The sequence below is a fragment of the Suncus etruscus genome, chromosome 4 (assembly GCF_024139225.1).
Source record: "Suncus etruscus isolate mSunEtr1 chromosome 4, mSunEtr1.pri.cur, whole genome shotgun sequence".
Taxonomy (NCBI): Eukaryota; Metazoa; Chordata; class Mammalia; order Eulipotyphla; family Soricidae; genus Suncus; species Suncus etruscus.
In genome coordinates, this window is record NC_064851.1 from 51,415,365 (window position 1) to 51,486,623 (window position 71,259).

A 71,259-nucleotide genomic window follows, 5' to 3' on the forward strand; every position below is an offset into this window, starting at 1 on the left:
AAAACTTGAGCCAAGGACCATTATAATTTCATATGCACTATCTTGATTTTCTTCAGAATAATCTTAATATGTGGCCAATAAATGTAACTTGCCTAAAATCATTAAGAACTAAGTAGTAGAAACTGAATTTGTGCCCAGTCTCTCTGGCTCTAGAATCAAAGACTATGAGGTAATGTTGAACTACCAGGATGGACATGGAAACTATAATGCTGAGTGAAATAAATCAGAGGGAGAGAGATAGGCAAAGGATAGTCTCACTCATTTGTAGGATTTAAGGAAAATAAAGAAGTATGGCGATAATGTCCAAAAACAAAAGAGATGAGGGTTGAAAGGACTGGCCCACTTACCACAAAGAAGGTGAGTGCAGTTAAAGAAATCACTACATCGGGCCGGAGATATAGCACAGCGGCGCTTGCCTTGCAAGCAGCTAACCCAGAACCTAGGTAGTTGGTTCAAATCCCGGCATTCCATATGGTCCCCCATGCCTGCCAGGTGCTATTTCTGAGCAGATAGCCAGGAGTAACCCCTGAGCACCGCCGGGGGAAGGAAGGAAGGAAGGAAGGAAGGAAGGAAGGAAGGAAGGAAGGAAGGAAGGAAGGAAGGAAGGAAGGAAGGAAGGAAGGAAGGAAGGAAGGAAGGAAGGAAGGAAGGAAGGAAGGAAGGAAGGAAGGAAGGAAGGAAGGAAGGAAGGAAGGAAGGGAAGGAAGGGAAGGAAAGGAAGGAAGGAAAGGAAGGAAAGGAAGGAAAGGAAGGAAGGAAAGGAAGGAAAGAAGGAAGGAAGGAAGGAAGGAAGGAAGGAAGGAAGGAAGGAAGGAAGGAAGGAAGGAAGGAAGGAAGGAAAGGAAGGAAGGAAGGAAAGGAAGGAAGGAAGGAAAGGAAGGAAGGAAGGAAAGGAAGGAAGGAAGGAAGGAAGGAAGGAAGGAAGGAAGGAAGGAAGGAAGGAAAGGAAGGAAGGAAGGAAAGAGGGAAGGAAGGAAGAAGGAAGGAGGGAAGGAAGGAAGGAGGGAAGGAAGGAAGGAAGGAGGGAAGGAAGGAAGGAGGGAAGGAAGGAAGGAAGGAAGGAGGGAAGGAAGGAAGGAAGGAAGGAAGGAAGGAAGGAAGGAAGGAAGGAAGGAAGGAAGGAAGGAAAGAAGGAAGGAAGGAAGGAAGGAAGGAAGGAAGGAAGGAAGGAAGGAAGGAAAGGAAGGAAGGAAGGGAAGGAAGGAAGGAAAGAAGGAAGGAAGGAAGGAAAGGAAGGAAGGAAGGGAAGGAAGGAAGGAAAGAAGGAAGGAAGGAAAGAAGGAAGGAAGGGAAGGAAGGAAGGAAGGAAAGGAAGGAAGGAAGGAAAGAGGGAAGGAAGGAAGGAAGGAAGGAGGGAAGGAAGGAAGGAAGGAGGGAAGGAAGGAAGGAAGGAGGGAAGGAAGGAAGGAAGGAAGGAAGGAAGGAAGGAAGGAAGGAAGGAAGGAAGGAAGGAAGGAAGGAAAGAGGGAAGGAAGGAAGGAAGGAAGGAAGGAAGGAAGGAAGGAAGGAAGGAAGGAAGGAAGGAAGGAGTGAAGGAAGGAAGGAAGGAGGGAAGGAAGGAAGGAAGGAAGGAAGGAAGGAAGGAAGGAAGGAGGGAAGGAAGGAAGGAAGGAAGGAAGGAAGGAAGGAAGGAAGGAAGGAAGGAAGGAAGGAAGAAATCACTACATCAACAACTATCATGACAATGGTAGTGAGTAAAGACAGGCATGAGGTGGGGGAGGAGGTGGATGGGGGTTTTGATGGTGGGAAGGTTGCATTGGCGAAGGGGAGTGTACTTTTTTATGACTGAAACCCAACTACAAATATGTTTGTAATCATGGTGCTTAAATCAAGATTTTACTAAAAAAAAAAATGAAAATACCTCAATTGAGATTTTTAAATTCAATATAACCCACTATATAAGCTTTTATTTTTTTAAATTTTTTATCATAGTGGCTTACATATCTTTCACATTAGTATTTTAGGTACATATTACCATTGAAAGCTTTTATTTTTATTTAATTTTAGACTATTCTAGTCATAAAACACATTCATACAGATATACCTTGCTCTTTATAAATCAATATCAATTTTAGTAAGGGTAAATATTAGCTATGCTACTAAATAATATTTAATTTTATCATCATAAGAATATTTATATAAACAATTCCAAAAATTCAAATTAAAATTATTCATAAGACATAATTTCTGGTTTGAGAAATTAAAACATTATCTTGTTTGAGAAAGTATGTTTTGAGATCCCTCTTGGCCTAAAATCCCTATGAGGAATTGGCTTCATTTGTTTACTTCCAAAAAAAAAAAAGCTTTGAACGTTTTCTTTGTAATAGACACTGGGCATGTAATAGATAGTAAAATGGATTTTCCCATAATGAAGCCAACAATATAGTCAAAACAAGTCCTAAAGTTTAAACAGGTGAGAAGAGTATTATGAAAGAGAAATAATAGGACATTACAGGATCATACTCTGAGAAACCTGGGTTACTTTGGAAGGAAAGAAAACACATTTTTTCAGGGTGACACTGAAAATGAGACCTCAGTGAAAGGATAGAGTGATGGGAAGTCTACACAGTGGAATGTAAGGCTAAAGTTCTAGAAAGAATGTGGATTACTCTAAAATAGAGAATAATTTATTGAGGCCAGAAAATAAAAACTATAAAGATAGGCACACTAGGGGCTGAAGCGATAGCACAGCAATGGGGCATTTGCCTTGCATGCAGTCGATCCAGGATGGACTGTAATTCTAATCCAGGCATCCCACATGGTCCCCCGTGCCTGCCAGGAGCTATTTCTGAGCGCAGAGCAAGGAGAAAACCCTGAGCACCGGCGGGTGTCACTCATAAACCAAAAAAAAAGGGGGGCAACTAGGATCTTATTTGTTCAAAAGCATTTGTTTAGGGCTAAAAGTCCCCCAAAGAACAGCACAGTATATTCACTTACATGTGAATATTCTCTAATCACATCATTAAGAGTGACCCTGGTCACCTATAGAAAAGTTCTACTTTCTGGTTAAGAGGTGAGTGAAGAATTGCCTGAATTTTCCAGCAAAGTAAAAATCAAAGTAAAGTTCTGCTAGGATTAAAAGAGAAAACACTTCAGAACAAAATAGTAGAAGCAAGCCAAAAAATCTAAAATTTGAAAAAAGAGAGACAAGAATAAATTGTACCTAGAGGCAATATTACAACTGAAGTTATTATTTGGATCTCTCACCAGATTGTCTTCTCTGGTATTTAACATTCTAGAAACCATTATCTTCACACCTTTTAAAGTATTACATTTCCCTTCTGAAAAAAATTAGAGAACCATGAGGCAAAAGTGATAGCACAGCAGGTAGGGCTTTTGCCTTGCACATGGCTCACCCCGGTTTGAACCCTGGCATCCCATATGGTCGCCCAAACATTCCAGAAATTATTTTTAAGTGCATAGCCAGGAGTAACCTGTAACCACTGCCAGGTGTGCTACACACACACACACACACACACACACACACACACAGAAAGAAGAGAGATTCAAGGTTTTGAATCAAAGTTCAAAAATTCAAATGACTTCATTTAGATGGAAGGGATAATGGAAAACAGTCACTTGTCTACCATGCTTCTATAACATCTATGATGCAAGTTTAAACTGACACCACTTATGTTCCCCTGAGCATCACTGGGTATAGCATCAAACTTACCTCTCACACTAAATAATAAAATATGTGACTTCATTCATCTGCAAGTATTTGTTGCTACACCACAAAAAGTAAATGGTTTATTAATAAACCCAAGAAAACTAAATTGTCATTTTTAGAATTACTGTACCACATTAACAACAGGTGACTTTTTCTTTAAAATTTTGGGTATGAAACAATAGTGAATTGAGTAGGGCATTTTTGCCTTGCAGATAGCCAACCCTTTTTTTGTTTGTTTGTTTGTTTTTTTTGTTTATGGGCCACACCCAGCAGTGCTCAGGGGTTACTCCTGGCTGTCTGCTCAGAAATAGCTCCTGGCAGGCACGGGGGACCATATAGGACACCGGGATTCGAACCAACTACCTTTGGTCCTGGATTGGCTGCTTGCAAGGCAAACTCCGCTGTGCTATCTCTCTGGGCCCTGACCAACCCTTTGATCCGTGACACCTCATATGTCCTGCTGAGTCCTGCCAAAAGTAATTCCTGAGTGCAAAGATTTGAGCAACTCTGGAGCACTATTTAGTGTAACCCCAAAACAAACAAATAAATAAATAAATAAATAAGGTTATATAAAATGGTACTAAATGGTTCACTACAGTAAACTCTATTTTACTATACACTAAACCAAGCTTGCTCTTATTTATTGGTCAATACAACTGGTACCTTAAAAACTGAGAAAAATAAATAAATTCCAGCTATGAAGTTATCCTCTTGCTTCTCTTTGGTTTCAGATACCACTCTTTGTCCTAACTTTTTGTTGTTTTGGGGATCCTAAGGAAAGTAACCCCGTAGCCCAGTCTATCTACTTTAAAGCTTCACCAGGGCCCCATTCATCATTCTGATTTAGTTGCCTTGATGTTCTATTTCCAGATCCTTGACTTAGTCTCCAATGGAGAAGGAGACTTCTTTTCTTTTTTATTTGGGAGGAGCCACATCTAGTGGTGCGCAGGGCTTACTCCTGGCTCTGTGTTCAGAGATCACTTCTTGGTGGGGTGTAAAGTACCATATGTGGAGCTGGGAGTCGATCCTAGGACAGCCCTGTGCAAGACAAGCATCCTATCACCTGTACCATATCAATACAGCCCTTATCTTTTCATTTTTTAAGAATCTTTCTCACTTCCCTGCTGCCACCAACCCTACATTCTGATTTAGGGAAGTATGAAATGTATCCATGAATTGCATAGCCCCAGTGAGACACCTATAATTGCATTTATTATACTCCTCCAGCAGTCTTTTAAAGACTGGTCCTTTGAGATGGTGAAAGTAAAAACTACCAGGAGGAGTAAGATAAAGAAAAGATTGGAATTGAGTATATTATTTAACAGTTGAGCACATACCTAGCATGTGTGAGATTGTGTTCAATATGTATGCACTCCCAGCATTGCATAACCAAATCAGGTCAAGACCCAGCAACCCCCCAATCCCTGTTTCCATGAGTCTCCATACAATTAAATTTGTGTCAACACCCAGAAAAAAAAAAGAAAAAGAAAAAATATTTTCAACAAAGTTTGTAAAGAAATAAAATGACAGCTGGGGAGCAAATATAGGGATATGCTTGTATGTAGCTGACTCCCATTTTATCCCTAGCACCATTTGTTTTCCTAACATGGCAGAGTGTAGGGATAGAGAACCCAAAGAAGCCCTAAAAATGGCTCTAATGGTCCCTGAGACCTAGCCCTAAAAATGGCTCTAATGGTCCCTGAGACCTCCTGGGTGCAGCACAGGACCTGAGCAGCACAGAATTATTAGGCTTTGGCACCCACCAATTCATCAGCACAGCGGATCAAGAGTCACTAGAGGGGAGCATTGTTTGAAAGACCTCTGTACTACAGAAAATAAGAAACATAGGCCTACTCTTTGGCCCTCCCATTTTGTTTGTGTTTTTGTTTTGGCACCACACCTGGTAGTGCTCAGGGGTTTCTCCTGGTTCTGCCCTCAGAAATCAGTCCTGGCAGGTTCAGGAGATCATAAGGGGCACTAGAGATTGAAGCCGGGTTGGTTGCATGCAAGGCAAAAGCCCTCCTTGTAGTACTATCACGTCTGCTCAGCCTCTCCTTTTTAAAAATAATTTTTAGTTGATTCACCTTGAGATACAGTTACAAAGTTGTTCATGATTGAGTTTCAGTCATACAATGTTCCAACATCCATTCTTTCACCAATGCACATTTTTCAGCACCATTGTCCCAAGTTTCCCTCCTCATGTTTTCTCCTTTTTAAATATTTTAGAAAAATACCTTTAATGTAATGTTCTAAATTAACCAATTAAAATATGAGAATAGCAACTAAATCAAAATAACAAAAATCCAATCTCCCTCTGCTTCCAGGGAACACAACTTTGTTTTCATGAATTGTAAGTTAGTGGGAAAGGGGAAAATGGGGTACTTTGTTATTGTTGCTTTGCACTTTTAGCATTCTCAAAATAAATCTCAGAGCAATGGAACTTTATCATGAAGATTTTCCTATCTATTATTAGCATATATAAATTATTCATAATTCTTTCTTATAGCTTTACTTCTCACTACTTTGAAAGCTCGAGACACCTCTATATTTGTGTTACTATATTTTTTCTATTTTCAAATAAATAGTAGTCACCTAAATTGTTTCTAAGGTGACTCTTCCCCAACACAAGTGCATTTATGCATCATCCAGGCCTAGAAGGACACGGACTCTGACATGTGCTGCGTCTGGTCAGCTATCAACTCACATAACATTCCCACTATCCCCCTGTGGTTCTTTCACCATGGAGACACAGATCTGATGAAACATATACAGGCTTCTGTCATATGCAAACAAATAAAACTGGAGCAGGCACAAGATTAATGACAGCAACTAAAAGAACATTAGTAGAGCACACAAATCATCTAGATTTGACAATTCATATCAGAATGCACCATCTTGCTGGGATTATCAAAATAAGACACATAAATTTTCTTTTTTTCTTGCTAGACATTTGAAAGCATTTAAACAGCTTTAGTCTCTTTATAAAAACTCTGACATCTAAACAAATACAGTAGCACAGTTTCTTTATTTTCCAGTAATTTTGAATAGTTGCTTTACTTTTATAGATGTCCTATGAAATTTTCCACTTTAAAATACTGTATATATTGGGGCCAGAGCAATGGCGCAGTGGTGGGGCATTTGCCTTGCATGCAGCTGATCTAGGATGGACCTTGGTTCAATCCCCGTTGTCCCATATTATAGTCCCCCGAGCAGGGGCCATTTCTGAGCACATAGCCAGGAGTAATCCCTGAGCGTAACAGGGTGCCCCCCCCAAAAAAAAACCTGCATATAACCCCATGTTATTTGTTATCTTTTGTGACCACTGACTCTGTCCTTCTGAATGTGTTCATATCTTGCCTGAACTTCTGATTTGTCTTCTTCCTTCACACCCCAATCATTTGCATAGAACTCAAAGCTGTAGCATCTGGTTTTTGTGCCTTCACCCTGAGAATTCTTTCTTTTTTTTTTTTTTTTGTTTTTGTTTTTGTTTTTGGGTCACACCCGGCAGTGCTCAGGGGTTATTCCTGGCTCCAGGCTCAGAAATTGCTCCTGGCAGGCACGGGGGACCATATGGGGCGCTGGGATTTGAACCGATGACCTCCTGCATGAAGGGCAAACGCCTTACCTCCATGCTATCTCTCCGGCCCCTGAGAATTCTTTCAAATGGATCTTTTAAGAATAAAAATTAGGGGCCGGTGAGGTGGCGCTAGAGGTAAAGTGTTTGCCTTGCAAGCGCTAGCCAAGGAAAGGACCACGGTTCGATCCCCCGGCGTCCCATATGTTCCCCCCAAGCCAGGGTGATTTCTGAGTGCATAGCCAGGAGTAACCCCTGAGCGTCAAACAGGTGTGGCCCAAAAACCAAAAAAAAAAAAAAGAATAAAAATTAGGGCCCGGAGAGATAGCACAGTGATGTTTGCCTTGCAAGCAGCCGATCCAGGACCAAAGGTGGTTGGTTCGAATCCCGGTGTCCCATATGGTCCCCTGTGCCTGCCAGGAGATATTTCTAAGCAGACAGCCAGGAGTAACCCCTGAGCACCACTGGGTGTGGCCCAAAATAAAAACCAAAAAAAAAAAAAAAGAATAAAAATTAAATGTTGAAAACTATCATGATGTAGTAGAGCAATGTACAGCAGTAGGGCACTTACCCTATAAATGGCCAACATGGGTTTAATCTTCAGCACCATATATGGTCCCACAAACCCTGCCAGGAGCAATCTCTACACACAGGGCCTGAGTACATCCAGGTGTGGACCTCCCAAAAAAAATTAACTCTGAAGCCCTACTGAACCATAGGCCTGTCTACTACAACCCAATATTCTTTGTTTACTGAATTCCAACATGTTCTGAATTTCTCTTAAAACATTAAGTTCTTTCCTATCTCAGAAATTTTGTGCATACTGTTCTCTTGACCTGGAATGTTCTTTCTTTTTGCTTTCCTGATAAATTCCTACTTTCCTTCACCTTAAACAGTTTCTATGACACATTTAAATTGGGCCGGAAAGATAGCATGGAGGTAAGGCGTTTGCCTTTCATTCAGAAGATTATCAATTCGAATCCAGCTTCCCATATGGTCCCCTGTGCCTGCCAGGAGCAATTTCTGAGCATGGAGTCAGGAGTTTCCCCTGAGCACTGCCAGGTGTGACCCAAAAACAAACAAAAAAAAATTTTAATTCAGATCTAAATAAAACCTTCTCTTATTATCTTTCTCATAGCACAAACTTTCCAAATTTACATATTATTATATGTTTATGTCTTTCATGTCTGTCGAATGTACTATAATAAACTTCTACATACAGAGGCATGTGATTGTGGGCTCCACTGTTCCTACTGTTCAGAACAGCACCTATGATATTGTATACTCAATAGATAGTAAGGGAATTATTATATGTATATTTATACAAAGAAGAAAACCAACTCCCCAAAAATGACTGTTGCAGGCAGGAAGATAGGAGGGCCTCCCTCTGGTAATGTTTGTTTGGGGGAAAAACAGAACCAACCTGAAGGCATAAAGATCTTTGACAAAAGGTCCCTCATCAGGTGCCTAGAAAGCCACTAAAATGCATAATTTCAGGCTAAATGCAAGAGGCTTCCTGAGAGAAGAGTGACTAGATCCTATGGCAGGAAAGATTACACCTCTAGAACAAAGGCCAATAAAGAATAACAAAAGAAGATCAACTTCTCCTAACTCTCTTAGCAACAGCCATATCAAATAACTTGGATTATATGAGAGAACTTTCGAGAAATGTATATAAATAAACCATTTTGAACAGAGGAAGTTTTTACAAGTGTTGTCCATAAGTATGTGCTGCCCATGCAGCAATTGCTGGTGCAATGGAAGTGTTGCTGCCAGGTACAGAGTGACAAAACACATACTACCCTCATCTCCTGTAAATGAAGCCTCAGGCTTCAAAACCAGGACATGGAGAGGTGAAGGGCTGGAGGCAAATGTCAACTGGCCTGGAAGCAAACATCAATGCAGGAAATACTACACACAGTTAAAGGTGGCAAAATAGGGGTTCACAAATTCCAACAGTCAAGCCAGGAATTCCAACACACAAGCCTTCTGCTCCTAAGAAGGAAGGCAGCTTATTGGAAGAAGGCAGGAGAATAAATATCCTTCCTTCTAAAACCTGAACTTTTATTAGCAAGAACCAAACCATGGGGGGAGAACAAATAATAAGTAGGAAGGGACCTAGTTATTCAATCATGAGATCACACCTTAAGGTGAAAAACAAATACTGAATAGGATTGGACCTAGTAATCCAAAAATCTCCCTTCTTGAAATGAGTAATTTTGTACTTTAACACTGGCTCCTTCATGGCTGAAGTGATAGCCCTTTGCTTCATCCAGAATTAATCCTTGGCTGGGTACCCAATCTTTCAGGAGTGATTTCTGAGTGCAGATCCAGGAATGAATCTTAAGTGCCACTGGTGGTGGCCCAAAAAACAACAAAAAAAAATTTTTTTTAATTGGATCCTTTTTTAATTGGATCCTTCTACTCTGGAGAAGCCTAAGTTCTCTCTTGAGCACATATCTTACCTTATCCTCTCTCATTACTCTTTTTATTTCCTATTAAAGTTGTACTGCACTGTTCAGTCCTCGAAATTTTTTTCCAGAGAAGTACTACAAAGGACCCAAAAGGCTTGGATAAGGTCTAGGACTAATTTTCCTTTTCTGCAAAGAGTTATTCCTCACTCCAGCTTGAGTCCAGGGGGGTCTCCAAGAAATCAGGTACTACAGATCAACTCACTTGATGCATGCAGATGAAGTGGACATCAAGTGCTTAATGGTGCTGACAGGATAAAAGTAACCATGCTGATTAGGACCTAATAGACTTTATTAGTCCTAGTTTTCACAGGTATTCTCATGGTGACAAGCAACAGTGGAGAAAGCTGTAGATTTCTTTCTCAGGGTTGGTGCTGTTCTCCTCTGAACTTTACAAAGTAAACTGGGAACTCTCACCAGCGACACCATCTTATATTAAATGGAGAAGTCATATACAAACAGACAACTTTAGAGGATCTGTCTTTATTCCAATACCATGCTGTTTTGATAACTATTGCTTTGTAATACAGTTTAAAATTGAGGAAAGTAATGCCTCCCATATTCCTTTTCCCAAAAATTGCTTTAGCTATTCGTGGCTGTTTATTTTTCCAAATAAATTTCAGGAGTGTTTGATCCACTTCTTGTGTCATGGGTATTTTTAGAGGGATTGCATTAAATCTGTACAATGCTTTGGGGAGTATTGCCATTTTAGTAATATTAATCCTGCCAACCCATGAGCAGTGTATGTATCTCCATTTCCTTGTGTCATCTCTTATTTCTTGAAGAAGGGTTTTGTAATTTCCTTTGTATAGTCCTTTACCTCTTTAGTTAAGTTGACCCAAAGATATTTGAGTTTGTGGGGCACTAATGTGAATGGGATTGCATTTTTAATGTACATTTCTTCTCAATCACTATTGGTGTATAAGAAGACCATTGACTTTTGTATGTTAATTTTGTGGCCTGCCACTTTGTTATATAAATCTATTGTTTCTAGAAGCTTTTTGGCAGAGCTTTAGGGTTTTCTAAATATATTATCATGTCATCTGCAAATAGTGAGAGATTGAATTCTTCCTTACATATCTGGATGCCCTTGATATCTTTTTCTTGCCTCATTGCTATGGCAAGTACTTCTAGTACTTTGTTGACTAGGAGTCGTGAGAGAGGACAGCCTTGCCTTGTACCAAATTTTAGGGGAAAGGCTTTTAGTTTACCTCCATTGATAATAATATTTGACATTGGCTTGTGGTAGATGGCCATAACTACATTGAGAAAGGTTCCTTTCATTCCCATCTTGATGAGGGTTAGACCTTATTGAATGCTTTCTTTGCATCTATTGATATGATCATATGATTTTTATTTTTCTTTTTGTTGATATGGTGTATTATGTTAATTAATTTATGGATGTTAAACCATCCTTGCATTCCTGGGATGAAACCTACTTTGTCGTAGTGAATAACCTTCTTGATGAGGCATTGAATCCTATTTGCCAGAATTTTGTTAAGGTTCTTTTCATCTGTGTTCATCAGGGATATTGGTCTATAATTTTCTTTTTTGGCAGCATCTCTGTCTGACTTTGGTATTAAGGTGGTGTTAGCTTCATAGAAACTATTTGGAAGTATTCTTCTTTCTTCAATTTTATGAAAGAGCCTTAAAAGGATTGGTAGAAGTTCCTCTTGAAAGGTTTGAAAGATTTCATTAATGAACCTATCTGGCCCTGGACTTTTGTTTTTGGGAAGATTTTTTTTATCAACATTTTAATTTCCTCAATAGTGATGGGTCTGTTTAGATACGCTACCTCATCCTTATTTAACCATGAAAGGATAAAAGAGTCGAAGAGTTTAGAGACCCTAATGTAACACGTTAGGTTCTAAACACCTGAACATGTCCACTCCATTTGGCTGAGATCTTTATGGTATAAAGAACTCAGCTCAGATGTCTGCTGCTCCAAATTATGAATAATCTCTATGGAGACAAAAAGTAACTCTGCTACCTACAGTCCTGCTCCCCACCTTTATGTCTTCCCCCTGGTGATGGCACAACGATGAGAGACTCCACACATTCAGAGATACCCCTTTAAAGACATCTAAAATCTATCTTTTCTATTTTATTTTGTTTTGGTAAACTTCATAATCTTGCTCTTGTCTCTTAAAGTTATTTGCGACACCCCAGGACCTCCTATTTTATTCACAAAATATGTCATGAGCCCAAATTCTACCTCCCATACTAACTCTTGAGTTTTTCACTCTATTTTAATTTTAGTACAATTTAGAAAACTCAGCTTTAGTTCCAAGTTCAGCTCTTGTTCTTAGTGCTTGGATTTAATAATAGAAGAAACACTTCAATGTGGTCATCTTTCTGCTGTAGGGCAAACATAGTATTCCACCATAAAATCTTTTACTCTACTTTCTGGAAAAACTCTAATCGTGACACCAGACCTTTGACTAAAACACAGGCTAAGCTGAGACAAAATATAAGGAAAGGAAGCTCTAATTATCTATTCCCTCTGTCTTCCATAAAAATTATATTTGGATTCAATTTCTTTGTGTCCTACCGCTACCCACCTGCCCACTCAATCTGGTAATGAATTCTTACTGCTTTAACAAACTCATCTTCACATCTTCTAAGAAACCCCTCCCACCCTTTCTGACTATTCAGCATGATATAACTTACCATATGCTATTTTCTTTTATATATATTTTGGTTTTTGGGCCACATCGGCATTGCTCAGGGGTTACTCCTGGCTGTCTGCTCAGAAATAGCTCCTGGCAAACATGGGGGACCATATGGGACACCAGGATTCGAACCAACCACCTTTGGTCCTGGATCGGCTGCTTGCAAGGCAAACGCCACTGTGCTATCTCTCTGGGCCCCCATATGATATTTTCTATGGAAAGGTAAGGATAGAAGATATCCAGATTTAAATAAAATCATTGTCAATTCCTACCTATAGGGCACTGAGAAAATACTAAAATATCTTAAATTCTAGCTTTAAAAAATAAAATCTAAGTCCAGAACAATAGTACAGAAGGTAGGGTAATTGATTTGTTTGCAACTGACCCCTGGCATCATATGTGGTCCTCTGAGCATACTAAGACTGACTCCTGAGTGCAAAGCTAGAAGTAACTCCTGAGCATCACTAGGTGTAACCAAAAAAATAAATAAATATAAAATAAATTATAGAAGAAAAATTATTTCCTTGAGGACAAGAGTCTGCCATCTTCCAACTTACCAGCTGGTTGCATATACTGCTATTTTTTCATCTAATCTAAACAATAGCAAAAGATAAAGAGTATTTAAATAATAGATGACCCAAGAACTTCAAAATGAATTAAAGAGGAAAAAAATATAATCAGCAGCATCCCAGAGGACTAGGAAGACAATGTTTATACCACTGCTGAGAAGTTTCCAGAATTGAAAAGCTCATGTACACAATCTTGTATGCCTAAAGGATATGAGCTAAAAGAGATCCAAATAAAAATACTTTACAAAACATCCTAATCAGAATGATGAAAACCATAAGAAAAGAATACTAAAAGCAACAAGATCAAAAAAGAAAAATACATATAAAAGAACATCTTTAAGATTTACAGCGGGCCCGGAGAGATAGCACAGCAGCGTTTGCCTTGCGAGCAGCCAATCCAGGTGGTTGGTTCGAATCCCGGTGTCCCATATGGTCCCCCATGCCTGCCAGGAGCTATTTCTGAGCAGACAGGAGTAACCCCTGAGCACTGCCAGGTGTGACCCAAAAACCAAAAAAAAAAAAAAAAAGATTTACAGCGGATTTTCAAGGAATCATTCTAGGCTTAAAGGCAATGGTAGGACACTGAAAAACCTCGACAATTTAAATGCCTAAGCAAGAAGACTATACCCAGTGAAAATATTATTCAGGTTTGAAGTAAAAATGCATAGCCTCATGGAGTTTTGTCTACTTTATAAACTTTATGAGAGTATGTTAAGGCAAGACAAACACTACAAAAAGATGACACAAAAATTTATGGACATAGTGTCTTTTAATGTAAGTGGACTAAATGCACAATTGAGAGTCACAAGGTGGAAAATTGCATCAGAAAATTGAATCCAATATTCTTCTGCTTGAAAAAAACACATTGAATAGTCAGAGCAAACATAGGCTCAAAATCAGAGGATGGATGACAATTCTTCAATCAGAAAAGCAAACAGCTCCCTCAAAAAGACTGGAATAAATCACAGTACTAAACATATATGCTTCTGATGAGGAGACAGCACAGTAAATTAAAAAACTGCTAATAGATTTAAAGAAAGACATCAATAGCAACACAATAGTAGTTGGAGTCTTCATCACCTCTCTGTCACCTCTTGATTGTCAACAAGGTTTTACTGTCATTGAAAGAAGAAATTAAGGACAGTAGGTTTGTAGATATATAAATATATTGGGCCTTTCATTCCCCAAAAGTCAAAAACACATTCTTCTCCAATGTGCAGGGGAGATTATCCAATATACCACCTGCTGGGCCAAAAAACATACATCCATAAAATCAAGAGAATATAAATTGTATCAATTATCTTCTCAAATTATGATGCACTAAAAACAAAGCTGAATTACAAACAGAAATGGAGAAATAGTTACAATATCTAGAAATTAACATCTCCCTACTGGTAAAACCAGAGGGCAAGAAAGGAAAATAAAAAATATTACTATAAACAAATGAGAATGAAAACGCAAGCAATATGCTTAATACAGAAAAAATTCATAATATGAGGATAATGTATAGCTTTGCAAGCATTCAGCAGGAAGGAAGAAATGACCTATATATATATAACTTGAAGGCATAAAGGAAGAAATTGGAGAGGGGGCTCAGAGCAGTGGCACAAGTGGTAGGGCCTTTGACTTGCATGTGCTAACCTAGAATGGATTGCAGTTCAATCCCCTGGTGCCCCACATGGTCCCCCAAGCCAGGAGCAATTTCTGAGTACATAGCCAGGAGTAACCCCTGAGCATCACCAGATTTGGCCCAAAAAGCAAACAAGAAGAAAAAAAGAAGTTGGAGAGGCATACGGTGGCCATATTAATCCACAACTGCTGTGGCTGAGAACCAATTCACCCAGAATAGCTCCTAACCATACATCAACAGAGGTGAGATGGCCCTGCCTACGAAGGGCAGAGCCAAAGGATCTAGGTCTCAAAGCAAAGTGGAGCACCATGCACATTTCCTAGTCAATGAATCCCAGCATAACATAGAAAACATACTGCAAGCATGACAATGGGGAAAACACAGGCTTCCACAATTTATAGAGAGGAAAGATGGCAGCTCTGATGACCCTAAAAGTGCTAACCACCTATTTAGTCTCCCAAATAAAAAGTTTATGGTCAGACAGTGGGCCACAGATCTCCTGGACTGAACACTTGGTCCAGGAGACTGGGACCCCCCCACCCATGCCAGGTGGGTCTTCATGGCCGGCCTGGCAACTAGGGCCCTGGTGGGCGGGCAGAGGAGGGAAACCCCTCCCCTTTCAATTTTCAAACTGGAGAGGGAGCCCGTAGTTGGACCCAGCAGAGTGCACATGCCAGGAAAGCCATCCCTCTTTTTTCTGGTATGTCAGGGTCGCTGGTCAGACAGCGGGCCACAGATCTCCTGGACTGAACACTTGGTCCAGGAGACTGGGACCTTCCTCCCCACGCCAGGCTGGTCTTCATGGCCGGCCCTGGCAACTCGGGCCTGGGGGGCGGGCGGAGGAGGGAAACCCCTTCCCTTTGTATACTGGACCCCCTGTATTGTTTGCTACTAATACTATTTTTTAAAACTGGGCGGGCACAATATACTTTTTAAGCATTATCCAAAAATGTTCCTGATCCTAGAATGTTCCTATGAATGGAATCAGGATGTCCAAGATTTGGATAAAACACTCAAATAGACCTTTATTGTCTAGTCTTTTATGTATTGCCTCTCCCCTCACCCCTGTGTCTCTCCTACTTCCTCATCCCCCAATTCTGAACCATTATCTTCCCCTTATTCAACCCTCTTTATCCTCAGTTCCTAACTGGGTAGACACCAAGACTGACCTTCTGCCCCAACACCACCATCCAGCTCCTCATTGAAAGACACCCTCTCGGTCCCCAGCTCATGCCTCTACAAATAACTACAACCAACAAGCCTGTTGACCCATGCTTGGTGGCCCCTCTTACCCCCATCAAACTATGGACTGTTGCATGATACCAGAATCAGCTTCAGCAAAACCCCTAGTTCAAGGACAATATAGGGTTCCGTAATGCCGCAAAACATGTCTCAAACTCAACTATCACCTGTTGTCTTCAAATACCCTTGTTTTCTTTCTTTCTTTTTTTTTCTTTTTAAAACATAAAAGGGTCACATGTATCTCCTTTGTATATCTCAGATGTATTCCCTTAACATCTATAACTCTTTTCAAATATCCTCATATAGTGAAAATTTTGCCCACTGGATTTGTTATTTGATTGTTTGATTTTCCCTCTTTGAGATCTGTTTTATAAGCAATACTGGTAGAAGAGTATCTCTGTATAGATTTCACGTTTATACCAAGTTACAGGGAATGTTGGATTTTATTCGTCGGCCCCCAGATGCACCGACAATATCTTGTGGCATTGCTTCTCTTTTGCATAGACACATTAAAATGGTAAAATAATACATAAGCAAACAAGTTCTTATCTAATAGAGATGGGAACACAAATTTGGTAATGTAATTAGGCCTTTTTTTTGGGGGGGGGGGTTTTGGGCCACACCCGGTAACGCTCAGGGGTTACTCCTGGCTATGAGCTCAGAAGTTGCTCCTGACTTGGGGGACCATATGGGACACCGGGGGATCGAACCGCGGTCCGTCCAAGGCTAGCGCAGGCAAGGCAGGCACCTTACCTTTAGCGCCACCGCCCGGCCCGTAATTAGGCCTTTTACCCTGAACATTGGCATAATGATTTGGCTCAGGCCACAGAAGAATGGGCATCGCCCACACACACCTGAACAATGGATACCATCATTAACATTACCATCTTTAACATTACCAGGATCCAAGCCTCTATCAGAAAAGACCTACCACTGCTTTGGCATTGACTTACTCCAAAGAGTGCTCCCAACACCCAGACAACTCAGCAACAGTCTACATGCAGGGCAGATTGCTCCACATTTAATGGTATGCTGAAACTAGAGGATGCTCCACATCAGCCTGACATAGATGAAAGAAATGCACAGAATCCAGAGTCTTTAAATAGAAGAATCTGATACCAACAATAGCTAAAGTGTGAAAAAGTTTCACCGGGACCTTGAGAATGACTGGAGTTGGATAGACTGGTATGCCTGGAACCCAGAGTCTACCTTATGCCAATAAACTTCTGGGGTGAGGCCTTTTTGTAATCAGGTCAAGGATTTTTTTCCATTTTCCTCATTTTTCTGGATCTATGCAAACAATGGCAATTGCCACTGTCACACCTTTACTATATTTTTTTACTCTTATCCTTTAAGGAAAAGAAATACAACTTACTTAACTTAAAAACAAATTACTGTAGTAGAATGCCTGTCTTGAATACAGGCAGGAGATTTGAAGGGGGGAGGAGGTAATGTTACACTGGTGAAGGGGGGTGTTCTGGTTATGACTGTAATCCAAATATGAGCATGTTACTTAAATAAAAAATATATTTTAAAAAAGTTTAGAGAAGTGAGTCTATAGCGACAGCACAGCTGTAGAGCTTTTGCCTTGCCGACACAGGACAGACCTGGGTCCAATCCCTGATGTCCCATATGGTCTCCCAAGCCAGGAGCAAACTCTGAGTGCATAGCCAGGAGTAACACCTGAGCATCACTGGGTGTGATGCAAAAACCAAAAGTTAAAAAAAAAAGTCTAGAGAAGCAATATGGAGGATCCTCATGAAACTCAAAGAAAACATGGAATGAGCTAAACAAACCACAAATAGAAGATGTAAAATAAAAATAAAAATGTAAAAACTCCAAACTGAATTAAAAGGACTGAAAAATTTGGTAGGAGAATGAAAACATCACTAGAAAATTTCTCTAACAGAGTAACAGCAGCTGAAGACAAAATCAGTAAGCTGATTTGTCCACAAAGATGAGAAGCATACCACTCCTTACAACAGAAGAAATGGGAAAAGAGCCTTAAAACAAATGACCAGAAAATGGAAAAAAATCAAAGATGTGAACAAATGAAAAAGAGAAGTCTTTGATAAATTCAACGTAAACAACAAAAGCATCATTAAGAGTCCTAGACACCCAGGAAGAAATTCTTCAGGAAAATCAACAGTTTGGACATTACTGCTGAGAAACCCCCAGAGCTAAAGAGTGCATACAATCAAATTCAGCATGACTTAAGAGTGCCAGCTAAATGAGACCCAAAGAAAAGCACCCCAAGACACAACCTAGTTACAATGATGAATCCCATAGACAGGGATAGAATACTGAAAGCAGCAAGATTAGAAAAGAAAATTACATTCAAAGGTGCATTCTTTGAATCACAAGTAAACCTCAAGATCAGAAGGCAGTGGTGGGATATAGTGAAATGAATGCTTTGCCTAGAGAACTTTACCCAGCCAGACTTACATTCAGATTTGAAGAAAGGATATACAGATTTATAGACAAAAAATATCTCAGAAACTTTACAGACTCAAAACTAGCCTTAAAAGAAAAACTGAAAGGTCTACATTAAGACAACACAGACCAAGAGACATCAAAGTCCTATATAAAGATGACACTAAATCTTATGACAATTATTTCTCTCAACATCAGTGGACTGAATGCACCAGTTAAGAGACACATCGTGGCAAAATGGATCAAAAAGTTGAATGCAACATTCTTCTACTTACAAAAGAACCACATCTAAATAGTCAGAACAAACAAAGACTCAAAATCAAAGATTAGAGGACTATCATCTAAGCAAACAACTCCCTTTAAAAAGCTGGAGTGGCCATATTAATATCATATGATCCAAACTTTAGACTTTAAGAAGTTATAAGGGACAAAGATGGACATTTCATAATTATCATGGGGCATGTACAACAGGAAGAAATCTCACTACTAAACATATACGCACCAATGAGGGACCAGAAAAATATTTAATATACTTGTTGACAAATCTAAAATAAGATATAAAAAGCAACATCATAATAGTGGGAGACCTTAACACCACCCTGCCACCCCATGATAGGTCAAGCAGACTGAAACCTACAAAAATATACTAGCTCTAAAAGGAGCACTTTTCCAGAGGAGAACTGTCCCGACCACAATAGGTGGAGCCAAAAGAGTATGGTCAGTCAGCCTTTCTTCCAGGCCACATGTATTTTCTATCCAATAAACCCCACCATAACACATAGAAAAAACCACACGACAAGCATGACAATGGGGAAACAATGCAGGTCAATACCATGCATAGAGAATGAAGATGGTAACTGATGACCCAAAAAGTACAAATCATGTAGTTAGAATCTCAGAAAAGGAGTTTAGAGAAGAAATGGAGGATGTTCATAGAACTCAAAGAATGCATAGATCAAGCTGAACAAAGATAGAAATCAGAAAACTCCAAACTGAAATAACAGGACTAAAAAATGAAATGAAAAACTCAATTAAAAGCCTTTCTATCAAAGTAACAGTTGCTGAGTACAGAATCAGTGATCTAGAAGATGAGATGAAGAACACCTCCATACAGCAGAAGAGATTGGAAAAGAACCTTAAAACAAGTGATCAGGCAATAAAACCAAAACTCAAAGAATGTAAACAGATAAAAATAGAAGTCTTTGATAAATTCAACAAAAACAATGTAAGAATAGTAGAAGTCCCAGAGACCCAGGAAGAAAATCCCCAGGAATAATCAACAGTCAATGACATCATTACAGAGAAACTCTCAGAAATAAAGATGGCATGCAACCAAATCCTGTATGCCCAAAAAGTACCAGAAAAAAGAGACCCAAAGAAAAGCACCACAACACATCCTAGTCACAATGACGAATCCCACAGATTGGGATAGAATACTGAAAGCAGCAAGATCAAAACCTGAAATAACATTCAATGGGCATCCTTAAGACTTACAGCAGAGCTGTCACAAGAAATCCTCAAGGCCAGAAGGCAGTGGTGGGACATACTGAAAAAAAATCAATAAAATAATGCTTCCTTTCAGGTTTGAAAAAAAGTATACATAGCTTCAAAAAATAAACAACAGCTGAGAAACTTTATGGACGCAAAACCAGGCTTCAAAGAAAAACTGAAAGGCCTAAATTGAGACAATACAGACCAACAGACATAACAAATTTCTACACAAAGATGACACTAAATTCTATGACAATTATCTCTCTCAACATCAATGAACTAAAGGACCAGTTAAGAGACATAGAGTATTGGGCCCGGAGAGATAGCACAGCGGTGTTTGCCTTGCAAGCAGCCAATCCAGGACCTAAGGTGGTTGGTTCAAATCCCGGTGTCCCATATGGTCCCCCGTGCCTGCCAAGAGCTATTTCTGAGCAGACAGCCAGGAGTAACCCCTGAACACCGCCGGGTGTGGCCCAAAAAACAAAAAAAAGAAAAAAGGAAAAAGAGAGAGAGACATAGAGTAGCAAAATGTATCAAAAATCTGAATCCAACATTCTGCTGCCTACAAGAAACTCATCTGAATAGTCAGAAAAACAGATTCAAAATCAAAGGCTAGAAGAAAGTCATCCAAGCAAGTAATGGCATTAAAAAAAGCTGGAGTGGCCTTAATTAATACCAGATGAAACAAAGTTTAAATTCAAAAAAGTTATAAGGGACAAAGATGGACACTTCATACTAATAAAAGAATATGTACAAAAGAAAGAAATCACACTCCTACACATATATGCACTCAATGAGGGACCAAAAAATATTTAGTACAATTGTTGACAAATCTAAAAGAAGATATCAATAGCAAGACAATAATAGTGAGAGGCCTCATCACAGCCCTGTCACCCCCTGATAGGTCAACCAGGCTGAAACCCAACAAAAATATACTAGCTCTGAAAAGAGAAATGGAAGAAGGTGGACTATCCATTTGATTTTACCTGCCTATACCTTTTAATGAATCTTTCCACAGAGACCCTTGGATAAAGTCAAGGATCTTGAATGTTATAGGCTCTTTTTATAGTGCTCATCTCCATATCACTTAGTATTCTAATTTTAAATATTATGATTGTTTTAAGAATGTTCTATGCATGTTCTAAATCATGAAGTCTTTTTTTTTTTTTTCAGCAAAGTCCCCCTCTATCAATATCAATTATTCTAGGGAACTAGAAAACTTTTTTTCACCAGACATGCCAGCTTTATATTTTGACCCATTCTAGCTGGGTCAATTTTTCTTAGGGATTGAATGTTTTGTCCATCTATGCATTAGTGTTTGTGTGGTGGCCACCTCTATGTTTAATGTTTGTCTGTATTATACATAATGTCTGTTTATATTGTATTTAACCCTTCCTTCTTGTATATGGTCATTTATTTTTTCCCGGGAAGAAGATGATGCCACCGTTGCCAAAGAGGTCACAATGGTGCTTATTGTACGACTCAGTGTAAGTTTGAAGGATCAATATAAATCAGCCCAGCTGGACTTGCTGGGGACAGCCCACTGCATCGAAAGCAGGGCTCAGACAGCACCATTTGTGTGCAAACTGCTCATGATCCTCTTTAGTGACTGACTGATCCTACATGAATATCTCCTGCTCTATGTCATCACTCTGGCTGCTGCTGCTATAGGAGTCATTCATGTCTTTGAACCACAAGTCATCCTCAAAGAAGAAAGCAGGCACACTGCTATTTCTGATGCTTTCATTTTATCATGAACTATTGCTCACAAGTGTTTTCAACATTTGAGAAAGCCTTGGATCTAGGACAGTTTCTGATCTGTGAATGCTGCAAGCTGTTTATTCAGACTCCACAAGACTGTGTTGCAGATTGCAGTACAGATACAGAATTTCTCTACTTCTCCTCAGGCTATCTCAAAAGACCTAGGGGATATGTATACCCTCTTTGAACATTTCTGAAGTGTATCTCTTTAACATGTATATTATCTATGGTGTATTTGCTTTTCTATTTTTATTTAGATTTGCTAGTAGAAATTCTTAGAAGATAATAGAGATAGTACCCATGAAGTCTTTGTTCTTTAGATAGAACCAGGATAGGAATTGCTTGGTTTATTATCTTTCCCTTAAGAGCCAATATTATCCTATAGTAACATTCCTTTTACATAGCACATTAAAATCAGAAAATATTAAAAACTAAAGAGAAGTTATTATTCATTAGGGATAAGGACTCAGTAATTTCTTGCTTCAGGGGCCCTTCCACCCTGACCATCGCCTTGGTGACTTGACTTAGCTTTATGTACTTGGACACCAGCCATTTACCCTTGAACCAGTAATACTCCTCCTGGGAATATACACAAGGAGCCAAAAAAAATGCAGAAAAGGCATCTGTACTCTTATGTTCATTGCAGCACTGTTCACAATAGACTCTGGAAACAATCCAAGAGAACAGCTGAGTGGATAAAGAAACTGTGAGATTTCTACATAATGGAATACTATGCAAATGTTGGGAAAAAATGAAGTCATGAACTTTGCTTATACACAACCCGGGGACCTTGTTGGCAGGAAATGTGCACAAGTGAAGGAATGGTTGTTGAACATTGTATGATTGAAACACAATCAGGAACTTTGCAACTTTATCCCTGGTGATTCAATTACTAAATTTATTAAATTAAAAATGTGCTTATACATAGATGGATATAGAGAGTTATTTTGCTGAATGAAATGAGTCAGAGGGAGAGAAACAGCCATAGAATTATCACATTCATTTGTAGGATATTAAACAATATGTAGAGTTTGATAATAATACTCAAAGACAATAGAGATGAGGGCCAGGAGGAATGCTCATGGTAGGAAGCTGGCCATAAAGTTTAGAGAAGTATAATTAGGGCAGAAAAGTGACCACTAGGACAATAATTGTTGGATAAATGATCGCTCTGAACAAGAACTGCTTGCTTCATGATACCTCTTCAATAACAATTTTGCAAACACAGTGCCTAAAACAAAAAAGGAAGAGAGCATAAAAACAACTACTGGGCCCAAAGAGATAGCACAGCAGCGTTTGCCTTGCAAGCAGCCGATCCAGGACCAAAGGTGGTTGGTTCAAATTCCGGTGTCCCATATGGTCCCCGTGCCTGCCAGGAGCTATTTCTGAGCAGACAGCCAGGAGTAACCCCTGAGCACTGCCGGGTGTGACCCAAAAACCAAAAAAAAAAAAAAAAAAAAAAAAAAAAAACCAACTACCAAAGTGGCAGGCAGGGTGCAAGGTGGAGGGGGAAGTCAGGAAGGTAATCAGGTACACTCGTGGCAGACAAGGTGCATTAGGTAAAGGATAGGTATTTGGCACTATGACTCACTGTATGACTCAATCTTGGACAACTCTGTAACTGTGTATCTCACGGTGATTTAATTTTAAAAATTGTAAAACAAAATGCATATATAATATATAAAAGAAATGGATGAGGGCAGTTATGATTTATAAATATATAAAGATATAAGTATTTGAAGATACCGAGAGATCAGTATTCAACTACTTGAATATTATTTGCACACTTCCAAATTTGAGCATCTTTTTTGTATTTTGTATTGTTCACAAAACATCACTTTTAAAAATTGAGTTGATGGGGCTAGAGTAATAGTACAGCAGGTAGGGCACTTGTCTAGTATGTGGCCAACACAGATTTGATCCTAACCCCAAAGAGTCCCCTAGTGGTCACCAAGTGATACTTGAGTTCTAAAGCCAGGAGTAAGCCTTGAACAGCATTGAACGTAGCCCAAAAACAAAGAAAATTGAGTTAATAATCCACAGCAACACATAATGGCCAGTGAGTTAACCAAGAGTAATACCTAGGGGCCGGAGAGATAGCATGGAGGTAAGGTATTTGCCTTTCATGCAGGAGGTCATCGGTTCGAATCCCGGCATCCCATATGGTCCCCCGTGCCTGTCAGGAGCAATTTCTGAGCCTGGAGCCAGGAATAACCCCTGAGCACTGCCGGGTGTGACCCAAAAACCACAAAAAAAAAAAAAAAAAAAAGAGTACTACCTAAGCATAAAGCCAGAGTAAGCCCTAAACACAGCTGGATATAGCTCAAACAAACAAAATTGAGTTGACTATAAAAGAGTTAATTGAATAAAGCTAAATAAATAAAACAGTGTTGTAAAATAAGCCAATTTGATCAGACTACATTTAAGAATGCTCAAAATTAAATTCTCTTTAGTAGGATCCATTCTGAGTATTGACATCAGTTATTAGCAGATTCCCTCCATGAACAAACTTCATTCAAGGGTCTCAAATTCAATTTACCTGAGGGCCGCAGGAGGCAAAATCGGGGTGATCCTTGAGTGCAAAGTCAGTAGTAAGCCTTGAACATTGGGAGGCGGGAGGGGGGTGATCCAAACAACTAAAACAAAACAAAACAAAAGAAGATTCCTCCAGGGCAAGGCCACAAAATGTTGTATAAAGGGCCGCTTGCAGCCCGCGGGCCGTGACTTTGAGACCCCTGATTCAGACCCTCTGAGCTCTCTTCTCAATTATACTTTAACCTTTAAGCATTTTAAGCAATATTCTCCCTACCCTTGCCACTTCTTTCAAATCATTTTCTGTGGCCTCTAAGTAACTCATTTGTCATTTTGATATTTAGGATTTGAATAACATCATTTCTCTCCTCCTTTAAGAGTTTTGACTCTTGGGCAGAGTGATAGTATAGTGAGTAGGGTACTTGACTTGCATGCAGCCAATCCAGGTTTGATCCCTAGCACCTCAATGGTCCCTCAAGCACTACCAGGACTGGTTGCTGAGTGCAGAGCCAGGAGTAAGCCCTGAGCAACGCTGAGTGTGGCCCAAACCTTTCTCCACTAGAAATAAAAACTATGGGCCCAGAGAGATAGCACAACAGTGTTTGCCTTGTCAAGCAGCCGACCCAGGACCAAAGGTGGTTGGTTCAAATCCCGGTGTCCCATATGGTGCCCCGTGCCTGCCAGGAGCTATTTCTGAGCAGACAGCCAGGAGTAACCCCTGAGCAATGCCGGGTGTGGCCCAAAAACAAAAACAAAAACAAAAAACAAAACAAGAAATAAAAACTATACATTTTTAGCAGGGATGTGCAGCAACCGCTTTGATAAAAGCTAAAAAATTATTTATTTATTCATTCATTCATTCTTGGCTCTGTAATTCCTTTGACTGCTCAGAGAAATCATGAGAACAATGTAGTAACATGGAGGTGCAAAAAAATGGAAATCCATGCTTCTGTACATTTAGCCTGAAGGGTGAGTAAAATATGAACAAAAGGATTAAGAAAGGGAAACTTCCCAGGAGAGAAACTGGGAAAAGCCAGAGTGCATGCTAATCCCATAACCACAGGAGGCAAGGCTACTGAAAGTAAGGGAGAAAATCAAGAGGAGACATAAAGGAGAGCCAAGTTTTTCTGACCTCTCGTACCTTATCCACACCTCTTAGGATTTTTATTTGCTTTAAGAAAACACTTTAGATGCATCATTTCTAGGCATTTGCTTATTTGTAATTTAATTAGCCAAACCCAGGAAGTGACATAGTTAACATGTCACCATAATAAGTAATTGATGTTTGTGAAGTCCAAATATCACCTAAAGTAATTGGTATGAGGATATTCCTGGGAATCCTGCTGAAGCCCAGCAGGGCAAGCCAGGCCCTGCATTTGACTAAGTGAAATCAGTGACAAAGTTTGAAGAGGCAGCACTGAGGCTAGTTAGTCTTGCATCATGCTGCTTGCTCCATCAGTATTTGAGAACATTAAGTGGTGAGCATTGTGAAGTATTTCCAGTGCTTCTAAATATGTAATTGCTTCAAAGTGTATTTAAAAATTCTTTTTTGTTTGTTTGTTTCTTTTGTTTTTGAGTCACACCCGGCAGCGCTCAGGTGTTACTCCTGGCTCTACGCTCAGAAATCGCTCCTGGCAGGCTCGGGAGACCTTATGAGATACCAGGATTCAAACCACCATCTTTCTGCATATAAGACAAATGCCTTACCCCCATGCTATCTCTCCAGCCCCATAAAAAATTTCTTAAAGAAATATTTTTAGGGGCCTTAGTGATAGCACACTCCAGTTCGAATTCTGACATCCCATATGGTCCCCCGAGCCTGCCAGGAACAATTTTTGAGTGCAGAGCCAGGAGGGACTCCTGAGGTGTGACACTTCCCCCCAAAATAGAAAGAAAAATATTTTAAAGGTTCAAAGTTGGGGCCAGAGCCATAGCACAGCAATAAGGCGTTTGCCTTGCATGCGGCCAACACAGGACAGACTCGGGTTCGAATACGAGCATCCCATATGGAATCCTGAACCTGCCAGGAGCGACTTCTGAGCACAGCCAGGAGTAATTCCTGAGCACCGCCGGGTGTGTTCCACACCCCCCCCCCAAAAAAAGTTCAAGGTATTCTTCAATTCATGCTTTCATGCTTCAGGCTTATTTATCAAATTTCTTCAAACCCCAGTATCCTTATTTAGTTGTGATAATAATACCAATCCATGATCCAGGCAAGTAAAACACCACTAATACTAATGGTGATTGGATGTTACTGCCAGGAATTTTACATATGACAACACATATAATCTTCACAATAAATGTGAGAAGAAGGGACTGCCTTCATATAATGAAAGAGGAGACAGAGGCACAGAGAAATGACAAGTTAGATGTGGTGGATTCATTCAAACAAGGCTCTCCTCTCTCTCTCCCTTTCTCGCCACCCCCTCTCTCTGCCTCCCTCCCTCACTTCCTCCCTCTCCCCCCTTTTTCCCTCCCCCTCTCTCCCTCCCCCTCCCTCTCCCTCTCTCTCGTCTCTCTCCTCCTCTCTCCCTGTCTCTCTCCCCCTCTCTCCCTGTCTCTCTCCCCCTCTCCCCCTCCTTTCACTCCCTCCCCACTCTGCATCTCTCCTCTCTCTCCCTCTTCCTCTCTTTCTCCCTCTCCCTCTCCCTCCCCTCCTTCTCTCCCCTCCCTCTCTCTCTCTCCCTCTCTCTCTTCCCTCCCTCTCTTCCTCCCTCCCACCCCCTCTCTCCCTCTCTCCCCCTCCTTTCCCCTCCCTCCCCATTATGCATCTCTCCTCTCTCTCCCTCTCCCTCTCCCTCTCTCTCCCTCCCTCCCTCTCCTTCTTTCCCTCTCTCCCTCCCTCTCCCTCTCTCCCTCTCCCTCCCTCCCCCTCATTCTGCACTCTCCTCTCTCTCTCCCTCTCCTTCCCCTCCCTCTCTCCCCCTCTCTCTCCCCTCCCTCTCTTCCTCCCTCCCTCCCCCCCTCTCTCCCCCTTTCTCCCCCTCTTCCCCTCTCCCCCTCTCTCCCTGTCTCCCTCTCTCCCTGTCTCCCTCTCCCCCTGTCTCCCTCCCTCTCACACACACAAATCGAAAAATTCTCTTTGGGGACACCAATCTGGCCAGACTTTAGGTACACTAGTATTTGGGCTGATATCACCAGAGCTTTTTTTTTTTTTTGGTTTTTGGGCCACACCCGGCGGTGCTCAGGGGTTACTCCTGGCTGTCTGCTCAGAAATAGCACGGGGGACTATATGGGACACCAGGATTGGAACCAACCACCTTAGGTCCTGGATCGGCTGCTTGCAAGGCAAACACCGCTGTGCTATCTCTCCGGGCCCGATATCACCAGAGCTTTTTTTTTTTTTTTTTTTTTTTGGTTTTTGGGCCACACCCGGCATTGCTCAGGGGTTACTCCTGGCTGTCTGCTCAGAAATAGCTCCTGGCAGGCACGGGGGACCATATGGGACACCGGGATTTGAACCAACCACCTTTGGTCCTGGATCGGCTGCTTGCAAGGCAAACACCGCTGTGCTATCTCTCCGGGCCCTCACCAGAGCTTTTTAAAGTGAATGCAGACAGCCCACAAATCCACATCTTCCATCCAGGAGGACTGGCAGCTCATTTAAAAAAAGCCCCTTAAAGCTACAGTATCAGTATCAATAATTAGGCATTTAATTTCATAATAAAGTATTTAATTTCTGGGCAACTTGATTTGTTTAATGCTGTCATCCCTATAGGAACTCACCAATTTAACAGAATTGACAGCTAACAAAAAGAGCTTACTAAACCATCTTCAATTGTATTAATGACTTAACGGGAGATACAATAATTTTGACAAATGTACTTATTGTTTCCTTCTTCTTAAATTTTTTCTACTCATTTTTCTTTGTTTATTTTTCATTTTATTATTTTTATTATATACTTTATTATTTAAGTACAGTGGTAAAAATAAATTGTTTATGATTTTCAATCATACAATGTACACCACCTTTCGCCAGTGTGGATAGTATCATGCGTATTGCTTTTTTTTTACATTGGCTTCTTGGAAATGACAGGTTTAGAAAACTAGAATCTTGAATTGATTGATTTTTCATTTATTTCTTTTTAGCAAGGTAACATTGATTTGCAAGACTATGCATATCATAGGAGTAGTTTTTTATTTCTTTTAATACATGTTACCATATCAAAGCCATCATTAAAGTATCAATATTTTCAACCATAGTCCCCTGAATTCCCTCCTTCCTTTCAACATTTCCCTCCCATCCTCTTTGTGGTAATCTCATTTCTTTAGAATTGAATCAAGGGTTTTCTTTTTTCTTTTCTTTTTTTTTTTTTTTTTTTTTTTTGGTTGTTTGATTTTAAGCCATTTGTCTTTATTTTCTGAGTTATTTCCCTTAGAACAATCTCCTCCAATTTCTTACATGTTCTCATACATGGTAATATTGCATTTTTCTTATAGTTGAACAGTATTACAATATGCATGTACACCACAAATTCTTTATCCACTCTTCTGGTTTGTTTCTGGATCTTGACGTTATTGTACACATAGCTGCGATTCATGTAGGTATGCATATATCTTTTCAGATTTGTGTTTTGTATTGGTCTTTGGTAGGTATGTAGGAGTGAAACTGCTGGATCATATTTTAATTTTAATGTTTTAATATTCTATAAGGCCTCCATACAGTTTTCCACAGAAAATAAACTGTTTTGTAATTCACCTACTGTGGTTCCCTTCTCTAACTTTCACCAGCACTTGTTTCTTCCTTAGAAAAAATATACAGGGCCCGGAGAGATAGCACAGCGGTGTTTGCCTTGCAAACAGCTGATCCAGGACCAAAGGTGGTTGGTTCGAATCCCGGTGTCCCATATGGTCCCCTGTGCCTGCCAGGAGCTATTTCTGAACAGACAGCCAGGAGTAACCCCTGAGCACCGCCGGGTGTGGCCAAAAAACCAAAAAAAAAAAAAAGAAAAGAAAAAATATACATATGCCTTTCTCACAGTTGTGAGTAGATATCACCTTATAGTTTTAATTTGCAAATTCTTTTTATTTTGTTTGTTTGTTTGTTTGTTTGTTTTTGTTTTTTTGGGTCACACCTGGTGACACTCAGGAGTTACTCCTGGCTATGCACTCAGAAATTGCTCCTGACTTAGGGGACCATATGGAAAGCTGGGGATCAAGGTCTGTACTGAGTCAGCCACATGCAAGGCAAATGCCCTATCACTGCTCTATTGCTCCGGCCCCTAATTTGAAAATTCTTGATAGAGATAGAAGCTTTTTATTTCCCATGTGCCTGTTGGTCATCTTTAATAAAGTATCTCTTCAGGTCTCATTTTAATATTGTTTTATTTAAATACTGTGGTTACAAATATGTTGTTGTTTGGTTTTAGTTACTGAATAAACACCACCCTTTACCAGTGTAAATTTTTCCTGCCTCCAATGTTCCCAATTTTCCCCTTCCAAACTCTCTTCCTGTATTCAGGACAGGCATTCTATTTCTCTCACTCACTACCATTGTCATGGGAGTTGTTGGTACAGTTATTTCTCTAACTGCACTCACCACTCTTTGTGGTAAGCATCGTATCATGGACTGGTTCTTCCAGCCTGCATCTTTATTGTCTCTGGGTAATATTACCATACTGTCTTTTATTTTTCTTAAACATCACAGATGTGAGACTATTCTGTGAATATCTCTCTTCTCACTCATTTCATATGGAGAGAGTCTCCATGTCCATCATATGTAGGTAAATTTAATGACTTTATTTTTCCTAACAGCCAAATAGTATTCATTATGTGTATATGTATCACTATTTCTTTAGCCACTCATCTGTTGTGGCTCAGATTTTTCAGATTCAGGTTATTGTAAACAGTGCTTAAATGAACAGAGGAGTACAGAGGCATTTTTATATTGTGTTTTTGTGTTCGTAGTCTATATCTATATATTACTGGATACTATGGGAACTTGATTACCAATTTTTTGAGGAATATTCATATTGTTTTCCAGAAAGGTTGTACTAGATGGCATTCCCACCAGCAGTGAATAGGAGTTTCTTTCTCTCTGCATTCACACCAGCACTTATTGTTCTTGTTCTTTGTGATGTGTGCCAGTCTCTGTGGCATGAGGTGATATTCCATTTTTTTAGTTTGCATCACCCTGATTATTAGTGATGTGGAGAATTTTTTATGTGTTTCTTGTCATATGTATTTCTTCTTTGAGGAAATGTCTTTCTTTTTTCTCCCCAATTTTTGATGGGGTTAGATAATTGTTTTCTTTTTGAGTTCTGTTTTAACCTTGAATATTTTCAATTATCAGACACTTATCCAATGAGTTTTGGGTGAATGGGTATCTGATGGGTATTGGGTGAAACTCCCTCTAGGGGCTGGAGAGATAGCATGGAGGTAAGACGTTTGCCTTGTATGCAGAAGGACAGTGGTTCAGCATCCCATATGGTCCCCCGAGCCTGCCAGGAGTGATTTCTGAGCGTAGATCCAGGAGTGATCCCTGAGAGCTGCCAGGTGTAACCCAAAAACAAAACAAACAAACAAACAAAAAAACCCTCCCTCTAATCACTGCCTCATTTGTCCTAGTAAAAATGGATCTTTTTCCTATCTAATAGAGATTGAAATACACAAATCTTGTAGTGCAAAGGGATCTTACACCCTGAACATTGACATAATGACCTGGCACAGGCCTCAGAAGAATGGGCATTCTTCATTCACCCCTGATCTAGAGAAGACATCCACGAAACATCCAGGTTTGTCTATAACATCACCTGGAAGCAATCCTCTACCACAGAAGACCCTACCATTGCTCAGACATCGACCTGCTCAAAAGAGACTTCCCTTAACACCGAGAAGACTTAACAACAACGACCTGCTTACAGGACAGGGCTTCCTGCATTGCCCTTTAATGGTGAGGTGAAACGAGAGGACGCTCCACATCCTGACTTCTATGTAGGATATGCATATTCCAGGATATTTAATACAGAAACATGATACCAACAACAGAGACTGTATGAAAAGTGTGTTGGCACTATGGACAATGTCTTGGATTGGACGATCTAGCTTGCCTGGAGCCTAGAGTTGGTCTTATGCCAGGAAACTTCAGGGGTCTGGTCTCTTTGTATTTAGGCCAAGGTTATTCCTTTCCATGCCTCTCATATTTTGGTGGGCCTATGCAAACAACAATTGCCACTCTGACACCGTTTTTACTGTGCTCCTTTGACTCTAATCCTTAAAAAAAAAAACCCACTTAAAATTTGAGGTTAAATTAAGCTAATATGCATATACAGGGAAATGTAAAAAATACTATGCCTCTAATGTTTAAGGAGTTATGTAAGTTTTATGGCTTTAGATTGCCTTGTGTGCTGTTAAGAAATATTATATTGTGTTAAATATGGAGATTTGAGGGACAAATTGTACATGGATTCTATTTTGTTTGTCTTAATGTTCTTTGGCTGAAAGTTCAAAGTTAAGATATCAGCAAGGGGACTTCTTCTGAGAATTATGTTATGGGTGATTGTCCTTCCACTGTAACTTTACCTTGTCCTCTTTCTTTACATCTTTGTTCTCATAATTAATAATATAAAAAAAATTTTAAATGGATCTTTTTCATTTTCTCAGGTCACACATTTTCACAAAGGAAGTCTTATGTCTGAACCTGGAGTGTGCTGGACTTTTCAATAAACTTATTGAATGCTGGAATGGCAGTGTGAGATGAGGAGAAGTGTGAGAAGCCAATTTTGAAAAGAAGCAGAATGTTCTCACTTACCTATTTTTATCTCCTAACATCTGATTAAAATATCCAAGTTCACTGTAGCATCAAAAAGAAGAGCTGAGTATAATCTGTTAACATTTTTGTTTCAAGATCAATTGTATCTCTGAAGTGTTCTGTGGTAGAAAAATCAAACCAACTCTTCTGAGAATCTCAAATGAAGATACAAGGATCTTCTAATGTTACTTTTTTTTCTAAATCATAGCACATCTTTTTCTTTACTTTTCCTTGGCATTTTAATTAAATTTTACTCTTATTTATGAATACTTACACAAGTTTAAGTGATATTTTATGCTTCAAAGAAATCTGACATTGAGAAAAATAAGTTTAATTGAAACAGTACACTCATCTATGTCCAAGAAGTTCAAGAATCTTTTCGATTTGTTTTCTTTTGGGGGGTGAACACACTGCAGTTCTCAGATATACTCAGTGCCAGGGATTGAACCCAGAGTTTCTGCATGCAAAGCATGTGCTCCATTTCTTTGAGTAATCTCCCTCATATGCAAACAAGTGATGAAAAATCAAAACACTGGTGCAGCAGGTGAAGCATTTGCTTTGCAAGTAGCCAACCTAGGTTTGATTCCAGGCATTCCGTATGGACCCCTAAGCACTGCTAGAAATTACACCTGTGAGTAGAGCCAGGAGTAATCCCTGAGCACCACTGGGTGTTACCCAAAGCCAAAATATTAAAATAAGAAAAATGTTATTAATGATTTAAAATATGTTTCCTGTTAAAAAGGAACTATAGGGCTCAGGGAATATATTGTTTTGTCCCCCAATTCACAATACATACCAGGCAAAGGGCCTGTGTTGAGGTGTATATGGGGTGCATTTACTATACCTACTCTTTCTATACAGTCAGTGTAAAGAACACAGCCTGTGGTAAGAATTGGGAGGCCTTTTCATTTTTTTGATTTTTTAATATATATCCTTCACCAGAGCAACATTCCCATGACCAATATCCCAAGTGTCCTTCCTCCCCAACCCATACCAGCCTGTATTCTAGACAGGCTTTCTACTTCCCTCATTTAGTCTGATTTTGTTATGATAGTTTTCAGTGTAATTATTTCTGTGACTGCACTAAACGATCCCTGTGGTGAGCTTCATGTCGGGAGCTGGACCCTCCAGACCTCCTCTATTTTGTCTCTGAGAATCATTACACAAATGTTTTTCATTTTTCTCAAAACCCATAGATGAGGGACCCATTCTGTGTTTATCTCTCTCCCTCTGACTTATTTCACTCAGCATAATAGATTTCATATACTGGTACATTCATGTATAGGAAAATTTCATCTCTTCTGATGGCTGCATAATATTCTATTGTGTATATGTACCATAGTTTCTTTAACCATTCATCTATTGAGGGACATATATTCATAGCAGCATTATTTACAATAGCCAGACTCTGGAAACAGCCTAGATGCCCCTCAATAGATGAATGGTTAAAGAAACTCAGGGAATATATTTTTAATAGACATTAAAATAGTTGTGGCTGGAATGATATCTCAATGGTAGGGCATTTATTTGCCTTTCATGTGGCAAATCCTGGACCAACCCTGGTTCAACCCCTGGCATCCCATATCATCCCCTGAGCCTGTCAGAAGTGTGGAGATATATATAGATATATGTGTGTATATATTAAATATACCTGCCCACTTTCTTCCATTATTTTTTAGAGCTAGTATATTTTTCTTAGGTTTCAGACTGGTTAACTTATCAAGGGGTGACAGAGTGGTGTAGAGGTCTCCCACTATTATTGTATTGCTATTGATATCTTCTTTCATAGCTTCAACAATTGACTTAAATATTTTTCTGGTCCCTCATAATGTTTAGGAGTATGATTTCTTCCAGTTATACATATATTTTGATTTTATAAAATTTCCATCTTTGGGGGCCGGAGAGATAGCATGGAGGTAAGGTGTTTGCCTTTCATGCAGAGGGTCGGTGGTTCGAATCCCAGCATCCTATATGGTCCCCCGAGCCTGCCAGGAGAAATTTCTGAACATAGAGCCAGGAGTGACCCCTGAGTGCTGCCAGGTGTGACCCCAAAACCAAAATATATATATAAAATAAAATATCCATCTTTGTCCCCCTTATAGATTTTTTAAGTCTAAAATTGGTGTTGTCTGATATCAATATGGCCAATCCAACCTTTTTTTTTTTTTTTTTTTTTTTTGGTTTTTGGGCCACACCCGGCGGTGCTCAGGGGTTACTCCTGACTGTCTGCTCAGAAATAGCTCCTGGCAGGCACGGGGGACCATATGGGACACCGGGATTTGAACCAATCACCTTTGGTCCTGGATAGGCTGCTTGCAAGGCAAACACGGCCGCTGTGCTATCTCTCCGGGCCCTCCAACTTTTTTTAAGGAAGTTTTTGTTTAAAAACAGTAGACGGTGAAGCCTTTCTCAGCCCACCCCGGCTCCTGCAGCCCCTATGGCCTGGCAGTTCTGAAGGTTGCAGGATGATGGTGGAGAAATTGACAAAGCAGTCAGATGAAGTTCCAGAAGTCAGCCAGCTTTTATTTCATGCTCCTAACCACCATGTACATTTCCTCACATGGCTTCTATGCTAAGACTTTTCCAATCAGCCACTTCTCTGGTCCTTCTCTGCTCCTTCTCTGGCTCTCTCTCTCTCTCCTTTTGTCTCCCTTTCAGCTGCTCTCCAGGCTTCCTTGCTGACTGACTTCCTTTACTGACTCTATCTTTCATATCTCCTTTCTCCCCCCAGGCAGACTCCTCTACCCACCCATTCCAAGTGTGGGTGGTTATGATTATTCAGGTGGGATAAACAAAAAGTTGGGGAAGGAGATATGCACATTCTCCACCTTTTTTATATTATTACACAAGCACTATTGATAAGTCTAAAACATCCGAGTTTCTTTTTCATATGCTTCTCTAAACAAAATCAGAAAAACATTTCTGTAGATAATACAGTTTTAAAATAAGCTGGTACATAAGATACACAATATAACATCATAGCAATTGGGAGACATTTACTAGGATAGCTGAGAACAAAATTCTAGCATGCATTTCTCCAGAATTATGCAAACAAATATTAAATTACTAAAGTTAGATACAAAATTACCTGTTTGCAGTGGGGACTAGAAATAAAACAATAAGATACATACAGATAAAACACAATTTAACCAGCAAAATCGTGACCAATGAAAATAGGGTCAAGCAATTAGCTAGGAGAAAGTTAATTTTTGAGAGGTAACCCAGGTGCAGAAAGTTCTGAAATCAAATTATTCTTTGTTGCTTTTCAACTGGTCTTGGATCCTCCATCTTCTCCATCTTCACCTTCTCCATTAGGCTGCCAAGGTTGTCTGGGCTGGAATCTGGGTTGGGGATAATCCACTCTTCTGCTTGCTACCAGTCCCTTTCCAAGATTTCGTTTCAGGTTTTTTCCAATCTGTGACCTCTATTTGCAATTTAGGAGGCTGTAGTCCTCAGAAAAGGCACCTCTGGTAGGAGAAAGGTCAGATGCCTAGGCCTTTGAGTGGGGAGCTCCAAGTTTTCAGGTCTCCCCCTCCCTGCTTCATTTCTAGTGTATGTCCCACCTGAAGGAGCCTTCGCCATGCTCAGAACAAATGCCACGTGTGATTTGAGCTCTCCATTCTCAGTGCAGCTTAAGAAAACTGTGACAAGCCACCATAAGGCCAAAGCATTCACCGTCATTGAGGTCTTCTCAGGTTCTCAGGTCCTTTGTCCATGTTCAAGTGCCATTTTTTATTTTAATATATTGAGACAGTTCATGTGTGTTGGTAGGGGGATGGTGAGACCACATAAAGTTCCAGGAGTCAGTGAGCTTTATTTCACAGTACTGACCACCATATATATTTCCTTACATGGTGTCTATGCTAAGGCTTTTCCAACCGGTCACTTCTCTGCTCCTTCTCTATCTCTCTCTGCTTCCAACTCCCTTTGAGCTGCTCTCCAAACTTCCTTGCTGACTGACTTCCTTTGCTGACTCTAACTACCCGTTTTATCCCCATTCTTCCCCAAGGCAGACTCTTCTACCCACCCATTCCAGGTGTGGGAAGTTCTGATCATTCAGGTAGGATAAACAAGAAGTTGTGGGAGAAGATACCGACAACTTCCAATTTTAAATTGAATTACAAACAATAGTCATTAAAAGAGCATGGTATTGGAATAAAGACAGACATTCAGATCAATTAAATAAACGAGTATTCAGAGAATGTTTGTCAGGATTAAAATCAATTAATCTACAAAGAGACAAGAAACACAAAATGGAGGAAGAAAAGCCTCTTCAACAAATGGTACTGAGACAACTAGTCAGCTCCATGCAAAAAAAGTGAACTCTGGCCTCTAGCTAACACCATGCACAAAGGTTAAATACAAATGGATTTAAAACCTTGATATCAGACCTGGAAGCATAAGGTATATAGACGATGTAGGTAAAACACTCCATGACATTGAGACTTAAGGCACCTCCAAGGAGGAAACACCACTGTCAAAACAAGTGGAAACAGAGATCAACAAATGAGAATCTTGTGCCCTTCAAAGAAAACAGCAACTAAAGTACAAAGGTCACCCACATAATGGGAAAAACTTTTCACCTAATACCCATCAGATAAGTGGCTGATATCTAATATGTACAAGTACTGGCAGAATTTAACAAGAAAAAAACTACCCCATCTAAAAATGGTGAGAAGAAATGAGAGAAATTTCCTCAAGAAATACAGATGGCCAAAAGACACATGAAAAAATGCTCCACATTTCTATCATCAGGGGCATGCAAATCAAAACAACAATGAAGTACCTTCTCATGCCACAGAGACTGGCATACATCACAAAGAACAAGAGCAATCATGCTGGCAGGGATGTAGGGAGAAAGAAACTCTTTCATTGCTGGTGGGAATGCCATCTAATCCCAGCCTTTATAGAAAACAATATGAAGATTCCTCAAATTACTGGAGATTGCGCTCCCATATGATCCAGCTATACCACTCATAGGAATTTACCCTAGGAACAAAAAAAAAAAAAAAAAAAAACACAGTACAAATATACCTTCTTTGTGCCTATGTTTATTGTAGTACTATTTATAACAGACAAAATCTAGAAACAACCCAAATGCCCAATAACAAATGAGTGGCTAAATAAACTGTGGTACATATACACAATGGAATACTATGCAGCCATCAGGGAAAATAAAGTCATGAAATTTTGCTATACATAGATGGACATGGACACTATTATGCTTTTTTGTTTGTTTTGTTTTGGGGCCACACCCAGTGATGCTCAAGGGTCACTCCTGGTAATGCACTCAGAAATCACACCTGGCTTGGGGGATCATATGGGATGCCGGGGGATCGAACAGAGGTCCATGCTAGGCTAGCACGCACAAGGCAGATGCCTTATGGCTTGCACCACCACTCCAGCCCCAGAAACAATTATGCTGAGTGAAATGAGTCAGAGGGAGAGAGATAGATACAGGATAGTTTCATTCATTTGTGGGATTTCATAAAAATAAAATACAGTATGTTAATAATACCCAGAGACAATAGAGATGAGAGCTGGAAAGAACAACCCATGATATGAAGCTTATCACGAAGAGTGGTGAGTTACGTTAGAAAAATAACTACACTGACAACTAACATGACAATGATACTGAATGAGAGAAATAGAATGCCTGCATCAGGAGGTGGGGGAGGAGAAAGATTGGTAGTATTGGTGTTAAAAATGTTGCACTGGTGAAGGAAGGTGTACTTTTTATTATTAAAACCCAACTACAAATAAATTTGTAATCATGGTGCATAACTGAAGAATTTATTATAATAAAAGATAAATAAAATGCTTCTTTAGACCAACAGGCACATGAAAAAAAGGCTCATCAACATTTATCATTAGGAAAATCCAATCCAAATCTAAACAACAATAAGATATCATCTTGCACCATATACCATTTATCAAAAATACTGTGAACAGGGGCCGGGAAGGTGGCGCTAGAGGTAAGGTGTCTGCCTTGCAAGCGCTAGCATAGGACAGACCGCGGTTCGATTCCTCCAGTGTCCCATATGGTCCCCCCAAGCCAGGGGCGATTTCTGAGTGCATAGCCAGGAGTAACCCCTGAGCGTCAAATGGGTGTGGCCCAAAAACCAAAATAAATAAATAAATAAAATACTGTGAACAACACTGTTGGTGGGAATACTACCTGGTGCATCACTTGTGAAAAACAGTATGAAGGATTCTCAGTAAATTCAAAGTTGAGCTGCTATACAACCCAGCAATCCCATTTTTGGGTATCTATCCTCAAAACAGAAAAAACATTCATCCAAAAGAATGTATGCACACCACTATACATTGCAGCACTTAGTACAATAGCTAAGATTTGAAATCAACCTAGATTTCCAATAATAGGTGAGTGGATCATGAATGTGGTAGGTATATATATACACAATGGAATGTTACACACCTGTAAGAAATGATGTAATCATGCAATTTCAATTTATAGCTACATGACTGGAACTGGAAAATATTAAATGAAGTAAGGCAGAAGAATAAAAATAACTACAGAATGATGTCACTTATTTGTAATATATAGAATAACTAAATGAAGAAATGCAATGGTCTAAATGATAGTTGTCTTGAAACCCTTGGCCCCAGAGCATAGCAAAGAGAAGAAAAGAAACTGAGTAGAATAGAAGAAACACAGTTATGAAAGGATGAGGGTCAGGGACCAATTGGAGCTGGAGCGGTAGCTCACGGCATAAGGCGTCTGCCTTGCGTGCCCTAGCCTAGGACGGACCGTGTTTCAATCCTGGCATCCCATATGGTCCCCCAAGCCAGGGGCAATTTCTGAGCGTATAGCCAGGAGTAACCCCTGAGCATCACCAGGTGTGGCCCCCCAAAACAAACAAACAAAAAAATCATAGGGCTAATTATCCAAGCCAAAAGCAATAACAATAAAATCAAAAGACCCAAACTTTAACAATCTAAACTTAAAATGGACTTGTTATACTGGCAGGCTGGGGGCAGGATGGGTGGTATGGGATGCTCTCAAGAGCATTGGTAGAGGGAGGTTGACACTCGTGGTGGTATTGGCTCTGATTCACTGTATGTCTGAAACCCAACTATGAAGGATTTTGTAAAATGGTTTTAATAAAATCAAAATTAAAAATAAATAAATAATAAAATTGCTTTCTCTCTTCCTTGGTGCACACCAATTGTACCATCAACCTGGCTTCATCCTCCCCTTTAACAGCTCCTTTTCATTCTCTTCCCACTTCCCTGTTATAATAATCAGAGACTTAGGAAGAAAATTCTCAAGAAGAATCAACAGTCAGTACATCATTGCAGAGAAACTCCTAGAGCTAAAGAGTACATGCAACCAAATCCTGCAAGCCCAAAAAGTACCAGCTACAAGAGACCCAACAAAAAACACCCCTAAGACACATTCTAGTCACAATGACAAATTCAACAGATTGGGATAGAATACTGAAAGCAGCAAGATCAAAAACAAAAATTACATCCAAAGGTGCATCCTTAAACTTTATAGCAGATCAGGGCCCGGAGAGATAGCACAGCAGCATTTTCCTTGCAAGCAGCCGATCCAGGACCTAAGGTGGTTGGTTTGAATCCTGGTGTCCCATATGTTCCCCCGTGCCTGCCAGGAGCTATTTCTGAGCAGACAGCCAGGAGTGACCCCTGAGCACTGCCGGGTGTGGCCCAAAAACAAAAAAAAAAAAAAATTTTATAGCAGATCTATCACAAGAAACCCTCAAGGTCAGAAGGCAGTGGTGGAATATAGTGAAAAAACTTGCTTTCACTTACATACCCCATGTTAAATTTACATTCCCCGTGTTAACAAATCCTGAGACCTAGGAAGGCACCAAGTTTATAAAGGCACTGCCAAAGTAAGGGTTTCTTAAAAACTGTCTGCTATTATAGGAACTTTTTCAAAGTAGTCTGTACTTGCAGAGAGAACATTGAAAAAAAAAAAAAAAAAGTAGTACCTGTAAGAAAGGATGCTTGAAAAATTGACATGTACTCACTGGCATTAGGGCCCTGATACCTTGCTTGCCTGTCCATGAGGCATTCAGGAAATAAAGGGATGTAGCATAAATATTATTTGAGAGATATTTTAGCTGACATTTTAAAAATTACTTAGATATATAAACACACCCTATGACAGGGGTCTTAAACTCTCAGCCCGCGGGCCATTTGTGGCCCTCCGTTCAACATTTTGTGGCCCGTGGCCGACCTTCAAATATCTCAGTATTAGCGATTATTCGTTACCAAATAATAGCAATAAAAATCGCATTAGTAAGAAAAAAAATAAACATTAGTAAGAAAAATAAATAAGTATATAAATAATAAGCCCAGACAAGGGATAGGATGATACTTTGTAATTAAGGTAAGAATATGGCTTCTCATTCTGAAAAGGAAAATCCAAACAAATTTTCTTTCCTCTGATATCTAAAAGTACCATCACTGTGTTGAATCTTGATGCAGCCAAATAGTAAGGGAGCAAAACAGAGGACCCCTGTTTTTCAATGCTTTGTGCATAATGAACTAAGATCATTTTTCTTTATTAGTGTTTACATGAAGCTGGGGTTTATTGTAAGTTTTCACATTACCAAAGAAGCTGGAGTTTTGAATTTTGCAAAGCCTGCCTGCTTTTATTTCATTCTATAAAAACTTATATAATGACTGAAACACAACTAAGAACATTTTTGTAACCATTGTGCTTAAAAAAAGAAGTTATTTTTATTTTAAAGTCAACAACAATGGAATCAAGATATCCAAAGTCTAACGATCTAAACTTTAAATGAGCTTATTATACTGGCAAGCTGGGGGGCAAAGGACATTGCTATGGGATACCCTCTGGGAATACTGGTAGAAGAAAGTCGACACTGGTGGTGGGGTTGGCCCTGAAACATTGTATGTCTAAAACACAACTATGAGCAACTTTGTAAATCACAATGGTTTCAATAAAATATATTTTTTATATATCACAGGATATCATATAGAAAGCTGCTGCCACCGTCATTATTATCCCTATGAACTGCTGTAAGTGTGGCAAAGTCATCAGCAACAAGTGTGAGGCCTATCTAGGATGCTGCAGACCTAGTTAATACACCAAACAAGGTGCCCTAAATCCCTGGGTGCTGAAGCATTACTGATGCCACCACATGCTGCTGGCCCACGTGGACCTTATCAAGAAGCTGCTTAACTATGCCCCATGGGAGTAGTGACTGCATCCTTTACCCACCACCACACTTAGGAGGAAGGCAGGGGACTGCTGGCCCTCGTCAACCCAGGCAGAGCCAGCAGTAAAGACATTTACAAACCATGCATGATGTGAAAAGGACCTCTGAAGAAGTTACCTCCTCTCTTACCACACTGGCAGGGATGAGGGAGGCTGGAAACTTTACTTGCCCTACCTTCAGCAGAACAACCAGTAAAGACCTTTGGAAAAAAATTGTATTATCAATGCAAGAGATATGTTTAGTCCTAAAGGAAGTTTTTAAAGAGAGAGAAGTAAGGTAGTCTTATTTAGAGAGTTTATCATCTAGTTAAGAATATATGAGTGGGCCCCGAGAGATAGCACAGCGGCGTTTGCCTTGCAAGCAGCCAATCCAGGACCAAAGGTGGTTGGTTTGAATCCCGGTCCCCCGTGCCTGCCAGGAGCTATTTCTGAGCAGACAGCCAGGAGTAACCCCTGAGCACTGCCGGGTGTGGCCCAAGAAAAAAAAAAAAAAAAAGAATATATGACTAAAACTTACCTGCCAGGGAAAATATCAAGATCACAAAGATCGTTTTCCCAGGGTGAGGCTTTTCAATTGCACTCTGATGTGCGGACCTCTGCGATTTCCCAAAGGTGGGAACTCAACTGCATGATTTAAGGTAGTGGGGGACTGCATCCGCACTCTCCTCTAAAAAAAAAAAAAGAAACGAATATATGTCTATATATAATATAGAGAGAAAACAAAAGAAAAAAAGAGAAGCAAGAAAAAACTATGGGCTTTTGAAAAATATGCTGAGGGACCAGAGCAATAGCAAAATGATATGGCATTTGCTTTGCAAGTGGCTGGCCCAGAATGAACCTGGGTTCAATCCCAGGCATCCCATATGGTCCCCCAAGCCAGGAGTAAACCCTGTGCGTCAATGGATGTGCCCCCCCCCAAAAAAAGATATGGACATATAATAATATATATTAATTATAATAGTATATAATATTATATATTTAAAATATAGGGAACAGAGTGTTAGTACAATGGGTAAGATGTTTGTCTTGCACATGCTGACCTGGATTCAATCCCCAACAACCCAATGATCCTCCAAGCACCACCAGGAGTAATTCCTGAGCAGCATTGGGTATGGACCCAAATCAAAACACAAACAAAATTATATAGATGTATATATTTACATACATATATACATATATAATAAGATGGTGGAAATATGGAGAGATTAAGGATGGCTCCATCATGAAAACATTTAGATGCCTTGCTGCCATAAGGCCACAAGGTCTATATTTGGTGACACTATAAACACTGTGTGGTCATGATAACTCTCCTGCCTGTAACCCTGTTGATACTCTTGCAGTGTGTGATCTCTGACACACTACAGTTAGGTATGTACAAGCATCACAACTAAAGTATACACTACAACCAAAATGTATACTAGAAACACAACTAAAGATGCACAACCTTCAGCAAGCACCAGCACCAAGCATGCGTGCAACTCCTGGTCATCACAATGACAGCAAAAGAGAAGAAATGGGAAATTAAATTTAAAAAATAAATAAATAGAATTTCTGTTTTGGTTTTGAAGAAGATTCCAGTCTTCTGAAATAAATGTGTAAATAAATTGATTATAGGAAACAAAACTAGAGCTACTAGGAATAGAAATGAAATACTATAAAAATGGAGAAAAAATACTGTCAAACTTTGTAGAGAAAAATTAAGAACAGTTCTCCCAGATGACTCTAGACTGAGTTGGCAGAATGTGATAGCTTTAAAATATGGCAATGGATGGGGCTGGAGAGATAGCATGCCTTGCACGTGACCAACACAGGATGAACCTAAGTTTGATTTCCAGCATCCCATATGGTTCCCCAAGCCTGCCAGGAGCAATTTCTGAGTGCAGAGCCAGGAGAAACCCCTGAGCACTGCTGGGTGTGGCCCCCCAAAAGATAAAATAAAATATGGCAATGGGCCATATGTGCACTGAGCCAGTTCCATAGACTTGCTCTTTTCTCAAAATAGATATAAACAAATCCATGAAAAATCATGGGTACACTGGCCATGCAGCTCAAAGCTGGCCATCTTGGGAGAAGAGGGCAAGTCAAGCCCCTGCCCCACTGAAGCCAGACCTACTGCGCCCATCACCCAAAATAATCATTTTGCCTATGGCTCCACTTCACCACTCCTCTATGATTCTCTGCAGACACACCAATTTGACCTAACTTCAGATATACCAGTATTTAGGCTGATATCACCTGGACTTTTTTTTGGAGTGAGTATGGGCACCCTCCCCACTGGCATTCTCCTATTTCTCAGAGACCTAACTAAAACATGCCCCACAGAAGCTGCAGTATTAGTAATACTGCTTTTAATTCCTAGGCAACTTCATTTGGTGCTGTCATTCCTAAAGGAACACACCAATTTAGACGCCAATGTGTAGCTGAGGTCACTTAATGTTGCAAAACATATAAAATGACAGAATGGTCAGAATGGTCATCTAGCAACAAAAGCTTACTAAACCTTCTCATAATATCTTAATGACCTTATGGAGATACAATAATTTTCAAAAATTCGCTTGCACTGTACTTCTTTGTAATTTTCTTTTTTCTTTTTCTTATTTTTTTCTATTCTTTTTTGAAATTTTATTTTAATGAAACCATTGTAGATTACAAAATTCTTCATAGTTGGGTTTTGGACATACAATAAATTAAGGCCATTCCCATTACCAGTGTCAACCTCCCTTCACCAGTGTTCCCAGAGTATATCCCATATCACCACTTCCTGCCCCCCAGCTTGTCAATATAACAGGCCCATTTTAAGTTTAGATTGTTAAAATTTGGGCCTCTTTATTTTATTGTTGTTGACTTTGGCTTGGATATTTTCCATTGTTTTTTAATAACTTTGCTCTCATTTATCTGGAAACAAATTATTATAGTCAACTATGTCAACTACTTGATTCATGTTCTTTAAATAAAGTAAATAAATTTTTAAAAATATAGCCAGGCATTTTTGGATACACTTCCTTCTTAGAGACGGAATTAATTACACCAGTCATGAGTTTGGATGGAATTAGTGACTCATTTCTTAAGTGAAGTTAATAAAATGTGGTGGAAGAAACTGTGTGGGCTACATCCAAGAATAGGCCATCAAGAGCATTATGGTTTCTTCCTTACTCTCTTACTTGGATCATTCACTTGAGGAAAGTCAGCGGTCATAGCTTGAGGACACCAAAGGAGGGCTATGTAAAGGATCAAATGGGCAAGAATGCAAGATCTCCTGCCAAGATTTATAGGAATGAGTCATAGTTTAAGTGGTTCCTCCACTCCTAATCAAGCCTCCTAATGACTCAAACATCTTAATTGCAATTGTATGAGAGACCCCTGAACTGGACCACATAGCTAAATTCAGGACCACACTTCTGAATTCCAGACTGTAGAAACTGTTAAATTATAAATGCTCATTACAGGGGCCCAGAGAGATAGCACAGCAGCATTTGCCTTGCAAGCAGCCAATCCAGGACCAAAGATGGTTGATTTGAATCCTGGTGTCCCATATGGTCCCCCGTGCCTATTTCTGCTATTTCTGAGCAGACAGCCAGGAGTAACCCCTGAGCAATGCCGGGTGTGGCCCAAAAACCAAAAAATAAATAAATAAATAAATAAATAAATAAATAAATAAATAAATAAATAAAATGCTCATTACAATTCTGGAGTCACTAGTTTAGATATAGCTTGTTATTCAACAAGTTTTTAATATGCATTACAAGTGTCAGCTTGGCATATCAGCAGCAGAAGACACCCAAGGAGAACTTAAAGGACTATAATGACTTGAGTGTGACTGCCTTGTAGGACATGTATGATGTTTCCAAGTTTTATAGTGTGCTAACAACTTCCCTAAAACTTTAATATAGCATAATTTTAATATACTTCACTGGTTAATTTTTGTAGTGGTTATGCTCAGTAATGTTTTGGAGGTCACTATTTCCAGTGGTGACCAACGACCATGTTTGTTGATTGAAATATAAAATTTAAAGTATAAAGTCCATGTGTTGGGTGAGGCACTGTGTTTCTAACCTCTCAGGTGGACAGGTCTGATGATGCAGAATAAAGGCAGAAAAATAACTCACAAGCAGTCAGCTCACTTTATTCCCTCATAGCTTTCTCTGCCATGAGCCACCCCATCATGTCTGCCTAACTTTTGTCTTTCTCTCAGGAGCTCTGTCTATCTCCCTTGCTGCTGCTCCCTTGCCTCCCCCCCTCCCCACCTCGGGCACTCTTTTATTCTGTTGTTCAAAATAGCCTGCCCTTGTGGGTGGGTCTCAGCACACAGGTGGGATTAACATCTCAAAAGAGTTTAAGAAAACAAGAAGTTGAGGGAAGGTATACCTTATACATGTTATGTTAAAATCAAACTCAGATGCCTTACACACATGTAAGGCACGTACTTTATAACTGAGTCATATATCTGGCCCAAACATTTTGGGGGTAAATGAAAATTTGGATGCCACACCCAATTAATTATTCCTGGATCAGTGTACATGAATCACTCCTAGCAGTGCTTTGAAGACCATAAAAGTGGGGTCTGAAAGCAAACCCAGGTTGGGCATACAAAAGCAAGTAACCTATCTCTAGTCCCTGGCCTAAATTTTTAATTAGAATTAAAAAATTTTTAATTAAAATTGAAATTCCATGAGATAGAGTTACAAAAGATGTTCAGAATATAGTTTCAGTCAAAATAAATCCAATACCCTTCTCTTCATTAGTATACATTTCCTGCTACCAATGTCTTCAGTTGCCCTCCTGCCCATTCCCCTGCCTCTATGATAGAAAATTTTATTCTCTCTGTCTACCTCTGTGTGTGTCTCTCTCTTTCTTTAAAACATTGCCTATAGGGCCCGGAGAGATAGCACAGCGGTGTTTGCCTTGCAAGCAGCCGATCCAGGACCAAAGGTGGTTGGTTCGAATCCCGGTGTCCCATATAGTCCCCCATGCCTGCCAGGAGCTATTTCTGAGCAGACAGCCAGGAGTAACCCCTGAGCAATGCCGGGTGTGACCCAAAAACCAAAAAAAAACAAAAACAAAAACATTGCCTATAATGTTCCTTTCCTTTGACTGTTGACTGGTCTTTATCTCTTAAAATACTCTGAGCCAAAAAGCCTCCTTCTGATTATAAAACCACTGTTTTTTGGGCCAGAGAGATTGCACAGACACTAAGGCACTTACTTGTCTTGCATGTGGCTGACCCAGGTTCATTCCCCAGCATTCCATATAGTTCCCCAGAACCACCAGGAGTACAGAGCCAGGAATGATGCCTGAGCACTGTAGGATGTGGCCCAAAAACAAACAAACAAAAATATTATTTTATCATAGCCTTTGCTTTTGTTATAAAATAAATTGGTCCTGTTATGTTGTTTGTATATTTTTGTCTATATTCTCAAGGAGAAACTTTCCACTGTGGTAAGAACCACATTGCATTTAGTTGTAGTATATCCAATACTGGATACAGTACTCTACATTTATAGGTGATAAATCAGTATGTATTATGATAATCTTCTTTTTTCTCCTATATTAGTTAATACATGTTTTATGTTCTGATTTTTTTTTTTTGGTTTTGGGGTCACACCCTGTGACGCTCAGGGGTTACTCCTGGCTATGTGCTCAGAAGTTGCTCCTGGCTTCTTGGGGGACCATATGGGATGCCGGGGGATCGAACCACGGTCCATCCTAGGCTAGCGCAGGCAAGGCAGGCACCTTACCTCCAGCGCCACCGCCCGGCCCATGTTCTGATTTTTTAATTTTTTATGTTGCCACTATTTCAGAGAAAAACAAATGAAGTTAAATTCTAAAATAAAGTTTGAAAAGAAAAAAGGCATTGCTTAATCTTGCATAGCTTTACACTTACATTATTTGATTATCTCATTTCACATATATTAAAGGCATATATAGGGCCCAGAAAGATAGCACAGCGGCGTTTGCCTTGCAAGCAGCCGATCCAAGACCAAAGGTGGTTGGTTCGAATCCCGGTGTCCCACATGGTCCCCTGTGCCTGCCAGGAGCTATTTCTGAGCAGACAGCCAGGAGTAACCCCTGAGCAATGCCGGGTGTGGCCCAAAAACAAAAACAAAAACCAAACAAACAAACAAACAAAAAGGCATATATAAGGAGCCCTTCAATATTTCTCCTATAAAAAATCTCCCCTAACTCCAATTTATTTCCACTAATAAAATTTTAATGTTGAAGTATTTTAAAGATATTTAATAGTGGGGCCGGGCGGTGGCGCTGGAGGTAAGGTGCCTGCCTTGCCTGCGCTAACCTAGGACGGACCGCGGTTCGATCCCCCGGCGTCCCATATGGTCCCCCAAGAAGCCAGGAGCAACTTCTGAGTGCATAGCCAGGAGTAACCCTGAGCGTCACAGGGTGTGGCCCAAAAACCAAAAAAAAAAAAAAAAAAAAAAGATATTTAATAGTAAAAAAAAAGACATTTCTAGATAAGTTGAACAGTAATCTCAAATAAATAAAAATTTTTCTGTGTAAATTTGATGTTTAGTCAAGATGTTTATATTTTTTCTAAATGCAATGGAAATTTTCAGGGATAGCCAATAAGAATTATGAGAATATGACACAGAAATGAGAAAACTTCAAACAGAAATTACAAAAGCTAAAAGCTTGGTAAAAAAAAAAAATTAAAAACTCGGGGCTGGCGAGGTGGCGCTAGAGGTAAGGTGTCTGCCTTGCAAGCACTAGCCAAGGAAGGATCCCGTTCCATCCCCCGGCATCCCTTATGGTCCCCCCAAGCCAGGGGCAATTTCTGAGCACTTAGTCAGGAGTAACCCCTGAGCATCAAACGGGTGTGGACCGAAAAACAAAAACAAAAAAAATTAAAAATTCACTAGAAGGCCTCGCCAGCAAAGTAACAGCTGTGAAGGACAAGATCAATGAGCTGGAAGATGAGCTGCATAAAATCTCCACACAACACAGAAGCTGGGAAAGAGCCTTAAAATAAATGAATAGAGGATGGAATAAACCCTCAAAATAAGCAAACAGATGACAATAGAACTCTGGGATCAATTCAACAGAAATAAATAAAAATCTTTAGGGTTCAGAGAGCCATGAAGAAAACCCCCAGGAAGAAGAAACAGTCAAAGACATTATTGCTCAGAAGTTTCCTGAGGTGGGCCGGAGAGATAGCATGAAGGTAAGGCATTTGCCTTTCATGCAGGTCATTGGTTCGAATACCAGCATCCCATATGGTCCCCTGAGCCTGCTGGGAGCGATTTTTGAATGTGGAGCCAGGAGTAATCCCTGAGCACTGCCAGGTGTGACCCCCCCCCCACAAAAAAAGTGAGAAGTTTCCAGAGGTAAAGAGTGCATGCACGGGCCCGGAGAGATAGCACAGCGGTGTTTGCCTTGCAAGCAGCAGCTGATCCAGGACCAAAGGTGGTTGGTTCAAACCCCGGTGTCCCATATGGTCCCCCGTGCCTGCCAGGAGCTATTTCTGAGCAGACAGCCAGGAGAAAGCCCTGAGCACCGCCGGGTGTGGCCCAAAAACCAAAAAAGAAAAAAAAAAAAGAGTGCATGCACGCACATACTGGATGCCCAAAGAGTAAAAGAGTTAAGAAAGACACAAATAAAAGCACATTTTAGTCACAATGATAAAAACCATACAGACAGAATATTGAAATCAATGAAAACAAAGAAGGAAGTTACATACAAAGAAACTTTCTTAAGACAGCAGACTTATCACAAGCAATCAACCAGACCTGAAAGCAGTGGTGGAATATAGTAAAAATATTGAATGAAGTGAATGCCTCACCAAGAGTACTTCACTGAGACACTGTCATTCAAGTTTGAAGATAGGATACACAGCTTGCCAGAAAAAGAAAAAAAAAAGACAATAGCTCAGGAACTTTACAGACTCAAAAGCAAACTTAAAAGAACAGAGGGTATATTTTAAAGCAAAACAACATGAACAAATACACCAAACTTTTACAAAAAGATGGCAAAAGGGGCTGGAGCAGTGGCGCAGAGCGTAAGATGTCTGCCTTGCATGCACTAACCTAGGACGAACTATGGTTCGATCCCCAGCGTCCCATATGGTTCCCCAAGCCAGGAGCGATTTCTGAGCACATAGCCCGGAGTAACCCCTGCGCATCACCAAGCATGGCCTAAACTCCAACCCCCCCCCCAAAAAAAAGATGGCATAAAATTCCATGACAGCCATCTCTCTCAATATCAACAGACTAAATGTACCAATAGTAGCAAAATGGATCCAAAAATTAAATCTAACATTTTTCTACTTGCAAGAAATACATCTGAATAGTCACAACTAACACAAATTCAAAGTCAAAGGTTGAGAGACAAGACTTCAAGCACACAACTCTATTAAAAATATTGGGTAGGGGCCGGAGCAGTGGTGCTAGAAGTAAGGCATCTGCCTTGCAAGTGCTAGCCTAGGATGGACCGCAGTTCAATCCCCTGGTGTTCCATATGGTCCCCCCAAGCCAGAAGTGATTTCTGAGTGCATAGCCAGGAGTAAGTAACCTCAGAGCATCAATGGTTGTGGCCCAAAAACAAAAAAAATTATGTTGGGTGACCATACTAATACCAGATGACAGAAACTTTAGGCTTAAAATGTTGTAATAGACATAGAGGGTCTGACCCAAGTTAGAGGCCTGTTACCCTATATGGTCCCCCAAGCCTGAGAGGAGGGATATCTGAGCACAGAGCCAAGAGTAACCCCTGAGCATTGCTACTGTGGATTTTTTTGTATCATAAAATAAAAGAAAAAGTGTGAGAGACACATAGAAAAAAAGAGAGGGTTATTTTTTAATAATCAATAATCAATTAATAATCAATAATCAATATATATATACACACACATACAGATCAGGAAGAAATCACACTCATAAACATATAGTGCACCCAATGAAGGGCCAGCAAAATACTTAAAATAAGTACTAATAGACTTGAAGAAAAACAGTACACTATAGTAGTTGTGGACTTTAACACCTCTCTGCTACCTCTTGATAAATCAACTAAACTAAAAATCAGTGAGGATACATTGGCTCTGAAGAAAGAAAGGAAAGACAGTGGCTTGTAAGACATATACAGGGCTTGCCAATCATCACAAAGCTGAATACACATTTTTCTCCGTGGGATGCACATAGGGAATTTTCCAAGATAGACCAGAAGCTATCTAGGACATAAAATAATACATCAATAAAAACAAGAAAATAGAGTGCCAGCAAGGTGGGTCCCGGTGAGCAATTTAAAGGAAACCCCAGGCCTCCCCCATCCTGCACAGAGGGTGGTAGGAGACTGTTGAACTTCCAGCATAATTAAGGATGCAAACTCCTTTCTGGGATCCAGAAGCTTCACCAGGCAACATGGGGATGGCATGGCTCCATGCTGTAGGCCTTTTGAAAAACAAAAACAAAAAAAATTGTATCAACTAGTTTCTCAGAACACTGAAAATAGAAGTGAATTACATATATAAATGGAGAAATTAATTTAACACCTAGAGATTAAACAGCTCAATACTTTACAATGAGTGGGTTGGAGGCTAAATCAAAGAGCAAGTCAAAAGATGTCTGGGAGAAAATGAGAATGAAAATACAAATTATCGGACCCAGAGAGATATCACAGCGGTGTTTGCCTTGCAAGCAGCCGATCCAGGACCTAAGGTGGTTGGTTCGAATCCCGGTGTCCCATATGGTCCCCCGTGCCTGCCAGGAGCTATTTCTGAGCAGACAGCCAGGAGAAACCCCGGAGAACTGCCGTGTGTGGCCCAAAAAAAAAAAATCAAAAAAAAAAAAAAAGAAAAGAAAAGAAAATACAAATTATCAGAATTTGTGGAACACAACAAAAGCAGTACTAAGAGGAAAATGAATAGCTTTGCAAGCATTCATCAAGAAAGAAGAAAAGGGGTCGGAGAGATAGCATGGAGGTAAGGCGTTTGCCTTTCATGCAGAAGGTCATAAGTTCAAATCCCGGAGTCCCATATGGTCCCCCGTGCCTGCCAGGAGCAATTTCTGAGCATGGAGCCAGAAATAACCCCTGAGCACTGCTGGGTGTGACCCAAAAACCACAAACAAAAAAAAAAAAAAAAAAAAAGGAAAGAAAGAAAGAAGAAAAGGCCTACATAAATTACTTAATGGCACAGCTTAAGAAATTGAAAACAGGGGCCAGGCGGTGGCGCTAAAGGTAAGGTGCCTGCCTTACCTGCGCTAGCCTAGGACAGTAGGCGGTTCTATCCCCCCGCGTCCCATATGGTCCCCCAAGCCAGGAGCTACTTCTGAGCGCATAGCCAGGAGTAACCCCTGAGTGTCACCGGGTGTGGCCCAAAAACCAAAAAAAAAAAAAAATTGAAAACAATGACCAACACAATGTGCCAAAACTAGGCAGTTGAAGGAAACAATAAAATTCACAAAAAATGTCAATTAATGGGACATCTGAAAACCATTAAAAGATTAATGAAAGCAAGATTTATTCTTTGAAAAAATAAACAAGATTGATAAACCATTTGCAATACTCACAAAGAAATTTAATAAATAGAAATGAAAATGAGGATGTTTGTTCCTACAGATACTACAGAAATAAAAAGGATAATCAGGGATGACTTTAAGAATGCTAATGCCGGGCCCAGAGAGATAGCACAGCAGTGTTTGCCTTGCAAGCAGCCGATCCAGGACCAAAGGTGGTTGGTTCAAATCCCGGTGTCCCATATGGTCCCCCCTGCCTGCCAGGAGCTATTTCTGAGCAGACAGCCAGGAGCACCTGGCTGACAGCCTGAGCACCGCAGGGTGTGACCCAAAAACCAAAAAAAAAAAAAAAAAAAAAGAATGCTAATGCCGGGGCTGGCGAGGTGGCGCTAGAGGTAAGGTGTCTGCCTTGCAAACTCTAGCCAAGGAAGGACTGCAGTTCGATCCCCTGGCGTCCCACATGGTCCCCCCAAGCCAGGGGCAATTTCTGAGCACGTAGCCAGGAATAACCCCTGAGCATCAAATGGTTGTGGCCCGAAAAACCAAAAAAAAAAAAAAAAAAAAGAATACTAATGCCACAAATCAAGAGAACTTAGAAGAAATGGACAAATTTGGGCAATTTTTGAAGCCATGTTTTTAAATTCTCACAAGATTTCTTTTGACTTTCATTGTTCTTTCATTGAATTCTAGACATTATTTGGCAAATTCCCTTGGCTTAACTATTGGCACAGAGTTATAATTTTCTTCTCCAAGCATTGTTTTCTGGACAATAGTACAGTGGATAGTGTATTTGCATTGCATGCAGATGATCCTGCGTTTGATCTTCAGTATCCCATAGGCTCCTGAGCACTTCCGGAAGTAGTTCTGGAGTTCAGAGCCAGGAGTAAACCCTAAGTGTGTGTGTGGGGGGGGGGGGGGAATCTAATTTAGAACTGCCTGCATCTAACTTTGATCTAAGTCATTTCTTCAAGGCTTACTACCTGTCAGAAACCCATTATAGGATGATTCAGGATGGAATACAGGAAGTACGTTTCCTACTCTGAGTTTATTTGCTCTCTTCTTTCTAACTGTTTTATTTCACTAAGAAAGGCAAGGAGTTTCTTTCACCTGAGTTCCTTTCCGATTGCATAATTATCCAATGAATATTCAAAATAAAGAAAAGGATATCCTTGGGGCCAGAGCGATGGTGGAACGGTAGGGTGTTTGCCTTGCGCTAACTGACCTAAGACGAACCACCGTTCAATACCCCTGCATCCCATATGGTCTCCCAAGCCAAGAGCGATTTCTGAGAACATAGCCAGGAGTAACACCTGAGCATCGCCGTGTGTGGCCCAAAGAAAAGGACTTCCTTGCCCCCCTTCACAAGAGAATTGATTGGAACTTGTACTCTTAGTACAGTCTCAGCACTATTTACACTGGGGTTTGTCAATTTTCAATATTCATGCTCCTAAACTTCTGTTATATGTTTTATAAACTTTTGTATATATGACCCAGCTGAGGCTACATTCCCTTAATCAATAGTGGAAGTGGAAGTGAGTGCATGTGTCACTGTCACCAACCTTTTTACTCCCTTGTTTTCTTCCAGAACTCACTCATCTCCTGCTGTTCTAGAATTTTATAATTTGAGACATCTGGCCTGAACTATAGACACCCATTCTTCATCTTTCCAGGAATCACATAATAAGCTTGTCGCAGGATGTTGGCAACTGCACAGTCTATTTCCAGGAAGACTGAAGGTCACATTCCTTTGTGTAGTAAAGTGAAGCTGAGCCAGGCTAACCTGCCTGTCACATTTCCCCAGCGACTCCAAAGTGTGGTAGGCCAAGGAGGATTACACAGGAAACTCTCAGGTGAATCCTAGAAGAGGACCATCTGTATGAAGAGAGACTGCTAGAAACAAGAGAAGGGAGAAAGGGAGCAAAGACTGTTGGTCTAGCCCTTCCTTTTCATGCTAAGAGATATTTCTTATTTGTAAAACATGAGATAAAATGCATGGATTGATATTTGTGCAAATGACTCAGTCACCTTTTTTCATCAGAATAACAAAAAGTTTGCATCTTTCTATGCATAGTATGCTTTGCCCTTCTATTTTTTTTTACTAAAAATGACAAAAATGAAACATAAACCATAATATCCAGAAAATGTCTTATTTTCATGTTCTCTAGATTCAAATTTTATTTTATGGGGGGATAAAACTAAAGTCAAGCACATCTTAAGCTTCACAAATAAATGCATTTTTAGATTTCAGGTGAACAATTCATGCATTACAAAACTTTTTATATTCTAATTTTTACATTAAATTATTCAGTATTATTTTCTTTCACTCCCTTTTTCTATCACTGCACACTTTCAACATAACAGTGCTAATATGCGAACTAGTGATATATATATATGTATATATATATGCTAATATGAGAACTAGTGATGTATTCCTGAAAATGTGATGTTAGGGGCCAGAATGATAGATAGCACAACAGGTAGGACATTTTCTTTTTTTTTTGTTTTGTTTTGTTTTTTTTTTTGGGGGGGCCACACCCGGCGGTGCTCAGGGGTTACTCCTGGCTGTCTGCTCAGAAATAGCTCCTGGCAGGCATGGGGGGACCATATGGGACACCGGGATTCGAGCCAACCACCTTTGGTCATGGACATTTTCCTTGCATGCAGCCAACCCAACCCAAGTTCAATTTCTGGCATCCCAGACGTTCCTCCGAGCCTGTCAGGAATGATTTCTGAGTGCAGCACCAGAAGTAACCCCTGAGCTTACTAGGTATGTCCAAAAGCCCCCCCAAAAAAGAAAATAAAATGTGATGCTATATTCATATGGGACAGATAAATTAGATTTGTATTCATATATATCCTTCTGGAAGTTTTGGGGAAAATAATTTTCAGATAATATTAAAAAGTTATACTTAATTACAATGAGGGAAATAGGGATGAAAGAATTCTCTTCTCCCTTAAAGTCAAGTAGCTCTCATGCACATCATGAGTCCCATTTCTACTCTATTTCTTACTATCTTTCTCATATAGTTTGCTTTCCAACCACATCCTAAAAGCATGTCCTTTCTCCTCTAAAATTCATCTGGAGCTAGGAGAAGTAAACTGAAATACTGGGATCAGATCCTGTTTAAAGGGCCAGAGCTCCCCTGAATGCATATTTATTTGACATCATCTAGAGGATTTATGTCTTTCTTGGACTATCTCTTTCCTTTAATTCCTTTTGAATCAACTTGACAACTTGTGAAATCTCCCTTTCTTAGTTTCTTTATGACTCTTTTTCTCTCTCCTTCTCCCTCTAGTTGAATGGTCCCTTCACATTCACCATATTTTCTTCTTTTGTACTCTAAAAAACTTGGAAAGGGTTATAAAAATTTACTATATAAAAGCAAACTGTTTCCTAAAAGAATCATAACAGATTTTATAATTTATAATTTATAATAATTTTTAATTCTTGTCATAAAGAATTTGGGGGCATTTTGATAAATTTTCTGGTGGAAGGCAGTTTAAATGCAATTTGTAGAACTCCATTTGTGAATATAATATTGCTTTGTGATCTTTTATGAACCATAAGCAGAAATTGTTAAAAATAATTACAGGTGGACAGGTGCCAAATGGCAAAGCTAAGCGGGAAAGCAGTGACAAGAGGGATTTTTAATGGTTCTATTCTTTCTCTCTCTCTCTCTCTCTCTCTCTCTCTCTCTCTCTCTCTCTCTCTCTCACACACACACACACACACACACACACAATCTTCACCCAATAATTTCTACAAGCAAGACTATCACACACTGAATCCTCTATTAATGTCTAAAATCTTGAATTTCTGAGTGAGGGCAAATAAAACATTCTAAAATCATCATACTAAATACTAATACAAGAACCCAGGGAAAATTGGCAGTGGTACTGCTAAAAAAATTACCTAATTGTTCCATTTTCCTAAGTACTCAGAGCTTGTGTCTGCATTCTGAATCTATTTGCCAAAGAAGTTGTCTATGTTCTGTTAATAGAGAAATACCCTAGGGTGCAGCAGGAGGAAAGACATCTGTACAAAAGTAGCCTGGCAAAGGCAGGCTGTGTCAGCATGAATTTCACAGGGGTAAAATGCAATTTGGGGGAGTAATGCTTTTCTACATGTTGAAAATTAAGAATATACAACTAGGGCCCGGAGAGATAGCACAGCGGCGTTTGCCTTGCAAGCAGCCGATCCAGGACCTAAGGTGGTTGGTTCGAATCCCGGTGTCCCATGTGGTCCCCCGTGCCTGCCAGGAGCTATTTCTGAACAGACAGCCAGAAGTAACCCCTGAGCACCGCCGGGTGTGGCCCAAAAACCAAAAAAAAAGAATATACAACTGTGGCCTGGAGAGATAGCAAGAATTCTTCAGCTGTCCGCCAGTTTGATCCTAAACTATGTCCACTTTGAGGACAAGGAACAAGGTTTAAACAATGAACAGAAATCTCCCAGATAGAGATGTTTATTTGCAGATCAATTTGCATGAGCTTATTTAGTTTATTTGCATATCAGAAAAGGAGAGGAGAGGAAAGTCTGTGTATTGGAGATAGACCCCCCCCCAAAATAAAAAAGCCCTAGCTGATTCTTCTGTTCCACTTAGGTATTCAATACCAACCTTAAAAAGAAAAGTGTTATCTAGTTACTGAAGCAACTATTTTTATACAAAATACCTGTCAAACAAATGGACATCAGCTGTGATGTCTGAAGCCCAGGAGTGACATTTGAGGCAGCAAAACTCTACATGAGTATTGGTCTCATCCTGAGTGGCAATGATGGATACCCACTAATTTTTTTTGTTTGGGAGCCAAACCTGGCTGTGCTCAGGGGTTACTTCTGGTGGGAATTAGGGGACCCTATGTGATGCTAAAGATTGAATCCGGGTCAGCTGCATGCGAGGCAAGTGCCCTCCTCGTTGCACATCTCTCTGATTGCATCTTATTGCAGAAACTAGATCAACTGTTTACATCCTTGTCAGAAAGAAAGCTAGAAGCATCAGTTCTAATTTTACCTTAAGATACAGGGCCAGATAAATAGCATGGAGGTAAGGCGTCTGCCTTTCATGCAGAAGGACAGTGGTTCGAATCCCGGCATAGCATTAGCACAGTGGTGGGACATTTGCCTTGCATGCAGCAGACCCAGGACAGATGGTGGTTTGATTCCCAGCATCCCATATGGTCCCCTGAGCCTGCCAGGAGTGATTTATGCGCACAGAGTCAGGAGTAACCCCTGTTTTGTTTGTTTTGGGGCCACACCCAGCGGTGCTTAGGGGTTACTCCTGCCTATCTGCTCAGAAATGGCTCCTTGCCTGGGGGGGGGGGTGGGGAGGAGGGGGCATATGGGACGCCAGGATTCAAACCAACCACCTTAGGTCCTAGATCGGCTGCTTGCAAGGCAAACACCTCTGTGCTATCTCTCCGGCCCCTTGATTTTGATCTTTACATTTTTTCCTGTCGCTTTGGAAGATATTCCCTAAATTAGTATATTGCAAAATAAAGATGAACAAGCTGTGTGATACAAAGCAAAGGTCTCCATCCAAGACTTCAAGTAACTTCATACAGAGAGGCAAAGAGCCTTCCATAATTAGTAAGTAGAGTCATGTAAGTTGAGAGTGCACAGAAGTGGGTCAACACAGACCCAGATCAAATCAAATGAGAAAAAGTCAGGACCTGAACCAATGAAGCAGCTTTTCATCATTCATTCTTTCTTTCCTTCTTCCTTTACTTTTTCTTTCTTTCTTCCTTTCTTCCTTCCTTCCTTTCTTCCTTTCTTTCTATTTTAAATCACTATGAGATACAGTTAAAAATGCTGTTCATGATTAAATTCATACAGGTGCATATCATACAGGGGCCAGAGAGATAGCATGGAGGTAGGGCATTTGCCTTGCATGCAGAAGGATGGTGGTTCAAATCCGGGCATCCCATATGGTGCCCGAGCCTGCTGGAGTAATTTCTGAGCATAGAGCCAGGAGTAACTCCTAAGCACTGCCAGGTGTGACCCAAAAACCAAAAAAAAATTTTTTGGTCATACAATGTCCAACACCATCCTTTCACCAGTGCACATTTACTGCAGCCATTGTCCCCACTTACTTTGACCCTTTCCCTGGCCTACCCTATGCTTACCTCTATGGCAAACATTTTTCTTCTCTCTCTCCCTCACTCTCACACACTCACTCTTCCCTTTTTTTTTTTCCTTTTAAAGGGAAGCAGCATTTTCTAGTAGTCCAAGTCATTTACAATAAAACTGCCCATAAATTTTGTCCTGCATACCAAAATTTGGAAATCAACTGTGGCTACCTCAATTACCTTGTAGAGGACTGTATTTAAAAACAAATCATCACATGGACTATTTTTCCCATATAGTTAAGCATTATAACTTTGTATTTTCCTTCTCATCTATCCAAATGCAAATATATTTCCATGTTGTTAATTTTGTATACTTTTAAATATCTAGTATTTCATCAATTTAGGAATCATAACTTCCTCAATTTGATACTTAAATAATTTTTGAGACTTATAGGGGGTAAATTTTTCAAAATTTTCTTTCCATTATTATTTTTTTGTTGTTGTTGTTGTTTTTCAGATCACACCCGTTTGATGCTCAGGAGTCACTCCTGGCTAAGCGCTCAGAAATTGCCTCTGGCTTGGGGTGGGGACCATATGGGATGCCAGGGAATCGAACCCCGGTCCTTCCTTGGCTAGCACTTGCAAGGCAGACACCTTACCTCTAGTGCCACCTCGCCGGCCCCTCTTTCCATTATTTTAAATAAATTAGTGCAATAATAGTTTCTAAATTTTTCTAAATATGGCCCTCTTCGAGGTCAATTACCTTGGATCTAAAAAACATTATTATTATTATTATTATTATTATTATTATTATTATTATTATTATTATTATTTTAGACAACATCCAGAAGTGCTCAGGTATTCCTCCTGACTCTACATTCAGGGATTACTCCTAGCTGACTCAAGTGACAATATAGGGTGCTCAAAATTGAACCTGGGTTGTCTGCATACAAGGCAAATGCCCCCCACTGTTCTCTGGCTCCAGCCTCCAGATCCCTGGAGATTGACACATACACCCAAAGGGGAAAAACGCTTAATAGCAAAACAAGCTCAGTCCTAAGTAAAAATACTCTGGGAAGTCTGGACATATTCTTTCAAGGTGACAGCTATTTAATTCAGTGAGGTCTTTATTCCTGAGGAGAATCTCTCTTGAATATATTATGGAATGATCCAAGTAGAAATAAACCCTATCTGACTAACTACTCACCTGGAAAGCTTGATCTGCAAGGTCTGGATGGATAATGACAAGAAATTGTAGAAAACCACTCATCCTGTGATGAGTTTGAGATCAGAATTTAAGTCCCATAATCTTTATAAAAAAGCAGAGCAGTAGTTTCATCTAAAAATAGGCCCACTGGGGAGCTGCCCGGAATCGCGCGGCCCTGGGGTGTCCCGGAGTTCCCCTCCGGTCTCGGACAAAGTTGAAGAAGCTGTTCAAGGCCCGTGAGTGTTGAACTGAGAGGCGCCTCAAGCACCCAGTGGCGGGGGCTGTGGAGGACGAAGGGCTGATCCCGTAGCACCACTTCCAGCAATGGACTTCCAGTGGTGCCGTGCCAACATGACTTGTCTGGAAAGAAGCGCCGAAATTTCCTGGAGCAGATCCGACTTGCCCAGAAAGACAAAGCAGCTGTGGACATCGAAGCACCTCCCAAGCCAGTCAGAGCTAGTGAACCACAGCCCAAGATGCAAAAGAAGACAAAAGCCCAGCAGGAGGCAGACTTGGGAGATGTTGGGGAGGAGCGTGAAGAGACCTGCCACTGCCGCCCAAGCTCTCAGTTGCAGCCAGGAGGACTCAAACGCAGAGCCCTGCTCTACTCCCCAGATCCCTCTGCCAAAGTGGCCTCTGAGGAAACTTCTCGAACTGGTCCTGCAGGAAAAGGATGTTGTCGCAAAGAGGAAGCCAGTGTCAGCTGTGTGTGAGTGGCCTCAGTATCCTTAGCCAACAGCTTCATGTGTAATAAAGCCCTGAGGTGTGCTGAGTTTCATGGTCAGAATGGGAGGGAGGGGCCAAGGTAAAAGCCAGACATCCTGGGAAGGAGCCACAGCGCTGAGAAAGGTAATGAGAAGCCAGCCTTTATTGGGGTGATACGGCCAAGGTAGAGATTCTAGAGGGGAGACCTGTGTGTGTAGGGTGGCCATGTCACAAGCCACTTCCTGTCATGTTTGGCTTTGCTTCCTGTGCTGCTTCCTTTCTGTCACTAATAAAGTGAACACAAAAGTTAAAAAAAAAAAAAAATAATAATACACCCACTGGGGCCGGAGTGATAGCATAGCAGATAGGGCATTTGCCTTACATACATCTGACCAGGGCTTAATCTTCAGCATCCATATAGCACCCTGAGTACTGCCAGGTGTGATTCCTGAGTTTAGAGCTAAGAGTAACCCCTGAGCATCTCTAGTTGTGGTCAAAAAATATATAATAATTATTATTATAATAATAACAATAATAAATTAAGATACACCCACTATAAATTGCGGAGTATCTTAGAAAGGAAGAAAAGAACAGAATTAGATAAAAAAAATTACCTGGAGAGATAGCACGGAGATAAGGCGCTTTTGCCTTGCATGCAGAAGGTCGGTAGTTCAAATCCCAGCATCCCATATGGTCCCCCGAGCCTGCCAGGAGAGATTTCTGAGCATAGAGCCAGGAGTAACCCCTGAGCACTGCCAGGTGTGACCCAAAAACCAAAAAAAAAAAAAAAAAAAAAAAAGAATTCCATTTAGGGGCTGGAGATATAGTATGGAGGTAGAACATTTGCCTTGAATGCAGAAGGACGGTGGTTCGAATCCCGGCATCCCATATGGTCCCCTGAGCCTGCCACAAGGGATTTCTGAGCGTACAGCTAGGAGTAACCCCTGAGTGCTGCTGGGTGTGACCCAAAAATCAAAAAAAAAAAAAATTCCATTTAGCTCAAATAAAGAGGGTTAAAAGCCTGTGAGGTACAGAAGTTAAAGTGCTGGCTTTTTACACAACTGGCCCCAGATTGATCCCTGGCATTATATACATTCTTCTAAGCACCTCCAGAAGTGATCCCTGAGTGCAGAACCAGGAATAATTTTTGAGCATAGTCACTGTAACACACTCCCCTCCCCCAAAAAGGTTGATTGGGACCAGAGGAATAGATTGGAGACTATGATATAAATGTGACTATAAATGTGATGTAAATATGAAGAATGCCCAAGTTTGATCTCAAACCCTGAATGATTTGCTAAGTACTGTTGGGAATAACCCCTAAGTATTGATCTGAAAATAGCTCCCAAGCATGACAGTGCTAAAAAACAAAAGGTGTTAATTGAAAGGAAGAGTTTATTATGGAATTGCAATAAATCATAATAGATGGAGTTTGAAGTCATCAAACCAAAGGCAGGCATGCACTATGCAGATCTCTGCTTCTGTCTCAGTCTCTATCATTTTGCCTTGCATCTATCTCTGAATATCTCTGTCTCTGGATATCTTCTCTGTCCTGCTCCTCTATTAGCAGACCCATCCTTTTCTGCTGACACAACTGCTCAGCTTCCCCTAAGTAGTTAACATGAAGCCTTGGCTTTCTATGGTAGTCCAGATTGGCATGACCTTGCAGTTTAGTTCTGCACAGTTCAATGACTCAGACTTTTTGTCCCTTTTCCAAATTCCTGGGAGAGAATCTGATCAGCCCAGCTCAGGTGAGATACCTATCCCTGGATCAGTGACTGAAGGCAGAGCCCAACCACATTATGTGTAGAACTGTTTTCCCCAGGGTTATGTATGGGACAGTCTCAGGTAGAATGTAAGGAGAAGGGAATGCTGGCATCTCTGAAATAGACTGTCTGAGAAAGAAATGCCAAGCTTAATTAAAAAAGCAATAATTTTGGAGCGGTGAGCTGAGGGGAAACATCTCTGCCATTTCCTAGTGAAGCTAGACTAGACAATAATCCTAATCTCCTGAAGACTCATTTCTTCAAATGTAGCCCGAAGGAGCTGCACAAAATGACCTTCAAGCTCTTACAGTCTATGATTATTAGTTTCATCTTCAGAAGCTCATAATGTGAGGAAAGACTAACTCTAATATCAATGAGTTGACAGGTTTTATAAGAACAATCATTCAAAAAGCTATCTTTGCTATCCAGAGGTATATTATCCCCAAAATTATCATTACTGAAAAATATTTGGAAGGCCATTATATGTGCTAGCAGTGTTAAAGTCCCTTGATAAGCATTCAGCAAATGTTTCTTGCTTAGAGTGAAATTCCAAAAGAAGAGGAGAAATATACTTTGTTTTAAAAGAGTTTGCCTGTCAAACTGTTAGAGGCTTAAAAAGTAATATGCTTTTTACTCAATTTATAAAATGCACACAATTCTAATGCTTTTTGGTGAACAATACTTTCAAATGCATTATTCTGAACTGCCACAGCAAATAAAGACAAAAAGCTCTCTTAAAACTGTTTTTACATCTATGTCAAATTAATACAGCTATCCCACAGATAATAAACTTGAAGAATTCATAAAAATCACATACACAGAAAGATAAGATGAATTTTTCCCTTATTAAGATCCATTATGTGATGAAAAACTATGACTCACTTTTTTTTGTTGTTTTTGGGGAGTTGCTGTGAGTCAATAGCTGGCAGTGTTCTGGGGCTATCAAGGCCAGAGCTAGGGATAAAACATAGGTTCATACATACTTTATATACACTAAGCAACATTCCTGGACCCATGGTTGACTTTAAAATACGGAGCATTTTCCTATCAAGAAAGGGAGTATACAAAGGAAAACAATTTAAAAATAATGATAATGATAATCCCAGGTAGAATTTAAATTTCTCAACTAATTAAAAAATTTTTTTATCTTGGGTCACACCCAGTGATACCCTGGCTTTGCACTCAGAAATTGCTCCTGGCTTGAGGACCATATGGGTTGCCAGGAATGGAATAGAGATCCATCCTGGGTCAGCCACATGCAAATCAAACACTCTACCGCTGCCCCAAATTCTTTTTTTTCTTTTTTTTTTTTTTTCTTTTTGGTTTTTGGGTCAAACCCAGCAGTGCTCAGGGGTTACTCCTGGTTCTATGCTCAGAAATCGCTCCTGGCAGGCTCTGGGGACCATATGGGATGCCAGGATTTGAACCACCATCCTTCTGCATCTAAGGCAAACACCTTATTGCTGTGCTATCTCTCCGGCCCCAAATTCTTTTTTCTTTTAATAGTTTTTTTGGACCACAGATGCAAAGAGGTTACTCCTGGCTCTGAGCTCAGGAATTATTCCTGGCAAGGTGCTAGGGATAATATGGGATGCTGAGGATCAAACCTGGGTAGGCTGAATGCAAGGCCCTAAAATTTTTGTTTGTTTGTTTTAATTCCAAACATCTACACAAACTCATCATTGACCACAGGTAAAAATGTCTCTGTGGGCCAAAGTGGTAGCACAGTGGTAGAGTGTTTTGCAAGTGGCTGATCCAGGATGGACAAGGACCATATGGTCCCCCGAGCCAGGAGAAATTTCTGAGCGCATACCAAGGAGTAACTCCTGAGTACCACTAAGTGTGGTCAAAAAGCCAAAAATAAAAAAAGGTTATTCCCTCCCCCCCCCCACACACACTTGGCTGCATACTGCAGTTCTCATCAATTATCAGCCTTCTCTATTCATAAATCTATAAATACATTATCTCTTGATTTAAGCTGAATTCAATTCAACCTAATTAAACTCATTAATTCATATATAGCAAAAAGGGAAAGTCCTAGGTTTTAGAAATGTAAAATCTTCTAATAGGAGAGCATGAATGTAGCCCTTAGAGAAATTAACTTTATCTCTTTAACATCATAGAAAATTCTGGTCCCAGGGTTGGCAAGGTGGCGCTAGAGGTAAGGTGTCTGCCTTGCAAGCACTAGCCAAGGAAGGAACGCGGTTCGATTCCCCCGGCATCCCATATGGTTCCCCCAAGCCAGGGGCAATTTCTGAGCGCTTAGCCAGGAGTAACCCCTGAGCATCAAACGGGTGTGGCCTGAAAAAAAAACAAACAAAAACAAACAAACAAAAAAGATAATTCTGGTCCCATAATCTTAAATACTGGGCAGGGTTTGCCTTTGTTAGTAACCACAATGCCTGAAAAGTACTATTTTTTCTCTCCTTAATTTTAAAACATTAAAAAAAAATTAGTATTCTCTTCTCAACAACCCCCAAAACTCAATATATAAAAATCAATAAGAAGTGAAAATTTGGGGCTGGAGAGATAGCATGGAGGTAAAGCGTTTGCCTTTCATGCAAGAGGTCATCGGTTCGAATCCCAGCGTCCCATATGGTCCCCTGTGCCTGCCAGGAGCAATTTCTGAGCATGGAGCCAGGAGTAACCCCTGAGCACTGCCGGGTGTGACCCAAAAACCACAAAAAAAAAAAAAAAAAAAAAAAAAAAAAGAAGTGAAAATTTTCCATAATTCTATTCCAAGACAACCCAATCATAATTGTAATAAACTCCAAGTGCTCATCTGTCCTTCTAGATAATATGTATATAGGAATAGACAATGTATGTAAATTTTCCAGAAAATTCTAAAAAGATCACAGGTATAGTTATGTAGATTATGTATACATACTTCAAATATAATATGTAGTTCAGTGTATGCATAGAATGTTTAACTGTGTGTGTTTAACAAAAATCAGGTCATCTTTTCTGTGGGTGTGTTTTACTTTACAATTTGCTCTATACTTTTTACATATGAGTTCATCTTTCTCATGCGTTATAATGGCATCTCAGCATTTTTTGCAGAATGATCTTTATGTTCCATGGAGGACAATTTCTGATGTTCTTAAAATAGTGCCATAAATATCTATGTACATATATGCCAGTGCACATTCTAATTATATCTTTAGGATAAATTCCCACAATTAAAATGAGTTAGTTAGAGGTCCAGAGCAATAGCACAGCCTGTAGGGCATTTACCTTGCACACCACCAGCCCAATTTCAATCCCCGACATTCCATATGATTTTTTAAGCCTACCGGGAATAATTCCTGAGTGCAAAACCAGGAAGAACCCCTGAGCACCACGAGGTGTGGCCCAAACTTCACCCAAAAAAGACTGAGTTAAAAGTTATGAGCATTTATGTGCATTTAAAATATTACAATATAATAGCTAAGTAAAGGTCGTATTTTCCTGCAATTACCTTTATTTTTCATTATTGCCACTCTAATACTCTAAAAATAAGACAAGCATTATTTCACATTGCAGTCTCCTTTGGTTTTTTGTTTTTTTTTTTGGTTTTTGGGCCACACCCGACAGTGCTCAGGGGTTACTCCTGGCTGTCTGCTCAGAAATAGCTCCTGGTAGGCACGGGGGACCATATGGGATACCGGGATTCGAACTAACCACCTTTGGTCCTGGATCGGCTGCTTGCGAGGCAAACGCCGCTGTGCTATCTCTCCGGGCCCGAAGTCTCCTTTGTTTTGTGGTTAGTTTGGCTTTTTTTTTTTTCTTTATTTTTTGACTGTTAATGAAGAAGGGTGTTCAGGATTCACTAGCCATTGAGTATTTTTATTCTATGAGCTATTTAAACCTGTATGTCTGTACCACTCACTTCTTTCTTTTTCCTACAACTCTATACATAATTTTTGGTTGATAGCAGTAGGCATATGTGAAAAAGAAAGGACCCAAGAAGAAATTCTGATGTAAGAATAAGGCATTTCTGAGGCCAGAGAGATAGCATGGAGGTAAGGTGTTTGCCTTTCATGCAGAAGGTCATTGGTTCGAATCCCGACATCCCATATGTTCCCTCATGGGACTATGGAGGACCATGGAGCCTGCCAGGAGCGATTTCTGAGTGTGAAGCCAGAAGTAACCCCTGAGCAATGCTGGGTATGATCCAACCCCCCCCCCAAAAGAATAAGGCATTTCTAGACTGATTTATTTATGTCACAAATTGGTGAAAGTAAGATTGGGTCAGCCATTTTTGATCAAGGAATAATACATAGATATGCAGAAAGAAAAGAAAGAAGTGGACATTCCTTGGAAGCAGTGACAAATGCCTGTGACTAGAAGCTTTGTGAATAGTAATATCAAAACAAAGCAACTTCCCTTGGGAAAAAAAAATAGAGGGTGAATTTCCCATAACTACAAAGTTTTTCCTCACTTGTGGGTGTTTGTAGGGAAGAACAAAGGAAGAGAAAAGAGAATAGTAAGGATTCAAGCCCTGAGTATTATCAGGTGTGGCAAGAGAGAGAGGGAGGGAAGGAAGGAAGGAAGGAAGGAAGGAAGGAAGGAAGGAAGGAAGGAAGGAAGGAAGGAAGGAAGGAAGGAAGGAAGGAAGGAAGGAAGGAAGGAAGGAAGGAAGGGAGGAAAAAAGGAGGAAGGGAGGGAGGGAGGGAGGAAGGAAGGAAGGGAGGAAGGGAGGAAGGGAGGAAGAGAGGGAGGGAGGAAGGGAGGGAGGGAGGGAGGGAGGGAGGAAGGGAGGGAGGGAGGGAGGGAGGGAGGGAGGAAGGAAGGAAGGAAGGAGGGAGGAAGGAAACTTAGGCGATAGCCCAGCAATTAGGGCATTTGCCTTACATAAGGCCAACCTGAGACTGACCCAAGTTCGATCCCCAGCATCCCATATGTTCCTCCAAGCCTGCGAGGAGCAATATTTGTGCACAGAGCCAGGAGTAACCCATGAGCACCACCGGTTATGGCCCAAAAACAAAAACAAAAAGAAATTATTTAGAAAAATTTAAGGGAAAAAAGAGAAATGAATGCTTAAAAGAAAACATGGACTTGTCCATAAGGGAAAGAGGCAAGCAAAGAAACAGAGATAAGCAAGATACATGTTCAAGGGACAACACATGCTTGAAGATTTTATATGATTCTTCCAAATAGATTTTTCTGGAGTTTTGCACACATAAATGTTAGACTGGATGTTGTTACAGTTGGGCCTCGCATTGTTGATGGTCTCTCCATAATCTCATAGTTTTCTATAGCTTCCCCTTTTCAGATGGGTTCACCCTTCTCTGGGTGTGGCCTTGAATTTCTGCATCTGTGTGGTGCCTCCATCTTTGTTGGTGCCAAAGACTTTGCATGTCAAAGGGATGTGGCCTTTGGATTACTTCAGGGCTAGGAAATCACTGTACTATTTCCCAAAGTAAATCACCAGGGTTCCCCTACCAATCTGCATATAGCATTCTGTTTTCTAAAAATATAATATTTTTCTCTTTTGTTTTCATTTATTTTTGTTAGAGATTCACACAGGTGGTGCTCAGGGGCTACTCCTAGATAGATGTTCAGGGGTCACTCCTGGTGCTACACGGTACCCTGTGGTGTTGGGAATCAGACCTCTTGCAAAAGAAGCACTTCAGATCTCTAAACTCTATTTCTCACTCTCTCTGTCTCAAACAAACAAAAAAAAAAGTTAAAGGGTAGAATGGCATTGTTTAAGTTTGATAGGAATTGAGGAGACAGCTCAAAGGTATAGCCCATGCTATAGATGCTTCCTCAATATCACCAGATGTGGTTCATGAGCAGTGTGCCAGTAGCAACCCCAGCACCAACAGTAAGGGTTTCCCCCTAATTTAATTTTGTAAACTTTTATAATGCCTGATTTAATAGGAGGCAGCTGTTTGATCATACATGCCTTTGTATTCAATGTGTTATGATCTGACATGTCATGTACTCTATGGAAAACTACATAAAAGAATAAAGGAAAGTGAGAGACAAATAATATACTAACATTATGATAAAAAAAATTCCGGGGCCTAGAACAGCAGGTAGGGTGTTTGCCTTGCACATGACCAACCCAGTTTTGATCCCTGGCATCCCATATGGTCCTCCAACCACTGCCAGGAAGGACATCTGAACACAAAGTCAGAAACAATCCCCAGCACCACCAGATGTGGCCCCAAAACAAAAATAAACAAAAAATCCCTATCCCTGGAAGACATCCAGAAAGAACAACACTTTAAAATCTGCTATTTTAGAACCTGAAGTACTGTCAAAGACAACTAAAGCAATAGAGACATGTGTGGTTGTCATCTAAAGGATGTAGAAAAGGTAGAATGGCAACCATTCTGGGGACAAATATTTTTAGGTCTTTCTTCACTTAAAGTCATAACTTTAACCAAGTTCATGAAAGACCTTCTACCTTTTTCCACACTTCATTTTTTTTTTTTTTACAAGTGGGGGATTGGGCCACACCCTGCTGCACTCAACGGTTACTCCTGGCTCTGGGCTCAGAAATCACTCATGGCAGGCTCCAGGGACCATTGGGATGCTGGGAATTGAATCCAGGTCTTTCCTGGTTTGGCTGCATGCAAGGCAAATGCCCTACCGCTGTGCTATTTCTCCAGCCCCACACTTCATTTTTAAGTACAATTTTAAGGGAAATGAATATCCTTATTATAGGAGACAATTTGCCAAAAATTGAAGGTATAATTAAAATAAAAAAGATGTCATTGCCAAAGAAAGTGTGGGCTAAGACCTGGTCTAATTTTATAACAGAAGGGGAAATAAGTTGATGTTTGAAAGGTATTCAAGGCCTGCACCAAAGGCAGACTCTGCCAAATGTGATCCAAAGGAATCACACCTAAGATGCAAGGAATGATTTTATCATGATGTGAAGCAATTTGATTTCTACTTGGCTAGGCACCATTAAATCATATCCCCAACTCCCTGAAATCATTTATCATATCTACTTATACTTAGGACACACTGAGATCATGCACTTAACTCAATGCCTGGTGCAAGATAAGGATTGTACAATGTAGGTTTTCCACCCTCTCTAATTCTTCATTCCAACCAACCCTACAGAGGCTTAATGATTCAGGAAAGCCTATAGTTATTTGGGAAAAGACTATAATGATAATGCCTGTCTCTGACTGTAATGTTCCCCCTACACTATGAGAATAAAATATGGAACTACATATATGTGTGTCCCCCTACACTATGAGAATAAAATATGGAACTATATATATACATATATGTGTGAATATATATTATATATATGTATAGAGGGTCAGAAAAATAATACAAAGATTAAAGTACAAGCATTTCATGCAGCTGACCAACACTGCATATCTTTCAAGCGTTGCCTGATGTAGACCTGGAGGCTTTTTGAGAACCATTTAAGAAGCTTCCTAAAGTCAAACAAAAATAAATATAAATACTGAGGCCACATAGATAGCTCAAAGAGCCGAGGGGCCCATATTTAATCTTGAAGTGGGAGGGGGAAGTGCGTCTTATGGTATGAAAAATACAGTAATTGTTCATTGTCTCCTGGAAGCACCTTTTTGGTTTTTTGGCTTTTGGGTCACACCCAGCAACACTCAGGGTTTCCTCCTGGCTCTCCACTCAGAAATTGCTCCTGGAAGGCTCAGGGGACTATATGGGATGCTGGGAATCAAACCACCATTCTTCTGCATGCAAGGCAAATGCCTTACCTCCATGCTATCTCTCCTTCTTTAAAGGAAGCACCTTTAAAGCTGGTACCACATAGTTTTGTTTTGTTTTGTTTTTGTTTTTTTGCCCCCCCCCCCCCACCCAGAGGTACCACACAGTTTGTCTTTTTTTTTTTTTGGTTTTTTTTTTTTTTTTTTGGCTTTTCGGGCCACACCCGTTAGATGCTCAGGGGTTACTCCTGGCTACGCACTCAGAAATTGCCCCTGGCTTGGGGGAACCATATAGGACGCCGGGGGATCGAACCGTGGTCCTTTCCTTGGCTAGCGCTTGCAAGGCAGACACCTTACCTCTAGCGCCACCTCGCCGGCCCCCCACACAGTTTTTTTTACCTATGATAGAAGAATCTTCCACAAGGGAGAGAGTATTGCATGCAATAAATGTTCTTTAAGAAGTTTGGCATTTTTCCTCTCTCGGTAAGAGTGTTCTGGAGGAGGGCTGGAATTATAATACAGCGAGTATGGCATTTACCTTGCACGACCAGAGTTTGATCGTTGGCATCTATATGGTCCCCTAGGGGCCGGAAAGATAGCACAGCGGTAGGACGTCCGCCTTGCACGCAGCCAACCTAGGGCAGACAGTGGTTTGAATCCCAGCATCCCATATGGTTCCCCGAGCCAGCAAGGAGTGATTTCTGAATGCATAGCCAAGAGTAATCCCTGAGCATCGCGGGTATGACCCAAAAACCAACAACAACAACAAATTCCATATGGTCCCCTAAACATCTCCAGAAATGATCGAAGAGTCAGGAAGAACTCCTGAACACTACCAGGTGTGGCCCAAAATAAAAAAATAAAAATAATGTCCTGGAGACACCTTCTCAGCTATCAATCATCTTTTTGTTTTTGTTTTTGTTTTTTGTTTTTTTGGCCACACCCAGTTATGCTCAGGGATTACTCCTGGCTATGGACTCGGAAATCACTCCTGGCTTGGGGGACCATATGGGATGCCGAGAGATTGAACTGCAGTTCGTACTAGGCTAGCATGAGCAAGGCAAAATGCCTTACCGCTTTCACCACGGCTCCGGCCCCAAGTTTCAATCATTTTTTAAAGTTTGGTACTCAAGTTTGTGCTGCATTGATGACTTGAGGGTCACGGTACTATTTAGAGCTACCAGAGAAACTACACAGAGCCAGTAAAATCTGGATCTCAGAAAATCACAGGCAATATCTAGACATATTTCAAATTATTCTTGTTTACTGAAATTCAAATTTAACTGAATTTTTTTAAATTTGTAATTGGCCACTCTACCATTATAAGATGCTGCTATAATAATAGGAGGTGGAGCTGAGTACTCATTGTCTTAACTTTAAGTGCCTTGAAATTGTACCTTTTTTTTTTTTTTTTTTTTTGGTTTTTGGTTTTTGGGTCACACCTGGCTGTACTCAGGGGTTACTTCTGGCTCCATACTCAGAAATCGCTCCTTGCAGGCTCAGGAGACCATATAGATGCCAGGATTTGAAACACCACCTGTCCTGGATTGGCTGCATGCAAGGCAAACACCCTTTCACTGTGCTTTCTCTCCAACCCTGGCATTGTACCTTTTGAATTCTTTTCCAATCATTAAATTTATTTTCTAACAAATGTATTGATTTGTTTGGACGTCACACTTGGCAGTGCTCAGTGGTTACACCTGACACTGCTCAGGAGTTGTTCTTGGCAGGGTTTGAGGAACCATGTGGTGACAAAGATTTAGCCCCAGAATCTTGCAAGTCATGCTCAGTACATTAAGCTATCTTTTTGACCCAAAATGTTTTGCTTGTTGTAGTCAGGGCAGGATATCTTTAATCACCACCACCACCACCCCTTTGCTTGGTTCTTGTCATTGATTGCATTGAGAAATAAAATTCCAAACTGTGATTTAATTTAAAATGAGTAAATAATTTCTGAGTAAAGACATAGGTAATCCAAGGTAAATACTTGGGAACAAGTAAGCAAATTTTTGTTTGATTTGTTTTGTTTTGGCACCACATCCCATGATACTCAGGGTCAAATGCCCTACCTGCTGTACTATTTCTCAGGCCCTAAGCAAGCAAATTTTAAACTGAGGGCTTAATAAAAATCTATGTATACCCAGGGATTATTCTGTGGTTCTTTCAAAGCCTCTCACTATAACTGAATAATAGTTCATTTTCTGAAGTACCCAGCTTTCAATAAAAATTGTTTAAATAGGGGCTAGATAGTATAGTGAATAGAGTTCCTATTTTGAAGACTGCTGGCTTGGGTTCAATTGCCTGCATCCCATATGGTCCCCCTAGCCTGCTGAGAATAATTCCTGAATGCAGATCCAGGATTAATCCCTGAGTACCATTGGGTGT

At 40.3% G+C, this 71,259-nt stretch overlaps 2 non-coding genes and 1 pseudogene across 2 annotated transcripts; 2 read left to right on the forward strand and 1 right to left on the reverse strand.

Annotated features, from left to right (window-relative positions):
- Positions 1–32,564: 32,564 nt before the first annotated feature.
- LOC126007819 (small nucleolar RNA SNORA51) lies at positions 32,565–32,697 on the reverse strand. Its single transcript, XR_007495300.1, has one exon. It is a non-coding gene; the product is annotated as a small nucleolar RNA SNORA51 (small nucleolar RNA).
- Positions 32,698–41,539: 8,842 nt separating this feature from the next.
- Positions 41,540–41,700, forward strand: LOC126008108 (U1 spliceosomal RNA). The gene has a single exon (XR_007495509.1). It is a non-coding gene; the product is annotated as a U1 spliceosomal RNA (small nuclear RNA).
- An 11,486-nt stretch (positions 41,701–53,186) lies between these two features.
- Positions 53,187–59,476, forward strand: LOC126007074 (uncharacterized protein C11orf98-like; annotated as a pseudogene).
- Positions 59,477–71,259: the final 11,783 nt, after the last annotated feature.